This window comes from Zeus faber (genome assembly GCF_960531495.2).
Source record: "Zeus faber genome assembly, chromosome: 6".
Classification (NCBI taxonomy): domain Eukaryota; kingdom Metazoa; phylum Chordata; class Actinopteri; order Zeiformes; family Zeidae; genus Zeus; species Zeus faber.
Window position 1 is genome coordinate 3,636,906 of NC_137201.1, and position 72,089 is coordinate 3,708,994.

Sequence of the window (72,089 nt, forward strand, 5' to 3'; positions counted from 1 at the left end):
GGATTTCCATTATATGGGGCTGATATTGGTGTTTTATTAGATATTGGATATCGGCCGGTCAACGTCATAAACTTCCGATATGAAAAGAGTATGGCTGGCTGGGCGGTATACTGACTTTTTACAGTATCAGAAGAGATCTCTGCTCTGTGGAGCCGCTTTTTGGTCTTTTTCAGGGAAGAAAAATAATGTGAAAAGGACAGTACAGGTACTCCTCACTTAACAATCGTCCTGTTTAATGACTGTTCAGCTCGCTGACCATTCTGTATTGTGTTCTGCGTACAATACCACGGCGTGCGCACTGCGTGCGTGGCGTCTCAGCGTCAAGCATCTCATAGTGCATCCCTGTTCTCAATCTGTCTTGTTCCCGCAGTCTGTCAGTATTCACTACACTAGCATTCCCAATCACCACGCCCCCTTATTGTGAAATAACACGGGTCCTTACTTATCGACCAATTTGCTTAATGACCTGGTCCTAGGAATGGAATTCGGTCGTTAAGTGAGGAATACCTGTAATCTGTTCAGAGACTGATTGGTCTGATTACAGCTGTCATGCACTTTTATTTTGCAAATTCAGTGGTCTTTTCTTTTCATATTCTGCTCATGAAAATGACAAAAAGTTAATTGTTCATATAAAGGCAGTAATGTATCCTGGAATAATTATAACACTTTTTACGATTTATTTTATTTTAATTTTAATTTTTGTTTGGCGGAAATAGTTTTGAATTTCACCATATTGAATCAGCAGCCTCAGTATAACAAGTATTGGTATTGGCCCTTACAAATCCATATCGGTCGAACCCTAACTGTAACAGCCACAATGTTATGCATGCATAACATATGCATGTTATGATTTTAAACGGCTGTTTTGCTCTGGAAGTCAGATGACAGATGATCAGCTGACGACCCAAGATGACTGTGAGATGGTGGTAAGGGTCAGCTTTCTGCACAGTCACATCAATGTGTGCTTCTGGGAGCTGTCATAATAGGGGGAAAAATCGAAAATATGTGATTCGATGTGTGATTCTGGTCGTTATCTTGCAGAACAATGAAGGACTCTCCAATTAGTGGTAACCCTGATGGTATGGCATGCCTCTGAACTATGCTATGATAGCCACGCTGTTTGAGATTGCCGTGGACTATGTAAAGATCACCAACAAAGCAATTCCAGATCATGAAATGCTCTATGCTTGACAGTGGGAACCACATATTCAGAACTCACATGCTCACCCTTTGTGTCTTTCACTCCCAATTATTTCTAATTTTGACTCCGTTCTCCGTAAAACCTACTTCCATTCCTCAAAAGTTTAGTGTCTGTGTTTTCTTTTGGCCCAGACAAATGTCTTCCTCTCATTCCACACTGTGAACAATAGTTCTTTGCAGGGATTCTTCCAGTTAGCTCAGCTTCACACAGTCTCCTCTAAACAGCCGATATCGAAACACCTGTAGTTCCAGTTGATTTTGCATACTTGTGACTAGGGTCAACTTGTTCTGTTCACTCTTCTCACCTTTGGCCTTCCCGACCTTGTTCGGTCTTCATGAATGCTAGTTTCTTCAATGAATGGTCTTGGCCACAGCATTTACAGACACTTGCAAAGTTTGTGTGATTTGACTTGGGGATTGAACTCCATTTCTTAAGGTAACTACAGACTGTAATTACCAGTAAACCATGTTTTACACATTTCAGACTTTAAACTTAGAAGACTTTAACTTTTTACAGACTTTGGGCTTAAGACTCAAATCCGCTTGTTTTGAGTGACCATTTCATTGAAAGATTTTCATTTGTCATAACCTGGCTCCGAGGCCATGACAAATACAAGAATGGGCACAATGGATGACGGTAAATACAATTTTTAATGTATTTAACGTGATAACGTAAACAATTGAACAAATAACTACAAATATGGAGTGTCTTAATCAGTAACATCAGTGATGTAAATGCATTAGTGAACAGTGGGGTGGAAGGTGTTGTAAAGCTGACAGAGGGAAAAGCCTGAAGAAGAGAGAGAGAGAGAGAGGCTAGGAGTTGGCCTTTTATCTGATTGGGAGCACTAATCGCAGATGTTGAATCTGGCTGATTGCCACGCCCACGTTCCTCTTGTTTCCTTTATGGAAACATTGGAAAACAAAGTAACTCCAACCTTCAACCCAACAACTGTCGTTGTCAATATATTCGCTGTGGGGGGCCAAGCAAATCGGGGGCGCCACAATGCGCCTCTCCATGCGCCCCTGTCTCCCTCTCCCTCTGCAATCCTATATGGGATTATTTTGGTTTTAAACCGGATGCAACCGGCAAACCGATGGACGTTATTTGCCGTCTTTCCAAATGTGGCACCGGGTCTCATCGGCTGCATCGCAGAGGTTCGGTTTAAACAATTGCTTAATTAGTCGTTTTTAAAAGGATAGCAAAATAAAAGGATCAAATTGTGTCATTATCCCGGAGAAAAGGTTCCTACAATATCTGAACCGAACCGAAGAAAGAAAGCACGTTTCAGAAAGACCTATCAAATTGTGTCATTATCCCGGAGAAAAGGTTCCTACAATATCTGAACCGAACCGAAGAAAGAAAGCACGTTTCAGAATGACCTGGCAACCGGGTTTACGGTGATTTATTTATTCTTTTTGTGGAAACTCCAGACGGGGAGAAAAGCACCGGGAGGGGTTAAAGTGGCAACGCAGAACACTAGTACCATACCAATCCAATACCAATCTTATTTGCGCACGCTTTGAATTGCGCTTTAGAGGTCATTAAATTAGCAAAACAAAAGGACAAAAATGTCCAAAAAAAATCAGCTTAAGTATATTAACTTTTTGTGCAGCTTTGTGTACAGTTTAAGTTAAATACAAACCTAGTTTCAAGAAGGTGTGCTCAAACTTTTGACTGGTACTGTAGGTCATCATCACTTTACTGTAGCATGGAATTACAGGTTTTCAAGAGTGGGGGGAAGAAAATGATTATTTGAGACTTTGCATCATGATTATTCCATCCAGGAGATTTTACAATGTGGATGTCACATACTGTCTTGTATTTTGGTGTTCCAATCCCACCCAAACCCCACAGAGTGCTTTAAATCAAAGTACGATAATCAATGCTAAGGTAGCTATGTTTACCGTTCAACATGTGTGCTGCCATGCTGCTGTGTCCCCCTGTCTGTTTATCTCTTCAAGCTGGTTGGTCTGTTATTACAAGTATTAGATGGAATCGGGACATGATATCGTTCGATACTTCAAAGTAGAGGAACTCGGAATTGATATTTGGCAGTGAAAAAGCGTTATCTGTGCACCACCTACCAGATCCAATGCAACATGCAATACAAGCTTACCATTGTGTGCCCTATTTATGTATAATTCTGTCTGCCCTTTCTGCCAACATAAAGCCAAATACTAACCCTAACCCTAAATACACACTACATCTTCTGACTCACTCCATAAAAGGGGGAACCTTTTTAGGAGTGAGTGCTCTCTTACACACACACAGTGTGTGTGTGTGTGTGTGTGTGTGTGTGTGTGTGTGTGTGTGTGTGTGTGTGTGTGTGTGTGTGTGTGTGTGTGTGTGTGTGTGTGTGTGTGTGTGTGTGTGTGTGTGTGTGTGTGTGTGTGTGTGTATGTATGTATGTATGTATGTATGTATGTATGTATGTATGTATGTGTGTATATATATATATATATATATGTATATATATATATATATATATATATATATATATATATATAATAAATAAAAACAAGCTAGGCTTACTGACTGTCTAGCAGCCTCTTTGCAAGGCCAGGATCCATTCAACTCTCTCTCTCTCTCTCTCTCACACATACACATACACACACACAGGCTCACCAGCAGAATATAAACTGATTCGCTGAATAGACCCGGGCCCCATGTGAAGATGTAAAGAGGTGCTTGGTTGTGTATGTGTAAGTGAGAAGGTATAAGCTCTTCTTGCAAGTGGAGCCAAGGTTCAATCTCACAGCGCATGGCAAGGTGTTCCCTTCTCATGTCACCGAAAAAATTGACCTTTAAGCTATGAACAAGTAACAAGGTCAGGGGAATCCAACTGGCAAGCCAAGAACATAAAGTGACGCTTTATGCCGATAATCATTTACTCTATTTCTGACCCTATAAGCTTTCGTTCCACATTCACTTACCATTTTTCAAAACTTTGGTAGTATTTCACGTTTATAAATTAAATACACACAAGAGCAAACTACTTTCTATGAACACTAAAGCTCAGGAAATGTCCTTAAAAGCTTTTCAATTCGTGGTAAAGATGGATCACCTATTTCTGCATCAAGATTGCACATTTATTTAAAAAGTTATTTGAGGAAAATTTTACCCCCCTTCTTGAACGCACCAAAGACAGATTTTCAGAAATGGTTATCACTAATTGGATGCATTAATTTCGGAAAAATGAATACTTAAATTCTTATATTTATTTCAATGTATCCCAACGTCTATATCCAAAAAGTTATTTCATACACTGGACAAATATGTTTCTACATTTATTTGGAATAGTAAACTCTCAAGGATTCGTAACGATTTTATACAAAGAACAAAACAATCAGAAGGGCTAGTCTCACCAAATTTCCAGTTCTATTATTGGGCGGCGAATGTATGAAATATGCTTTATTGGCCTAACGCTCCATCTAAGAGACACCAGCATAGCTTTATATTGAATTGTCACCTACACTGATACAACCTCTCTACCGGCTTTCCTTGGCTCAGCTCTTCTATTAGAATTGTATACCTACAAGTGAATCCTTTGGTATATTATTCTCTCACAATCTGGGTAGAGTGTAGGAAAAGGTTTGGATTACATTCAATGTCGAATCAGCAACCAATTTATTCTAATCATACGGTATGCCCACCCCCCCTTTATGATACATTCTGCTTTTAAGGTTTGGCACAGTAATGGTTCCAATAGTTTTAAGGACCTATATATAGATAGATATGATAAGAAAGACAAGATATATGCCTCATTTACTCAACTGACTCAATGTTATTTACAAATTCGAAATTTCATACGTAGCCAATATCCCCAGTTCCCCAATTTACCAGCTGAATCAACTTTAGATCAAATTTTCAACACAAACATGAACAACAGAGGAGTAATCAAAGTGATTTATAATTTAGTATCGACTTTGCATTCTCCCTCTCTTTCCACTAATAGATCCCAGTGGGGAGATCAATTGGCATCTGAAATAACATATCACAATTGGCAGTCATTCTTCCAAGAAATTGTTTTAGTTTGTTTGTTCTAGACATGGGCTCCAAGGTTTTACACGCCTTCATTTATCCAAGGAAAAGTTGGCCGAGATTTATCCAGGGCCAGGTCCCTTATTCAACAGATGTAAGACAGTAACCGGGTCCCTCATTCATACTTTTTGGACTATATGTGATACATTTTTTGAGGTTTTTGGAGTCAAATTGACCCCTTTCCCTTTGATTGCAATTTTTCGGAGTAGTACCAGAGGACACGCTCCTTCCCAAGAAGAATCTTTTATTTGTCACACACGGCGACCAACACACACGCTTCAAATAGTGGCCGGTGAAATGAAAACTCTGCTTTTGATGCAGGAGCAGGCAGCATACAGCAACACGCCCAGGGCCCAATTACAAATGTCCGTAGCTGGTCAGACGACAATATTGTGCATGTTTTTAGTGGGGGGTCCTTACTGATGTTACATGGAGGAAACCCTATGTGAGCATGGGGAAGGCCCCTAATCGGGAGATAACACACCAGAGCACAATGCCAACAGTGCCCCAGGCGAGTGACAAATAATAATAAACCTCTTGAATCGAACCCAGGACCTTCTTACTGTGAGGCAGCAGTGCAACGCATTGTGCCACAGATGCCTTATACTTATGAAGTGCAAGTAAGTCGAAGAACTTATGAGGTTTTTACACATGGAGAAAATAAAGTATACATTGGGTGGCTCTACAGGTAAATTTTTATAAGCCGTGGCAACCTTTTCTGACATATGAAAATGCTAAAATTGTGGGCTCTCCCATAGCTGATTCTTATTCAAACCATATTACAATGTAGATTGGCTGCAGTGACTTTTATATATATGTGTTTTTCTTTGTATGAATGTATATGTATTCGTTAACATTTTGATCTATTTTGCTGTTTCTTTTTGTACCTTTAGAGTGTGTGTGTGTGTGTGTGTGTGTGTGTGTGTGTGTGTGTGTGTGTGTGTGTAGCAGTGTGTGTCATATATATATATATATATATATATATATATATATATATATATATATATATATATATATATATATATATATATATATATATATATATATATATATATATATATATATACACACATTGCTATTATTATTTTATCTATACAGTGTTTTTTCCATTTGTATTTTTTATTATTTCCATTCATCCATTCTAGTTTTGTACAATTTATCGTTCTTTTTTTCTTAGGGGGTATAAAAATGGATTGCATGCATGCAACTTTTGTATTTTTATAAAAAATAATACATTTCTGCTAAAACACTGCATTTTGTTTTTCAAATGTTTAATTTTCAGATTCGAACGTACTTTTTTTTTTTTTTTACAATTCAAACCTGGATATTTGTCACCCAGAATCGAGCGATTGTGGTGCCGCCCCTTGCGGCCGCCTGCGCAAGCACCGCGTGCGCACATTAGAGTATTTTTTGAGCTTATAGAGCTTGTGCGTAATCACCGGGTGTCATGACATTTCATTGCATATATGTACGACGGTATGTGTATGTATGTAACAAATAATCTCTTGAACATGAACTTGAACTTGAACTTGAACTTATGTGATAGATGCTCAATGCCATTACACCTTTCAACATCTGGAAGGACCGATTGTGACATTTGTGGAAATAAAGTAATCGTAATGGTTATTATTTAACCAAAAAGGTCACTACCCAAAGCATTAGTCGTTAACAAAATCTATGTTGTGGTGTGGGGGTGGTGTGATTTAAGCAGCCACACCTGTCTTGAGTCTAGTTAATTGGGCCCGGGATCAGGGGTGACTGCACTTGATACTCATCAGAGTAGTCGATGAGCACACGTTAAATCACCCATCCCCACGCACACATGGCAGGGGAGCATTTGTCTTGACACCATTCCATCTGCTCCTGGGGTATCACATCCTGCCAATGAACCGGTTTGTCCTGAACATCATTGCATGTGTCTTTGTCAGGGAGCCCTGGAAAGCCACTTGGATGGCGTGTGGCAAGGGAACTGCCACACGTGCAGAAAGATTAAATAATACAGCTGAGACCAAATACAGAATGGATAATGTATAATGGTGAATAATTATAATAATAATGAATAATGAATGGTATACACATTTACAGTTAATGTAAATTGAGTTTTATTCAATTAAAAACTTGGGTGTCATACTTTGGTTATGAATGCCACATAATATTTCAATAGCCCCATTCATACATAGTTCCTAGTGAATTACTAGGACAAGCTTTCCGGCACCGCTAGTGATTTTCACTATTCACACATGCAGCTGGATTCCAGGACATTTCCATCTTGCGCCTTTTCACACAAACCATGATAATGCCAGAATAGATGGGGCAAGGGACAGTCCATTCCAGTGTAGATGCGATTGTTTGGACAATCTGTCGGCAAGGATGTACAATCTGAATCTGTTTCATTTTTTTCCTGGCTCACAGAGACCAGCGCTTCGGTTTCCACCTCACCATCTCCCCACACCTCCCACGTAGACGCCGTTCCCTCTCCTGACTGAGCCGTGATAGAGCCCCATCCCCAGATGCAATAACCCTAATCCAATGTTATTAAATCAGTGTGATCATTTTCAATCTGCCCTACATTCTCTGCCTCTGGAGAAGGAACGTTCTCCACCCGTTCTACCTCTCCCTGTCTGCTCGTTCTTCTCCGGCTCCCTGCTCCGGTGCAGCCGGCAGGCAAGCAACGAACAGTACCCTTTACTCTCAAAGATACATCTGCGCAGCCGAGTGCTACGGTTCCAATCGAACTTGCCATTTTTCCGGATGTTTTTTTTTCTCTTCTTGAAAACAAATATTTTTTCAATATTCGTACAAAATAAATATTGGTAAAGACCAACTATTTCTGCTTTGCCTTTGTATTGGGATTTGGCTCCACCCCTACTTTATGTGCTTGTCCAGGAAATTTTACTGCTTCCACTCACAACACAGCCGTATCGATGCTGTCCGGCATTTTCCCGGAAATTACTAGTTCTTGAGGTGGGAAATTGCAGGCACAGATTTCCTAGAATATCGATCCCTGCTCCCATTCACACATGACCCGATGCAGGATTGCAATATTAAACACTGTCTGTTGCGGCACTGCATAAATTATCTTTAAAGGCCAGATGTATGGAGAACAGGGATGACTGGAGACGCCGATGGAAGGCTCGTCTGAGGACGACGTAGAGAGAGAAAGTTGTCATATTGCGAACACATTAACTGACTGCCTGTTCAGTTCTACTGTCACTGGGTGCAGAGGCACCATTGAAAGACAACCGCAGTATGGACTGGATAGTCTTGTTCTCTCCGATCACTTCCCTCCTCCCAAAACCTCTGGTCATAAGTGGAAGTCAAGGTCAGTTGGTCAAACATACAGTGTAGGGCTTCCGGCGCACAGGATGCGTCAAAGAGCTGACTTGTGTAAATATGGTTCACTATTTCATTAAATTCAAAGGCTGCTTCCCATCATTTATGGCTGTTCATAGCACAATAGGCTTGGGCGACTTTCTAACAGCAGTCCGTGGTACAAGACCTCAACTATAATTACTGTTAGTCAATAGTTGATGTACAGCTTGAAGCCCTGTCATGTGTGACATATTTACATGAAATTCAAATCACTCTTTTATCCCTACTAGCAGACCTGTACAAGGACATTAAGAAGGGCAGGTACTCAAAAAAAACAAACAGAAAAGGCACATGTTCGGGACCCCCCAGTTCCGGAATGACCAACATAACTCCTATACAAAAGACAGGGCTCCAGACTAACTTTTCCACTGTTAGCACTGGTACTACCAACTTTCTCAGTTGATCGCAATTTTCTCGTTTTTCTCCCCTCTCAACCAGCCTCCTCTTCCCTCTACCTATTTATTTTTTATTTTTTTAATAATCAATTATAGGCCGCTTCATCTTTAGAACACAGTAACAGCTAAATGGATTGCTTCATACGTTTCATCATCAGTGCCTCTATGTACATACACACGCAATGACGATGAAAGTGCAGACAGGGAGAGTGTGGGTAGGAAGAGACCGACTGAGCCAGTGAAGAGGGAGTACTAATTTCAGCCACAATGGCTAAAGCAGTTGGAGTGTAGGTTTGGGTGATCGTCATATTTTCATATCGTCAAATCGTGGGTACTCAAGATCGCCGATATGCGATATGATCGCCAGAGGGGCGGCGGGAGTAGGAGGGGAGAGTGGATGGATGCTCAGCCCTTATTATTGATTTTGTCCTGTCAACTACCATTCAACATCAGCTCCGAGAGGGCACAGAGGCGGAGAAAGGGGGAGAGGTGTGAGGTGTGATCACTCATTCACAAGGCCTCCACCCAAAGCAGTGGAGCCGCAGAGGGGGGAGGTGACAGGAGCGATGGATCCTGCAGACCAGTGTGGAAATGTGCACACACTCACACGCACAATTTAAGAAGCATCCACAGACTGAGGGAGTCTTGTTGGTGTGGGGCGGGGTGGGGTTAAGAATATTTTTTCTCTGCAAGATAACCATCCAGCATTGGGCCTTGCGGAGGACGAGCATCTTTACTCACACAAACCGCGCTGCAGCGTACCATCTCTGGGACTTCATTAACTTATTAATAACTTTCTTAGTAGTAGTAGTATATTTATTTTTTTATTAAATAATTTAATCTCTCTTTAGCATTTGTTAAATTATTATTGATGTTAGAATTTAATTTGGGCTAAAGATTTTGAGGTATCATCTTGAGTGTGGCTCAGCGTCTCACGGAGCTTGGAAAAACCTTTAAGCTTTCTGCAAGCAATACAGTAAAGTTACGTGAACAAACATTTATAAAAGTGTAGACATTTTATCTTAAATATTTAAACATTTCAACAAACTGCTTTATATGTGACAAATAATCACTTGAACTTGGTGTGACAATTTCACAGCATCATGTTCCATAACGTTCACAACTCATATGGAGTGCAGAGCAAGTTAAGGATTAAAATTCACTTGTCACTCATGCTGATAAAAAATAATGGAGCGGTGTTGGCAGGAGATCAGCATTACAACCTTTAGCTCAAAATAAAGCCTTCCCAAAGTATTTTCAATGACTGGCACTGAAAGGAACTAAGATCTTTTGCTGATTTGTCTAAAAGTGATAATTTCATGTCATTCACACAACTTCAGACTAAATTCAGAATACCATACAGCCATTTTCTTCAGGTGGGGCATTTTGTTAAATTCAACCTTATATTTCCAACAGACCAACCAATGAAAAGGTTAATTGAAAGCGTTCTTAATTTTAATTTTACTGTTGTTAACAACACAAAAATCAAATGTCCCTTTTTTATGGAAAACTATACTCTATACTATACTAACTGTTAATGTCAATACAACTAGGGAGTTATGGGGAACAAATCTTGGAGGTTGACTCTGATGCCAAGGTGTGGTCAGGTGCCTTTTGAATCTACTAAGAAAATATGTACATGTAAGAGAGAGCCAGTACCGAATATTACAGACTGCAGCGCACGCCTCACTTTCTAAAAAAAATAATCCCCAGATCTCTCCCCTCTGTGATAAGTGTGAAGAAGAAGGAGGAACTTACTATCATTGTATATCAATGCCCCTTGATATCCAGGTACTGGAAAAATATTATATAGTACTACATTAAAGGGTAAGAACTTATTTTATAATACTTGGCAACCCTCCCTTGATTATCTTCCTGGTGATTTTTTTAACCTGTGCTGTCAGCGTGCTGTGACTAAAACAGAGTATCTGTATGCATTGCATCTAGGACAGAGTTAGTCTGCAAGTGGAGTTCAAGTTCTCAACCTGCAATGCAACTCTTTATTAATTCTTTAATCAACAAGAACTGCTGCAGTAACTCTTTTCAGGTGGACCAACTGTAGGATGACAACAGCACAGTTTTTTGTTACTCAGAACCACCACCAATCCCCCTCTTTGAAGAACTGTCTTACCATGTTTTGGTCTATAAACAACAAATCACTACTCCAAGAGGTGGAGAACCACCATGGGTGAAACAAACTAACATAGAACCAAACAGCAACATGTACATGGAAAAACATAAACATAAGATGACAACATGTATCGAAAAAACATAGTTAATTAAGTCTTAAGTCTGGAATAGCAATTTGGCACGTGGCTTCTTCCTGTAACAGCTGCTGCAGTAAATGAGGGAGAAAAGGAGAGGCGCTGGGGGTGTGTTCAAATCAGGTACTGTGATGTGTGTGTGTGTGTGTGTGTGTGTGTGTGTGTGTGTGTGTGTGTGTGTGTGTGTGTGTGTGTGTGTGTGTGTGTGTGTGTGTGTGTGTGTGTGTGTGTGTGTGAGATAGAGCGACAGGTTGTGGTGATGGCTGTCTGTGGGATGCAAGATGACAGGTATGTCTTGCACATGCACACCAATGATATGCAGCACTATTAATAAAAGAAAAAAGAAAACAGTCAAGTGTGTGTGTGTGTGTGTGTGTGTGTGTGTGTGTGTGTGTGTGTGTGTGTGTGTGTGTGTGATATCGTAGCATCTCCAAGCAGCCGAAGAAGCTTTCGGTAACATAGATATGCCACAGCTGCAGGAAAGCTCAGAGTACCCATTCCTACAGTCACAGAAAACCCCCAAGCCCCCAGAGAAGACGGAAGCTCACGGAGCAACACCCATACCCGGCCTCGAGGAGCTTAACCCAGTCCCGGAGCAACCCACCCCAATGTGCAGGCACAAGAAGCAGGTGTAGAACCCGGGCTGCGGGCGGTTCTGGCGGGGTGCCGGTCTGGCGGGGTGTCGGTCTATCGGCGCAGGACCTGGCTGACTGGCGCCCGCAGCCCCGAGCCTGTGGGGCCCCTACGCCCCGTGCAAGGGCGAAGCCCACCACAACCGACCAGACACCCTATCCAGCCGCGAGCCCGAGCACCCATCCACGTAGCCGAGTATGCTCATCGCAGGGCACCTGGATGTCAGCCCCCCTTCCCCACAGGAGGCAGAAGGACACGCAAGCCCCACCAGCCAACCCCAGCAGCACGCCGACCTGCCAACCACGGGGCCAAGGCCAGAAGCCGCTACCGGCATCCTGCCAGTGGCAGGCACCCCCCAGGAGCAACGCCCCCCCTCCCCATCCCTGGAGACGGGCCAGCTCAACCCAGAGGCAAGAGTGGGTGCCACCACCCGGCCCCCCTAACACCACTTTGGGGCTTGGGACCCCCCCCCCCCCCCCACGGCCACAGCAGTAAGTGCCACGGACATCCCCACAGCCGCTGGGCACCTACCCAACCGCAGAGCCCCGTTGAGACCCGAGGGACCCCTACATTCCCCAAAACACCACGACACTGCCCAGACTTAGGAAGACTCAATGAATCAATCTTGTTTTTGGATATTGCTAATAGTTTTTCCATTGAGATGTATTCTGTTAATAAATGTAACCATTGGGATTTGGCGATGTTATCTCAGTTTTTCCAATTGAGTAATATTTTCTTGGCAATTTTTAAGCCGATGAAAATGTGTTGGTGGTGTTTGAGTGATTGGTCAACTGAGGAGATGTCACCGAGGAGACATACAGTCAGGGAGACTGGAATGCTGTGACCCAGAAGATTTGATAGCTTCTTGGTGATGTTGGTCCAGAATGTTTGGATAGGTAGGAGAGCCAGATGGCATGAAAGTAGTCATCTCTGGTATTAAGGGACCATTGAGTTTGTTGAATCTCCACCAGGCTGACAGGGTCATTGCGATGAATGGGTTTTTTAAAGAAATTAAGTTTCCTTATTGATTCAGTAAGGAATGGGAGATCAGATAATGATAAATCCTGACATTCTGATCGTTCAATGTTCCGCCATCGATGGCCCAATTGTTGCTCTGGTTGTAACCATTAAATTATAAATTGAAGATGGTTCGCTAAATAATCGTATTTGAAGTTTGGGGCTTCTAGGCCTTTAGTCTTTGTTTTCCTGTAGTGTTGCTAGTTTAATTCTTGGTTTCTTGTATTTCCAATATAATTTATTGATTATTGAGTCTAGCGTATTAAACCAATTTACTGTTGGTTGGACTGGGGTCATTGAAAATATATAGTTTATTTTTGGCAGTATAATTATTTTCACTGCTGCTATCCTACCAATTAGTGAGATGGGTGATCTCCTCATCCGCCTCTGGCAGAAAGGGTGCCCACGCTTTGTTTTCACAAATAAGTCATAGACACTGTTTTCTGTTTTTTTTTCCTTTGACATGCTACCAATGTATACAAAAATGTATTTAATGTCATTCATATCTATGTAAATCCAACACATGTATGTTGACTTATTTATCTATTCTAGTTTTGCAATTTGGCAGTTTCTGTGCTGTCTGGGTCATTGGTTGTGTAAAAATTATATTGAAAAAAAAAAAAAGAAAATTAAGTGGCATGTCCGCTTGCTGAGTCATTAAATGACATGATATAATCACGTCATTTAAAATAACAAAAGTGGTGGCAGCAAAAATGTGTTCTTATCTAGATCATATATGTATATTACTATTTTAGTAGTATTTTTACATATAGCCTAAGGCTATTTTGCATTGGTGAGTTGCAAGGCCTTTACCGTATTTGCGCCGCTGTCTGTTAAGCCCCTTTGACACTTAGTTCATGGTAAAGACTCCAACATTCTAGTGCTAACTTCAGGTGGTGGGCAATAAGCTCTGGTCTTCAGGGCAGTCATTTATTTGTTATTTTATTTTTTATTTTAAGACATGCACTCTTTAGCTTCCAGTCGTCAATAAAATGGACGGTCACACTCAGGTACGGACCAGATGTACAACTGGACCATAAGTCACTTGTCGTTGAAAAAAAATAAATAAAAAAAATAAAAAGTGCAGCAATCCTCTGTTGGCTTTCACTATACATATGGGGAATGGCAGTGTTCAAAAAATATTGGCAACTTGGCAGATCATACCATGCATCTAAAGTGTGCATCAGTGTTGTAAAGGGGACCTATTGTGAAAAATCCACTTTTCAGTACTTGTGCACCTACATTGGGTCTCTGATGGGCCTACTAAGACACAAACTGTGAAATTACTCAGTCAGTTTTTTGTGAGCTGTCTATTTCAGAAAAAGGTGTGGGGAAACAAGCCATTCAGATTTGAAGCTCCTTCCTACATAAGGTGTGGCTTCATTAGAATTAGAACAGCCCTCCATCTGAGTAACTCGGCCCATGGCTGGAGAATAACAAGTGCCACTGGGAACTGCTCTGTTGGCTTACAGACCAGCACAAATCTTTTAAAAGTAAGCTGAGTTTATACCAACTGTCTGTGAAGAAACTGCAGATGATGGAAATGTAAGTATTTAAGAAATGATTCTGCTCTGTTAATTTAAAAAAAAGAATGTATGCGGTAAATAGACTTTAGGCTGCATCATGCGATCCGCTGTGCATCTCTCCAAAACCAATAAAAACTGTGTTTTTATTGTAGATGTGTTTATTTAATTTTTCCCACATTTCCTGAATGATAAAAAAAAAAGCCCTATGCGTTGTCCCACTGTGGTGTCCTGTGCGGTGCAATGCAGCAGTGCCCTTGCCTTATGAAAGTCGGAACAAACTTTTAAATTTGGCGTTATAGATACAATATGAGTGAAGATTCAGCAACTAAATTTGATGGACTGATAAGGTGAAATTAGTGAAAGTTTATGGACTAAATACAGCGGAACCCAGAAGTAAAGCTCAAACCCCATTGGCTCACAGAACTAAGGGCCTCAGGAAGGTGGCGCCACCCCACAGAAACACAGCGTCCTGGAACAGGAGGGTTAGAATGCATAATCTGAGTGGTGTTTTCAGCAAAAAGATTTAAAAAATAGTTTTGGCGACTTCAGAGACCAATATTAAATTGTTTAAAAGAAGCATAATAGGTCCCCTTTAAATCCATGTTGTCCACAGCTTTGAATGGCACCATATTCTTAGCTATATAGAATGTGACTGCCTCAGTCACCTCTTTCCATCGTTTGCTGCTTTCATCGTATTTTTTCGACTGCTCTAATATTTCGGTTAACTGTTAATGTTTCGGGACCTGAGATACAGATGAGTGTGGTTGTACTGACCTGAGTGAAACACTCTCAGCATGTTCTTTCAGATGCTTCCTTTTCAGGTGGTTGAATAGATTTTTCATATTTCCTCCGGAAGTGCCGACCGTTTTCTGACTGCATAGCCTAACGACTGACACACTAGTCCTTTTTTGGAACCAGCTTCTCATCCGCAATGCTGCTAGTTCACATGATATAATTTGGCCAATCAGCACAGCCATCTATTATGGAATCATTCTGTTGCTTTGTGAACGTAATGATCCACAATTAGTACTGGCCATCAAAGTTTTATCAGAAATAATCAGAATCAGAAATACTTTAATAATCCCAGGGGGAAATTACTTAAAGACTTATATTAAGTTTGAAAAAATTTGTAGGAGGACTGAGGACATGAACGGTCACGATTGCTACAATTTGCTTGAAAAGTAGATCGTGGACGTCTTTAAGATCGACGAAAATATAAAACCGTCAGATCGCCCACCCCTACCGTTGGGGTTTGGCTTCCTGCACGAGCCCTGATTTGAGTTCCTGGAGTTCTTGGTTGGATTTTGATCCCCCATCCCTAATAGCAGCATCGGTATTCTGTGGAGCCCCCCCCCAGAACTGCCACCCTCTCCCCAACATCTTGCACCTTTTTCTACAATGTCTCAATGTCTCTTTAGTTTTCTGACCATCTTGTGTCGTCCATCAGCCCTCTCTAGCTGTGTGGGGATGCAGAACACCCCCCATCTCGTGACTGTCAGTGCCTGTGCCTGGGTCAGCAGTCTCTGTCGCCGTAAGTTTTCCCGGAACGACCCAGAATGAAGCCCAACCTCCAACAACACCCTTACCCCCCTCCATCCCAAACCCCAGAGCAAATCTATTCCTGTCTTGAGACGTCAAGGAAGGCGACCCTGCCATCCTCCATACACACACACACACACACACACACACATAGCCATTGTGACTGTCATTTTGACCTTTCCTCTAGAACTCCTGATTCTCCCAACCCCCAATCTCATCCCACCCCACCCCACCCTCCTTTACCCTTCTCACTTCACTCTTTGTTTTTCGACACCCCTGCATGGGTTTGCCTCGAGCTGTCTATTTGAATTGCTTTTGCTTCAGTGCTGAAACAAAAGAGCAGTCCCACTAACGCACACACACACAAACACTTGTGCCTACACCAAAACACAGAGCACATACACGTATGCCTGCTGTTTTAGAGGCAATGATCAGATCAGATCACAGTTGGCAATTTGACCGATACACTTTCTGATTTAAAAAAAAAAGTATAAAAGGTCTTCTCCATGCTTCCAAAAAAATTGTTGCCTTTACGTGAAGGCGCTTTTTCAAGGTTAGATTCATTCTAAATTCTAATTTCTAAATAAATGCAGCCAGTGAAAACAAATAAATGGACAAGTAATTGAATGTCGTCTTGTGTCTTTATATCGACATTTCTTTTAATGTTATTATTATTATTAGTATTGTTATTATTATTATTATTATTGTTATTATTATTATGTTTTAGAGGTAGAATAGAAGGGAAGAGAAGGATTCATTCATTCACTTCCCTTGGATTTCCAAATCATTGAGTCAAAATATGATATTCTGTTTTTGAATTATTTGAGTTCCATTAAACATGTCTAAATTTAAAGAAAGTTTGTGCTGGAGTTTGTAACTGTATAATTTAACAAATTTTCTTTTTCAAAATGTCATAACAAATTCATTGATAATGATCTGGATCGGCCCTGGAAAAAAAAATCCCATTATACTTTAATGTTGTCTTTAAGGCTTTGTTACAGTAAAGTAATGCCATTTTATATCCACATTACTGATAATTGTTTTTTCTTGTGTGTAAATACCATACAAAAGCACCAATAATCAACCCCAAAATATCTTCAAATAATCAATACTGAGGTATTCCTCAAAAAATCTTGCCATGTATATTTGATTTTGGCAGCGCTAGCTTAGTTCCATATTGTCTATCAGAACACTACACACATAAAGGGATACATTTACACTTGAATACGATTTTGTACGTTAGTAAATAAAGCAAGGGCATGTACACCGGTCAGCCACAATATTAATACCACCTGCCGAATACTCTGTAGGTCCCCCTCGTGCCGCAAAAACAGCTCTGACCTGACCTGACCTAAGCAATGTCTAGGTAGGTGGTACATGTCAAAGTAACATCCACATGAATGCCAACACCCAAGGTTTCCCAGCCGAAAATTGCCCAGAGCATCACACTGCCTCTGCCGGCTTGCCTTCCTCCCAGGTAAACGACGCACAGGCATCCACATGATGTAAAAGAAAACCTGATTCATCAGACCAAGCCACCTACTTCCATTGCGCCATGGTCCAGTTCTGACGCTCAAGGGCCCATTGTAGGCGCTTTCAGCAGTGGACTGGGGTCAGCATGGGCACTGATCGGTCTGCGGCTATGCGGCCCCATATTCAGCAAGCTGTGATGCACTTTGTGTTCGGACACTTTTCTGTCATAGCCAGCTTTAAGTTTTTCAGCAGTTTGTGCTACAGTAGCTCTTCTGTGGGATCGGACCAGACGGGCTGGACTTCACTACCCACGCACATTAATGAGCCTTGGGCACCTTGTCGCCGGTTTACCAGTTGTCCTTCCTTGGACCACTTTTTGTAGGGACTAACCACTGCATAACGGGAACACCCCACAAGACCTGCCGTTTTGGAGATGCTCTGACCCAGTCGTCTAGCCATCAGAATTTGGCCCTATTCAAAGTCCCTCAGATCCTTATGCTTGTCCATTTTTCCTGGTTCCAGCACATCAACTTCAAGAACTGACTGTTCACTTGCTGCCTCATATATCCCACCTTTTGACAAGTGCCATTGGGATGAGATGAGAAGTGTTATTCATGTCAGCAGTGGTTTTAATGTTGTGGCTGATCTGTATTTAAATTGATAATTTGAACTGTGTAATTATGTTGGGGGGGGAAACAAATCATGAGTAAATTTATGGCGTGTGCACACCAACTGGTGGATTTTTATATTTTAAATACGATTGTTTTCTTTTTTCTTTTATTAATTGTGCTGCATATCATTGGGGTGCATGTGCAAGACATACCTGTCATCTTGCATCCCACAGACAGCCATCACCACAACCTGCCGCTCTCTATCTCACACACACACACACACACACACACACACACACACACACACACACACACAGCAACCTTACTTTTGGCTCCTGTCATCTTTGCATTGTGATCCATGGCATGCACACACACACAGCCACATTAGTGCCCCCTCCCCTTGCTAAAGTGCCGCCTCTGGTCCCAAAACTGCATGTCAGCAAAGGCAGGCACAAACTCACTCACCCCCATGTACCAATAAACACACACACACACACACACACACACACTCACACTCATAGAAGCAGGCAGACAAACAAAGAACGGCACAGTTGCTGAAATAGCGCTTTCTTTTTTCGTCGTCCCCCCCTCCACGTAATCCCTTTGTAGCCTGGTGTGTCCATGCCCCCATAGCCCCGCAACCAAAAGAAGTCTTCATGCAATCAGTGAACCGTAGGGGAGTGACAATAGTCTGAAATTCAGTGTAGTCTTCTATACATTTGTCCTTCCATCTGTCTGTATGTCTATCTGCCTATCTGTTGGCCGGGCTTGACATCCATTGACTTTTTCTTTTCGGTATTTTTAACGGGTGATGGAACGGGTTTGCAGCATCACCACCATTCCTAGTTTGTTGGATGAGATGGCTTGTATTGTGAAGCTCCACTAAACGCAAAAACACCATTAATGTGTGCTTTGAACAAGTTTTTTTGATGTGGTTTGTTATTTGTAGCTTATTGGGTCTACAGGTATAGACCAGAACATATTATTGCACATAAGAAATGTAACACTAATGGATATTTCAAAGAGAATGAAGACATTCTAAGTAGAAGCCACATAAGCATGTCTTCCTGCAACATTTTGATTGAACCAAAGAACAAATTCAGATAAGTTAGTTGATGGAAACAGGGAATGTAATGCACTGGTAGTAGTGTCAGATAAACCAGGCTAAAATAGGGTGTCCATATGACGTATGCTGATCATTATGTTCTGAGGAGGCCAAATTACATCTAAAATCTATACTGTTTAGCAAAAGTAATCTGTGCTTACAGTGCTTACACTACCAGTGGATTTATCACTGGGAGTATAAAATAATAAAGCAAGCGTTTTCAACTGCCCCTTTTGACCGGTGGAAGGGGACACCCAACATGTGCCGATAGAATTATGGCCTTTTGTATGGACTTTGACTAACTCAGCTGTTGCCGTTTATGACCCAAGGCATCAGCTCCCAAAGTGGTCCTAGAGGTCCTCCAATGAATTGCAGGGGGATGCTGGATTTTATATATTATTATATATTATTCATAAAATATATATATACTCAGCCTAACTAATGATGGTTAGTTTTATTTTTGCCGCCAGGTTTTTAAGTAAGGTGGTACTTTGAATAGTGGAGAATTTGTGTTGTCATCTTGAAATAACAAAAATAAAAGATAAATTCAAGTACAGGTACTCCTCACTTAACGACCTACCTGTTTAACAACTGTTTGGACTTACGATCAGCTCTCCGACCAGTCTGCATTGTGCTCTGTGAACAATACCGCAGCGTATTGTATGCAGCGCGGCGTTTCAGCATCAAGCATCTCATTGCGCATCACCCTTTCTATACTATACTATATACTACTATATACACTATATTATATATACTATATACACTATACTATATATACTATATACATTATATATACTATATACACTGTATGCATCTCATCAGCGTTCTCAGTCTCATTCCCACAGTCGGTCAGTATTCATTACACTAGCGTTTCCAATCTCCAAGACTGAAATTACGCAAAGGGGCCGGGTCCTCGCTGATCGACCGATTCGCTTAACGACCTGGTCGTAGGAACGGAATTCAGTCATTAAGTGAGGAGTACCTGTATTACCTTTCTACTTCCTACTGCTGTGGACACCTACTGAGAGCAGCTTCGCGCTTGCCAAAGCTTTGTCTACAGTAGGCCTGTTTCTTCAACGTCCTGCTGTTAATAATTTATGATCCAGAGAGAAAATGGCATGTCCCAGCATGACTTACTACTCTCCCAGGCAGGGAAAGAGAAACTGATGATTTATTGCCCAATCCTAGTAGGATGGATTGGTAGGGTGGAGCTGTGCATGGAGTCAACCTGCAATGTTGTTTTTTTGTGAACAGACGATCGAAACAGAACAGCAGTGAGAAAGAAGAAAGCCGCAAGAAAGAAAAGAGAAGAAAACGTAAAGTTCAGAGCCGAAAGAAAACCACACAAATCGGGAGACCTCAGAAAGAATCGCGAGGGGCAAAGCCACGGGGCAGAGATAAAAATACGCCGCAGACAGGGAATTGAACAGAGACAATGGAGAAGAGGGAACGGGGGAATGGAGGAGACGGAGAGAGACACGGGGAACAGCGAGATGAAAGAACAGAAATTGGAAGAACAAAGATTACAGAGTAGCGTGTTTGATACGGTTCCTCGGCTTCTTCATCTTTGATCCTTTGTTCCCTTGGGGACAGACTCTGTCTGTGTCTCTCTCTTTCGGTGTCTCGCTCTGTATCTGTCTTTCTGTCTGTTACTCTGTCTCTTTCACTCTGTCTCAGGAGAAACAAGGCTGATTTTCCTTGTAATTGCTTTTGTTGTTTCTGTTCATGGAGCTGTCGTAGGAGTAGGCGGGGTCAGTAGTGAGGGGGCAGGGTTCATTGAAATCAGCAAACATCTAGCGAAAGCTCCCTATAATTACCGACTGTGTATGACATTATAAAAATTTAGACCGTCATCGCCGTCGTAATGCACATATTTGTTGTCTGAATGTATCTTTTGCTTTATTGAAGTATTAAATGGAAAGTATAGTGTTGGTGTATTCTTGACATTTATTAATTTGTCACTGCTTTGTTGTCACCACAGATTTGGTCCCTGCTGCATTAAAACATTTGCAGTAATTGAGCATTATTCCAAAAATATAGTAGTCAGCATTGTTGCACAAAGCTTAGGAAGTGACACGATTTTGTTTGTTTTCTTTTACTCTGTTCTTTGAGGGACAACGAAAACGAAACAACTGCCAAAATAGATTCAATTAGAATTATTTTCCCGTCGATGATATTTGAGAATATTCAGGGTTTTTTTTGTTTTGTTTTGTTTTTCAGGATGTATCATCATATCATATGATATCATCATATGTTTCAGTATGTCTGTGTTATGGTCTGACATTTCAAATATGGAGTTTTTTGAACTGTTCTAATTGTACTTTTCTCGTCAGGAAGTCTTCCAGTGAGACACTTTAGCCCAAGTAAGTATAGGGAGTTGAATTTTTTCAAAGAAATAATTGTATATCTTCACTTACAGCTTTTATATATAGACACCTATTTTATTGGCAATATTGTATATTTTTAGATGTGCAAATTACTAGAGACGCTAACAAATTCAAAACCTAACCTTTTGGGAACACATGAGGTGAATTAGGCAGGTGATGTACAGTATAGGGATGTAACATGCTGTAGAATGTGGGCCTGACAGATGGTGTGTTGGCATCTTGTATGTGTTTTGTTTTTGTCTGTAAGTGCATGTGATGTCATGCTTTGTGGGTATATTGTGATTATTTAAGACATTAATATAATGTACATACCCTCAAGTCTTCTTTCCAATTATAGTAACCTGTTTGGAGTTCATTTGGAAACTACAGGGTATACTTTTAAACCTTTAGTTTTAAATACTTTTCTTTCATTTTCAAACCTATATATTTTTTTTTAAGGTTTCTCAATATAAGATTGAGAAATAAAAATGGAAAGTTGAGCTGATCCAATCACTCAAATTCAATGATTTATTTATTTTTTTAATATGAAATGAAAACATAGCATCCATAACATAATGTCCGAAAAATCATTAGCGTTAAAGCATGTATCTTCTTTTTCCTTTTTCTTTCACCCCGTCACGGCCTGCAGTGGGAGAGATCGTTCCGAGCGATTCGCTGGAAGTGCCGAGCGAGGCAGCCATGTCGGTGAGCGTCCACGAGACCCGCAAGTCGCGCACCAGCACGGGCTCCATGAACATCTCGCTGTTCCACAAGCCGTCGCACCCGGACAGCGTGCTGACGCATCTCAACACGCTGCGCAAGCAGTGCATGTTCACCGACGTCACCCTGTGGGCCGGGGAGCGTTCCTTTCCCTGTCACAGGTGGGGGAGTCGTCTAATGCTTCAGCTCTAGCATTCATATCGACATTTTTTCATATTTAGATGCACCAATGACGACTTGATGGTATGACATGATGAATGGCAATGATAAATGACACAAGCTTGTTAAATGCTGTTCCAAATGTTGTTCAACTTGGCAACACTTCTAGGCATGCAAAGTAGTAGTCGAGAGATTCTTAAGAAACTATATTTGTTTATAAAACTATAAACAAGCTTTTTAAAATGTTGGTTCCCATTATTAATAACTGTTCATAGCACAACCTCTCTAAATGCTCTATTATCGAGAAACCAGTATGCTTCAACTTCTCGCTGTGCTTAAATACAGTCCAATGAGGCAAACGATTAACCCTTCAAAAAAAAAAAATTTAAATCTCCTTTATGAAAACGCAAAACTCATAATATTGTCTTTATGATATACCAGAGGAAGAGTGTGACTTTTCAGGTTTTATTTGTTTCTTGCACTTTAGGTTGCATCTGCTCGAAAGAAATTAGGAACAGAAAGTTACGTTACTTCCGCTACTGGCAACCTACTAAAGAGAATGTTTCACTTTTATTATACTACAGCAATTGAAAAAGGTTGTTTAAAAATAAAATGTGATGTCATTGGTATTACTGGTCAAAAAAACATAAAACTAAATCCAGGAATACAGGAAAAGGAGATTTAACATGTTTTTTTAAGGCTTACACTTTGGCCCAATTGGACTGCATTTAACCACGGTAAGAAGTGCTAACAGAGTGGTAAGTTTCAACAAAGCTGTGTTCCAACTTTTAGAATTTTTTTATAAACGTTTTGGAAATGATAGAAAAAATTATAAATGCCAGGAAAAAAACACATTTCGACAATGTTGGGATTGGTTTGAAAAATAGCGAGCATATCCATTAAAAATAATCTTTGCATAGTTTTACTTTATAATCCTAGGCTACAGCCATTACAATGCCGTACTTTGATTGTTTTGCTTTATAGCAATACCAAATACAGCAACGGTTGGCTCACACAAAGCATGGTGTGATGCCAACTTGAGATTGTAGTAAAGTTTCCTTCCTAGAACCCCCATGGATTGGGTTTTTGGTACGTCTCTCATCAGGGCCGTTCTGGCAGCATGCAGCCGATATTTTGAGGCCATGTTCAGCGGGGGGCTGCGAGAGAGTCTGGACAGTGACGTCAACTTCAGAGACAGCATACACCCCGAGGTAATGCACCACTACAACTGCTTTTGATGTGTTAGAAAGCCCAAGATAAATATGCCCTATTTTGGCTGAGAAGCAAGATAAACAGATGAATCTGAGAGTTTTATTTTAGACTAATCCACTGTTATTGAAAGTCGTTTTGGAGAAAAGTGTCTGCTAAATGACATTATGTAATGCAATGTTTACTGCAACAGTTTTGTAATGAGGTGTGTGTATATGTGTATATATATTTGTGTGTATATGTGGTGTGGTTTGAGCAGCCACACCTGATCTGGATCTAGGTAATTGGGATCAGGGTGGCTGCATTCCTGGTTGGTACTTGGTTGGTCTAAACGAGTAGCAGGTAATACCCCCATCCCCACACACACACTCAGGAGAGGAGCCTGGTGTCATGATACATGCTATCTGCTCCTGGGCTTATTCCAGCTGGCCCTCTCTACAATAAACTGGTGTCGACAACCCCGTCTTCTGTATCTCTCTGCCGGAGGTCGCTGAACACGCCACTTGGATGGCGTGTGGTAGGCAAAACTGCCACACTGGCACCTGAACAGGGACTCTCTGGCACGGGGAAGGACTGTCGACTGTTGTCGCCCTGGGGGAAGGAAGCCGGTCGACTCAGGTGTTCCCGGGGAACCAGGTCCCCTGGAAGGGGACCAGTTAATTTTTTTGACATTCGTTGATTCGATGTATGGGAACCCTGTTTTATTACCCTTTATAACCCTGTCTTTTTATTATTTAAGGTATAGCAACCTTTTTTCAGAGTCTGTTTTAGGCACTTTTCTTTTCATTTTTTTGTTCTCTGCTTGGTGGTGGGGGACTAGGCTTCAGCCAGGTATTCTCCCTGGCCTCAGTTTAGTGTTGGGGCTATGTGGTGTGGGGACGGTGTGGTTTGAGCAGCCCCTCCTGACCTGGATCGGGAGGTAATTAGGATCAGAGTGGCGGCATATACTGTATGTTGCTCATTGGTTGGTCTCAACGAGCAACAGGTTAAACCCCCATCCCCACACACTCAGCATAGGAGCCTGTGTCATTACGCAAGCTATCTGCTCCTGGGCTAATTCCAATTGGCCCACTCTCTACAATAAACTGGTGTTTACAACCCTGTCTTCTGTGTCTCTGTGCCGGAGGTCCCTGAACACGCCACTTGGGTGGTGCATGGTAGGCGAAACTGCCTGCCTGCCTGCCTGTATGTATGTATGTATGTATGTTTGTTTGTTTTTGGGAGCTGTGAACAGACCCTGGAATTGCCCCGGTGTGCCAAACCTTTTCTCAAAGCAAATGTTTATTTTTATTTTTTTTACCATGTGTAAAAAGACAGGAACTGGTTTTATGTAGACAATAAAAGTTTGGACAAAAAAGCTTATATTGCAAGATGAATTTCACGACAATACAGTATAACGCCACTGGGAGACTACAATCTAATGATTGAATTATTGCTTAAACAGCCTTCACCATACATAATTAAAATGTTTTAGCGCTGTGGATCTTTCTTTAGTTTATTTACTTTATTGCACCTCCAGCAATTGCACCATTTTTTTGCGTCGGTGTCAATTCTTAAATCACAAACAACAGTGGTATCAAGAGTGAATTAAAAGGAGCAAAACTTAGTTCTCTTCCATTCTGTATTTTATTTATTGTAGATTTACAACTGTTTTTTTTTTTGTATGAGATATATCGTTTTATATGCACTAAAAAATCCCACAACCCACTCCCATAACTACCAGTTTTGGATGACATGGACCGATTGCCTTTCCTTTTTCTGCCGCACCAGGTGCTGGAGCTTCTCCTGGACTTTGCCTACTCCTCACGGGTCATCATCAACGAGGAGAACGCTGAGTCACTGCTAGAGGCCGGCGACATGCTGCAGTTCCACGACATCCGCGACGCTGCCGCCGAGTTTCTGGAGAAGAACCTCCACTCGTCTAACTGCCTGGGCATGATGCTGCTGTCAGACGCCCACCAGTGCAAGCGGCTGTACGAGTTGTCGTGGCGGATGTGTCTGGTGCACTACGAAACGGTAACTGCTGCATGATTGGCAACAGTTAACATCACCTCACTATCGAATGTGTAAACAAAAGCAGCAAAGGAGGGAAATTTAGACTTCTCACCCATGGTGGCAGACAGCTGTCTAAGTTTTGTATGTACGGTTTTTATGTTTTGGTTTGTTTCCCATCAGTTTCTGTTTCAGCAGTTTGACTTGACTTGATTGGATTTGTATAATATTTTCTGGTGTTGACAATACACAGGCGTACCCAAGCTTAGAAAAATGAGGAAGAAGGAAAATGAATCCACAAGGATGTCAAAACCAATGGATGGAATTGACTGTTTTCGCAAGTCCTTGTTGACTGTTCCAACTCTATAGTAATAAGAGCGATTAGATTGATCTCACTGCTGAGTGTGGCGATTTCTTTATTTTTCCCAGTGCCAGCGAAGATTGTATTAAATATATGGGATCTGTAATATATTACTTTGCAGAGATGACGCTATACAAAGTAGAGTCACCCAAGACTGTGATTTAAAAAAAAAAAAAAAAAAGGCTGGCGTAGGCTACTGTCCAGTTTGAGCCTGTATATGTGTCCAGATTAAAGACATGATGAGAACCTGTTCTGTCGTATTCATTCTAGCAGGTCAATTCAGAAACAAATTAAAAGTGCCATTTGCAGAGACCTAACAGAATGAAGGCCACATGACGAGGCCCACCAACCTTATTATTAAATTGTACTTTTACGGCTATTTTTTAACCAAGGCCTTGTTAAAATATTGGTTCCCATCATTTGTAATTGTTCATAGCACAACATCGCTCAGCTGTTAATGGTTTACAGGATCTCACCATGCTTAAACGCAGTCTAATGGGGCAAATGTCTTAGCCTTAAATAACATAACATCTCCTTTCGTAAAAGGGAAACTCACAATATAGTCATGTTTTAGCATGTTTTTTCGAACACACCTTGAATCACCGTTATATCACATTTGATTCAAAAATACTTTTTGCAATTGCCACAGAACATCCAAAGTGTAACAATTAATACGGTAGGTTGCCAGTAGGAAGCGGAATTGTTTTCTGTTTCAAGTCTCTTACGTTTACGTGGATATAACCAATAGGGCCGATTTGTAGAAGTGCAAAAGAGTCGATACAACCCTGAAAAGCTGATTTAAAATGCATGGTTTGCGGACATTTTTTCTCACTGTCTGACAATATTGTGAGCTTCCAATTTTTTTAAAAGGAGATTTAACCTTGAGAGTGATACATTTCTCAATAATTAAGTGTTAAAAATGGGAACCATTTTAATTAAGGCCTGGATTGAAAAATAAAGACTGCAGTGAATGTTTCAGCAGCCGTATCTATGATGCTCAGTGTGGGGGGGTCTCTACCAACAGGTACAGGTTTCGGGAGGGATGACCTGGGAGGGATGAGTCCTTCTGGCAGTGGGGCGCCAACATGGAGAGAGTTTATGAATAATGATCAACAAAAAGACCCGCTGGCCAAAACAAGAACCTAAAATCTTCCACATTGGGTCATTTGCCTACAATACCTTCTGTTTCACGCATCTTCAAGGAATAATCCAGGACCGGGTTTCTGCTCTGACCAATCAGCGGTAAAGCGCTGGCTTCTTCCCGTTGTGGCTGCGCCTCAGTTTTTTTTTTTTTTTTGTGCTGTGTCCCAACAGATGAGAGACTCGGAGGACTTCTACAGCCTGTCCAAAGACAAACTGCTGGAGCTGATACTCAGCGACGAGCTGGAAATCGAAGATGAGCAGGTGTTTGACTTCTTCCTGCCTTCTGTGTTTGCTCTCCTTTCTTTCCATCATCTTTCCTGGGACATTCCTCCCACCATTCCTCTTTTCTCATCCTTCCTTTTTTCCATCTTTCTTTTCATCTTCTCCTTTCCTACCATCCTGCTGTCGTTCCCCTCCCTTCCTTCCTCCCCTTCTTCATCTTCCTTTCTCCCTCCCTTTCTTTCCTTCCCTCTTTTCCTGTCTTCCTCCCTTTTATTTCCTTTCCTCATTTCATCTCCTTCCTGTCCTCCTCCCTTTCCTCTTCTTTCCTTCCTTCCTACATTCCTTCCTCCCCTTCATTCCTTTCTTTCTTCCTTCCTTCCCCTCTCATAATTTTCTTACTTTTTTCCTCTCATTCCTATTTTCAGCTCCTCCGTTCCATTCCATTCTTCTTTTCATCTCCTTCCTTTCTTCCTCCCATTCCTCTTTTCAGCTCCTCCCTTTCGTTCCATTCCTCTTCTCATCTCCTTCCTCCCCTTTTTTGTCTTCCTCATCTCTTCCTTCCTTCTTTCATCATTCTTTTCATCCTCTTTTTTTCCTACCATCCTGCTGTTGTTCCCCTTCCTTATACCCTTCCTCTTATGTCCTTCCTCCCTTTCTTTCCTTCCCTCTCCTCATCTCCTTCCTTTGGCCTCAATTTATTTTCTTCCTCCCTTTCCTCTTCTCAGCTCCTTTATTTCTTTCCTCTTCTCATCTCCTTCCTTTCTTCCTCCCTTTCTTTCCTCATCTCCTTCCCTTCTTTTGTTCCACTTCCCATGTCCATGTTTTCTCCCTTACTCCCTTCCTTCTTTTCTTCCATTCCTCTCTTTTATTTGTTTATTGTCCTGTCTTTCACCTCTGTACATTGATCAGTCCATCTCATTGTCTTTGAATTAATCAGCTTGGATGATGTTGACGTCATCTTGACAGCACTTGCTAAACAAGCCAAACTATTTTGCTTCTCTAATAAGGTGACTTATAAGCTATCTCTCGTGTGCACCTCATAGAGAGCGGGGATCTTTGCCCCAAGCCAACTGTAAAAGACAATTCAGACGTTTGTCTATTAAGTCATTGATCAAGCTTTCTGAAGATATCTCCCCTCCGCTCACCAGAACAAATAACTTAATCTTAACATTAAAATGTTTCCCTCGCTTCTTTGCGCAGCTTCATGTATTCCTGTTTAACAGAGGGTGGGTTTATAATTCTATTTATTATCATTACAACAGTGTTTTTTTTTTCCCCCTTATTAAACTGAACCACTCCCCCTCTCCCCACAGGTGGTGTTTAACTCTGTCATGCGGTGGGTGCGCTTTGACTTGGAGAGCCGACGGTCCCACTTGCCCGACCTGCTGCGGGGCATCAGGCTGGCGCTGTTGCCCTCCGAATGCCTGCTGGAGGCCGTGGCTTGCGAGGAACGTCATGGCTGACAAGAGGAGCAGGTTGTGTGTGTGTGTGTGTGTGTGTGTGTGTGTGTGTGTGTGTGTGTGTGTGTGTGTGTGTGTGTGTGTGTGTGTGTGTGCGTGCGTGCGTGCGTGCGTGCGTGCGTGCGTGCGTGCGTGCGTGCGTGCGTGCGTGCGTGCGTGCGTGCACAGCCAGGGCTATGTGACTGCAATTAAGTCAAAAGGAAAATATAACAAGATAAGAAAAGTAGTAAGGAAAATGTACTTCATTGGGGATAAAGTGAGCAGGGTGAGTGGAAGTATGATATGCACATAAATGCAAACACAGGTGATCCACGCTGCAATGGTCATTTACTAGTTTGTTACGTAATGGCCTGACGTAAATTATTTGAGGCGACCATGCAAATGAGAGCACGACAGTAGAGTGTCAGCAGGTACCAGCTGCTTTCTCCGTCATTCAAACATACGTTTGAATGACAAGAAACGTTTTATCAAAATGTTAAAACAAGTCTACTATTTAAATGAAACTTAAAAAAAAAAAACCTGATTTAAATGAAATTTTTATTTACTTATTGTAAAAATATAAATATTACTTTTTAGCTAATTCCTTGCAACTCCATTTGCATATCAGGCAATCCCATGTGGGGTCATGACCCCAAGTTTGGGAAACGCTGGTCTAGTGTCTTTAAGTGTGTTTTCAAATGTGCATCCTAGTTAATGCGCCTGACTGGACTCTTACACACGCAGGATACAGTTAAAATTGCTGCGAAAATGTACGCTTCATTTATTGATTTGTATGTGTGGGGATTGTACTCTGACATGTTTGTTTCTGGGTCACTGTAATTGAACAACCTGAGTGTTTCAGGAATTTGTTTTTCATCTACATTCATTCATGTTTCAGTCTCCAAAAAGAAAGTTATTCCCGTGGGGTTCTGATAAATGAGGTTCTAACATACCACAATATCAGCCCTTGAATTCAAAATGAAAGCATAAATCCCAAGATTTCTCTAGATTGAATTCCAATTCAATCCAAGAATTCCTCACATTGTGGGAAATTCTAGATCATACCACCTCATCATTAATAAGTTTATAGAATTGTGCATCACAATATAACAATGTCTCAATTAATTGACTTCCTTTGGCATTAAATGTAACTATTTCTTATAAGTTTGTTCTATTATATTTATTTCATATAGTTTTAAATGTCAATAATACAATCAATTTTATCTGTCTAAATTAATACATTTTGAGAATTTTAATTTCCACTGCTAGCTCGGCATTATATCTTTGCCCAATAACTAAAAAGATGTAACATACGTTACATACGTTATCTATTGAGATGCGATAAGTTATAATGTTTATCGCTCAGCCCTGCTATTAGTTTCATCAAATTAGGCGGAGCACTCTGTGAACTGTGTAAAAGTGGAATATTCCTTTTGTGCATGAATGCTCTAACAGAACCAATCTTGCTAATGATTGGCTGGCCAGGTGTCAGATGACATCATTCAGACAGCAATTGCAGAGTACTGCCAAACGACACTTTGGAACACTTTCTTTTTATTAAAAGCCTAAGCCTGGCTTTGCTAGGGGTATCTCAAAAGCCATTACAGTCATTATTATAATTTAATTTTTTTACACACCTAAAGGCTTTCAAGTTAAACGAGCCAGTGGCTAGATGTGGCAGCTCCTGCATCTGGCCTGCTGACAAACTTGGCTTAGATCATTGGACATTCATTTAATTAAGATTTAGCCAGTCGTGGAAAAGGTTCGTATCAAGTCAAGTTCTTAGCAAAGGATGAATTATAGCATACAGAAAAATGCCACCCTCCTTCAAAAAGTAGTTCTCCAAACTTGGCACCTTGCTCTTACTCTGCAGTATGAAGCTGGACGCACTTGACGTCCTCCTCAACTTGTTGTACAAGTTTAAACTCCTCTTCCTCCCCACCAGTAATCTTTCCCTGCACCGGACATGTTTGTTTTATTGTGCAGCTTAATTTGGTACGTGAGTAAAAAGAATGATGGCTTCTCGCACACCGAACACTAATGTGCCGTCCAAAATCGCATGCTAGTATGTGATTTTTGGACGCAGCATAAGTCTCTTCTCCACTGCCGTTAATTCTCCCTGCCTTTTCTCCCTGCTCCCCCTGTCCAGGTTAATAGTGGAGGAGGCAATGCAGTGCAAGAAGAAGATTCTCCAGAACGACGGGGTGGTGACCAGTCCCTGCGCCAGGCCACGCAAGGCGGGACACACACTGCTCATACTAGGAGGCCAAACCTTCATGTGTGACAAGATATACCAGGTAAAGAAATAAAGGGTCCTAAACGTAGGGTGTTGGCCCATACAGCCTTATACACATTTTCCCCCGAACATTATAGATTAAAGTGGTAATCTGTGACATTATTTTGTTAAGAAGTCCCATATGCGATATTCTTCCAAGTTCTTCTGCGAGACCACACTCTTTAACATTTCTGATCTAGGTGGACCATAAAGCCAAGGAAATCATCCCCAAGGCAGACCTGCCCAGCCCGAGGAAGGAGTTCAGTGCCTGCGCCATTGGCTGCAAGGTCTATGTGACAGGGGGCCGTGGTTCGGAGAATGGGGTGTCCAAAGATGTGTGGATCTACGACACGGTCCACGAGGAGTGGTCCAAGGGGGCACCCATGCTCATAGCCAGGTTTGTGTGTGTGTGTGTGTGTGTGTGTGTGTGTGTGTGCGTGTGTGCGTGCGTGCGTGCGTGCGTGCGTGCGTGCGTGCACAGTTTTTGACAAAAGTTTACATGGATGTCATGGCTTCTTGAGGTCTTGTGTTTCCAATAATTTCTACAACTCTTATTTTTCTGTGATGGAATGATTGGATCACATACTTCTGTCACGGGAAACATTCATGATTTGTGGTTCTCTTGTGAATTTATTATGAGTCTTCTGAAAATGTGACCAAATCTGCTGGGTCAAAAATATACATAGAGCAACTTCAACTGTCAATTTTAATGATGCAGAAAACGTGGCATGGCCTCTTAACTTCAAAATGTCTATCACATTCTTGTGAGTGGTTATGATTGATTACAGCTGGTGACTTCTGAGCCCATTTAAATTGGGTTTGTTTGAAACACTCATTAGACTCAGCCACCAACGCTACAATGGGAAAGTCTAAGGAGCTCATCACAATGGATCAACAGATCTTAAAAAGACGATCATTGACTTTAACAAGTCAGGAAAGTCACTTGGAGCCATTTCAAAGCTGCCACAGGTCCCAAGATCAGCTGTGCTAACAATTGTTTGTAATTATAAAGTGCATGGCATATTGGTGTCCCTGCCACGATCAGGAAGAAAATGCAAGCTATCACCTGCTGCTGAAAGAAAATTGGTCAGGATGGTCAAGAGTAAACCAAGAACCACCAAAAAGAATAATTTTGTGATAAAATTGAAGCTGATAGAACACAGGTGTCAGTGTCCACAGTCAAGCGTGTTTTACATCACCATGCACTGAGAGGCTGCTTTGCAAGAAGGAAGCACTTGCTCCAGAAGCGGCTCGACTGAAGTTTGCTGCTGATCACATGGACAATGAAAATGGCTTCTGGAGGTCTGGATGTTCTGTGGTCAGATGAAACAAAAATTGAGCTATTTGGCCACAATGACCAGAAATATGTTTTGAGGAGACAAGGTGAGGCCTTTAACCCTAAGAACACCATACCCAATGTCAAGCATGGTGGTAGTGGTAGGGCAATGCTCTGGACCTGTTTTGCTGCCAGTGGAACTGGTGCTTTACAGAAAGTAAATGGAATAATGAAGGGGGATTACCTCCAAATTCTTTGGGGAAAACCTAAAATCATCAGCCAGAAGGTTGAGTCTTGGTTGGGTGTTTCAACAAGACAATGACCCCAAACACACATCAAAAATGGTAAAGGAATGGCTAAATCAGGCTAGAATTAGTCAGGCCTTCCCAAAGTCCTGACTTAAATCTCATTGAGACCATGTGGACTGTGCTGAAGAAACAAGTCCATGTCAGAAAAGCAATGAATTTTGTTGAACTGCACCAATTCTGTCAAGAGGAGTGGTCAAAGATTCAACCAGAAGCTTGCCAAAAGCTTGTGAATCGCAACCAAAAGCGCCTAATTGAGGGGAAAATGGCCAATGGACATGTAACCAAATATTAGCATTGGTGTGTGTGTATATTTTTGACCCAGCAGATTAGGGCACATTTTCAGAAGACCCATAATAAATTAATTTAAGTTTAATATTTTTTTGTGACAAAGAAGTACGTGCTCCAATCATTCCTTCACAGAAAATTAAGAGTTGTAGAAATGAGTGGAAACTCAGGACTGCTATGACATACATGACATACATGGCCACAGAGTCCGTGGCCCGGTAAATGCGCCCAACGAGGGGACGCCGACACCAGGAAAATTATCTTTCGTACGTCACATTTCAGTGCAAATGATGTCTCTGTATTTAGCACAGTGTTAACAATATTAGTTATAACATTCTTTCTCAGCCCTGGAACTCAAACCATTTTCTGATGCCCCAGAAATGTATATTCAAATAATTCAATTAATATCGTTAATGTGCAACGTTAAGTCAACTTGAACTGACAACTAATGGTCGATTAGGAAAATCTTTAGTCAGGGGCAGCCCAACTAAAGTATTTTTAGCTGGCACTTTTTAAGAAAGAGCCATACAATGTTTTTGTGTCACACATGTTAATTTGCTGTTCCCGTGCTGGGCGGCTGGGTCTGCCTGTCTCGGCAAGAATGCAAAGATCAGGCACACGCGAGAAGTGAGCAAAATGAAAAGTGAAAGTGAAAGCGCGACCATGCTTGGGAGAAAATGATTGTGTTGCCTTCATGAAAGTGAAGACTAGGGTAAACCCAGATGATGGCGAAACACAAGAGTTGCAGTTTCAAAGTTTGGGACTTCCAGTGTTATCCACCCAACACAGTTGATCTCAGGGATCGCCACTTTAAGCTCTTCAGTGTCTGGTGGATGGATGAAGACTGTACACTGCTAACACAGTTCCCCCTACTCCCCCCCAGGTTTGGCCACGGCTCTGCTGAGTTGGAGAACAGTTTATATGTTGTCGGAGGACACACGGCCATTGCAGGAGTATTTCCCGCATCGCCTTCTGTCTCCTTAAAGCAGGTAGTAAAATAATGAAATTGTATTAATCAGCATTTAGCTGTTGTCAAATTAATATGCGGGTGAGAATGGCTGTCTGAAAACACCTGTGAGTGTCAAAATGTGATTTTAATTATTTTAAAGTAGTGCAAATGCTGCTCCTCTTCCTAATCCAATGACAAAACCATTATATTTGTGATTTACAGTAATTTTGTGGAATTTAGACTTCCACTTCATGCTCGAAACTTAAATTTACTGGAAGCTTCTAGTAGACTAGAATCTATATTCATGTTCAGCAAAAACATCAGCAAGCTCCTACAGTGAATGATTGGTCTCCTATATCAGCATATTTTGCTTCCATTTTTAACAAAATTTACGTTTTAGGAGTCAGTTTTACGTTTTAGGAGTCAGTTAGTCGGTCTATTAGAAAGGAATCTTCTACTTTTTATTTTATTTTCTATTTTTTCCTAGGACATATTGTGTGCTATCACCGGGTGCGTTGCATTACATTTCACTGCATATATGTATGGAAGTATGTATATGTATGTGACAAATAAAAAATATTGAATCTTGAATCTTGCTTTTAAAATGTAACCGCAGGTGGAGCGCTATGATCCTCTCAGCAACAAGTGGACCATGATGGCTCCTTTGAGAGATGGCGTCAGCAATGCAGCCGTGGTCAGCGCCAAACTGAAGCTGTTTGTGTTCGGAGGGACCACGATCCACAGAGACAAGGCTTCAAAGGTAGGAGTGAAAGGGAGTGGCATCCTTTGACCAATCTTCTCCTGTAAACCGCCACTGCAGCGAAGAGGTTCACTTTTTGTCTATCTTACTCGAATTCAAACGATGCAAATCTTCTAAACTCAGCTCTGCTGACAATCCAATTACCTCCTCTTCCCCTTCCAACAAACAATATCCAGGTCCAGTGCTACGATCCGGTGGGAAACCGCTGGAGCATCGCAGCTGAATGCCCCCAGCCATGGCGGTACACAGCAGCCGCCGTGCTGGGGAGCCAGATTTTCATCATGGGCGGCGACACAGAGTTCACAGCAGCCTCGGCCTACCGCTTTGACTGTGATGCCAACCAGTGGACGCGTGTTGGGGACATGACCTCCAAGCGCATGAGCTGCCACGCTGTGGCCTCAGGCAATAAACTGTATGTGGTGGGTGGCTACTTTGGCACGCAGCGCTGTAAGACGCTGGACTGCTACGACCCCACGGCTGACAGCTGGAGCTCCATCACCACCGTGCCTTATTCACTCATCCCGACTGCCTTTGTCAGCACTTGGAAGCACCTGCCCGCCTAACCCCATCCATCCATCCACCCACCCACAGAGGTCGGCTTGGGGAGCTGATTGGTACAGGTAAGGTCCCTCGTCCACTTTATTGACTGATAGTGTGACTTGTTTTATGGGTGGAATTGATTGGCTCATTGATTGGGATTTAAATTGATCAAATACAGGCAATCGGATTCAGGCAACAACAGGAAGATAATTGACTGATTTAATGGGTGAAGGGGTAGATAAGTGACAATTGTCAGATCCTTTGCGGAAGGGATCGTTGGCACGGAATTGTACTAATAATCTACATTGCTCAATTGGATGGGTAGATAGAACATCAGACTTATAACTAGCACACAGTCTATCCAACACAGCCTATTCCTGTAGCTCAATGCCAGAAGTTCCCTGCATGGTCGAAGAGGAGGAGAGAGAAGAGGGGAAAATAGAAGCAAAAAATAAATAGATGCAGGAGTTGAGAGACAGCTGAGGATTGACTTGGATGGTAAAGTGATACATACACACAATGCAATGCTATTAACACAGATTACACACACAGACATCTATCGAACGGGCCACATCGTCTATCGATTATGATCTGCATCAGGGGGCTTTGTTCACGAGTCAGGAGTCCAGTGTGCATTTGTAGTAAAACCAGGAGTCTGAGCACATACAGAAGGATGGAGAGTCAGAGGAAATTATGCAGAGATGAGAGTTGTGAGGCTGAGAGAAGGAAGAAACAAGGACAGGGCGCTAAAAAACCTACATCACTGTATATGTGTATATTAAATTATAATGTTATGTACTACATTATTGAATTCAAGTAGAGCATTACAAGAACCTTTTTATTAAAATTTTGCAGGAATTCAAATAGAAACAAATCTTCTCAGTCCTTCACAATTTGAATACATATTTAGACAAATAAATCGTTATAAAGAAAACATATCCACTTCCACTGCTATATTTTCTTGTCGTCATGACTTCAGCAATGATATTCACTTTTGGTGTCCCAAAATATAGGTCAAGCGTCCGATTTGGTTTGGTCCTGCCTCACTAGTGCTGACTGTCTTCTGTCTGGAGTTTTGTTTGCATGAAAAATGGAAGCGTACACTTGTGTGTTCTTATTGGCCACTTAGTGGTGTCCAAGTTAAGGGCTGCAGGCAGTGAACCTCAAATTCTGTTCTCTACTGGTCCAAATGATATAGCCAAATCCCTATTGTGGCACATACACTACTCACAAAAAGTTAGGGATATTTGGCTTTTGGGTGAAATTTATGAAAAATTTAAAAAGTTCACGCTACAGTGATATATCATGAAAGTAGGGCATTTAAGTAGAAGCATGAATGGTTATATCCTCATCTCAAACAATTGATTGAAACAAAAGCCAACAACAGTGGTGGGTTTACCACAACAAAAAATGTCAATGTCTCAATAACTTGTCATGTGTCCTTGAGCATCAATTACAGCTTGACAACGATGTCTCATGCTGTTCACAAGTCGACTTATTGTCTGCTGAGGCATGGCCCCCCACTCTTCTTGAAGGGTGGCCCTCAGGTCATTGAGGTTCTGTGGTACAGAGTTACGAGCCTCTACATTGCGACTCAGCTGATCCCATAGGTTTTCTATGGGATTCAGGTCTGGAGAAAGTGCAGGCCACTCCATTTGAGGTGCCCCAGTCTCCAGCAGCCGTTCCCTAATGATGCGACCTCCATGAGCTGGAACATTGTCGTCCATGAAGATGAAATGAGGCCTGTGTTGTTCATGCAGGGGCACAATGACTGGATGAATAATGTTATTCAGGTAGTATGGGCTTGTCACTGTACCATTCTCAAAGTGTAGTGCATGCATGCCAGTTCAGACATGGCATGCATGCATATTAGAATATAGGAAGTACATTGGAAGATCATTTTCTTTAGGTGCACTTTAGGTGAACGCCCACGTACAACTTCCTAGTTGGAGTGGCATGAAGTGATCTGTTCTCCAACATTTGGCAGCATAAAGGTTCACCTTTTCTCCAAAGAAAATTATTCTAATTGAATGAAACCAAAAATGCACAGTGTGCAGCCGTACATAACAGGAAAACTTTTTTCTGCCAAGTAGGGTGTATGCAGTGGTTAGTACCTACTAAAAGTGGTCCAAAGAAGCACAACCATTGAACCGGCGACAGGGTTATGGGCGCCCAGGGTCTCATTGATGAAAATGGGGAGTGAAGTCTAGCCCGTCTGGTCTAATCCCACAGAGAGCCAGTGTAGCACAAATTGTTGAAATAGTTAATGCTGGCTATGATAGAAAGGTGTCAGAACACACAGTCCATTGCAGGTTGCTGCATATGGAGCTGTGTAGCCGCTGAGCGGTCAGAGTGCGCATGCTGAGCCCTGGCCACCAGCGAAAGTGCCTACAATGGGCACATGAGTGTCAGAACTACACCATGGAGCAATAGAAGGTGGCCTGGTCTGATGAATCACGTTTTCTTCGACATCACGTAGATGGCTGGGGTAAGGGTCCGGTCGAGCATCTGTGGGATGTGCTGGAAGAACAAACCCGATTCATGGGGGCCCCACCTCGCAAGTTACAGGACTTAAAGTATCTGCTGATAATGTCTTGATGCCAGATACCACAGGACATCTTCAGAGGTCTTGTGGAGTCCATCCCGACAGTCAGACCTGATTTGGTGGCAGGAGGGGGAGCTACACAATATTAGTGGTTATTAGTAGTGGTTTTAATGTTGTGGCTGATTGGTGTAGAACCCGCAGAACCCACTCCCAGCTTGTAGTTTAACTGATTTTAGTAAAACTTTGTCTCTGTGGATTGACAGCTTGTCAACTCTTTTACCCAGGGGATTAGTTTACAAATCAAACGAAGTAGTGAAGTAGTTGGTCAAGCTTGTATTGCCTGAAAAGCCGATCCCAGCATACCTGCAGGCCTATTTCTCCATCCTCCTATCATTTCCTCACCCTAGAGATGCTTTAATACCCATCTCTCCATACACTTCGACCAAACTTCTTTTGTCCCCAATGGACACAATTATTCCCTGACTACCAGGTGTTTAGCCACTATCAGTGTTCTAATTGGGTTCCCCAAGGCCATTTTGCATGCTTTTAAACTGTCTCCTTGGACAATAATTAGGAGCTTAATGCCATTTAAACTGTCATTTAATGGCATCAGGACTCAAAGGAACACACCTTTTAGCAGATTTATGATTAAATCGTCTATCGACTTGTCTAAATCGACTGCATCGACCGCAATTGACATTGGGGTTTTTTGGGGGGGGGTTTAATCTGCCAAAAGAAATCTGAGCATTGCAATGGTGTAAGTGCAGTTTACCGTGCTCTGAAACTGGAGAGGAGAGGGAGAGCGAGGGGGCGGAGGCGGAGGCCCTCCCCGCTCAGAGCTGTCCAATAACCACTGGTGATTGGGCCTCACTTAACCTCTGTCCGGTACGGAGACTTTGAGGGGCAGATGCTCAAAGAAAAAGAAAAGACACATGGACCCCTCGCTCCGGTTCTAGGCATTTTGCCGCTCTGGGAAAACGGAGGAGCACAGCGGAGCCACTGTGCGTACTTTGCAGGTGGGCCGGGTTGCATGAGGAGTTCCTCATGAATATACTGTATCTTGCCCAGACAATCCACTGCCTCGATGCCAATTCACACATTCACACAAAAAAACACGCCTGATAAAAAGGGCACCGTGGGGTCCATGGTGATGGTCCTCAGGCTGCAGGTGCTCCCATGCCTGTATTTTTATTTTAGATCTATTTATTTTTGTTTGTTTCCTGCATGTATACAACGACATTTTTAAACACAACTGAGTTAAGGGACTGTCCTGCGCAGTACTGTTCCAGAAAAACCTGTGGGGACGCTCCCCATCTCCCCGTTGCTTTGGGACTTAATTTAATAAAAACTGGAAACTTTGTGTAAATACTTTACTTGTAAATAATACTTTAAAGAATAATGATACCTTAATAAATCGTAATCGACATAACAAATAAAAACTTCTGGAACAGGGAGACCGCATTTGCTACATTACATTTTATTCTATGTGTGCGCAAACCCCACCAGACGCATGCACGTGCCCCCGATAAAATTGTGTATGGCCGATCACTGCCCCCAAGCAATCCGTGATTGGAATTTTGCACGATCACCCAAGCCTACGAGGGAACTTCAACTGCTTCTGGTTCAACAGGAAAAGTAGATACACAGCAATTAACAACTTTAAAATAGAACCTTCTGAAGACATTTGTCCTACTATAATTAAAGGGAAGTAGATTTCTAATTGAAAATAAACCCAATACAATTCACCTGTAAATGGAAAAACAAAGTTCTTGACCTCTTTTCTGTTGCCCAAATATGATATAAATATTTGCAGTTTATTATCTCATCTTTGTGGGGCTCATCCAAAGCTTAATTTTAAGATGTCTGTTCTTCTTCTACACCTCCCCTCTCATGCTTCCCTCAGACCTCTCCATATCTACCGACAGGTATAGAAGAGCCAGCTGGCACTACCGTATTTTCATATAGTTCTTAAGAGAACACCTCTGGAAGTAGCACCGGTGCTGTGGATAGTGAGTTTCTTACATTGGCAAATGGGAATTGAACTTGCAATATTAACCTAGCTTTTTGGAACAATAATCTCTCTCATATTGCAGACCTCATATCGTGCTATATTTGATCTGCCCGTCGTCATTTATTCAGATTACAAATTTGTGTGTATGATGTAATCTTTATTTCATGATGGCACAAAACAGATGAAAGACGATAAATGATAAAGGATTTATTGCCCAGCCAAAACACACAAGCACCACCCCTCCTCCTGCCTCCTCTAACCCATCCGGTATTCTTCTCCTACCTTTTCTCAGCCTGTAGTGCTTCAAAAATGAATGCAACTCCGGATCCTGAAAGCATCTGGCTATCTCAAGCCCCACCTATACTTTTTCTCATCCCTGCCTCATTCCCCTTTTTTGTGTCATTGTGCCTTTACTTTCCTCATACTCACATTCAGTCTCCTTAAACAGATCTCACCACACAAACTCAGTGTCAGGTGTGTTTTCAGTGCCATCCTCACCAAAGGGTTCGAACAGCAATGTTGAAAATGGCTGGACTCTGCCAAGATTTTGAAATGAGGCTTCAGCTGCTTTCACACATGCACTGCAACCCTGAAATGATCCGGACATTACCCGAGGAGCTGTATGTGTGAACGCAAATGTCCGAAACAGTTGGACCAGACTTTACCCAGCCAGCGCCCTAGTACAAAGTCCGTGTGAACAGAGTAGGTGACTGTCTGGAGCATTCACAGTGAGTGAGTGGGCGTGTTGCGTGTTGATGGCTTCTTTATCATGCCCCAGTTATTTACCTTTGTGCGGATCTTCGCGCATGGAGTGTAGCTGCTTCGTACTCCTTTCCAGTTTCGTTAATATTCCATTCCACTCTTTCGTTTTATATTGCGGATACGTCCAAAAACACGGAGTATTAATGCCAAAAAAGATAAGTCGGTAGCCTCGTCCGCCATCTTGGGTATGCTGTAAAGTCCACAGCGCCCCTCCGGACCTGAATATCCGGACATTGTCCAGAGTTCATGTTTGAAAGCAGCATTAATGAAATTGAAACTCAGACTTTAGGAAGACATTGCCCTCAGCCATCCCTCAAGCAACTGATTGATTCAACGCTTTCATGGTTTTTGTTGGCAAGCAAAATATAATAATGATGATAATGATAGTTCAAACATTAAAACTGTTGTGGATGATTAACTTGAACTTGACACCTTAACAATGGAGAAAACCATGGATTCCAATTATTAACCCCTTTTCTTTGCATTTGCTTGGGGTTTTTTGTTTTGTAAATTGTAGGGCTAAATGGGTCGATTTATCAAAGGTTCTGTTTGTCTTGAAATTCCTGCAATGCCGGGGTTTTTTTTCATTATCAGGTAAACTTACTTTCGTGTGTGTCATTATTTTTCAATGACTTGCACCCAGCCTTTCCACATCCATTTCAGCCTGTCCCTTCAGCTTTCATTAAAAAAAAAAAAAGCTTGGGTTAAAACTAATTTTGACCCCTGGGCATTGGACATATATGTGATTGCCTCAGGTCTGTGGCATGTGAAAAATAGAAAAGGCTATTCGTTAGCCTAGGACCCTGTCGTCACGAGTTGGAATCAATCAAGTTTAAGAGAGATGAGTATGACCCAAGGGGGCTTGGCAGAGCATTGTGGGTTGTTTTATAGCACAGTAAGATTGTATCTGTGGTCGGAGTTTGACTGTTAAATCATTGTACGAGAGAAACACCCAGGGATATGATTGGGGGGCATAATCTTGTAAATGACACCTGGCACACAACCTCTCATTGGCATAAAGGCCTCTTCGGTAGGAGCAAGGGTACTGCTCAGATCACTGTTTTGAAGTACATCTCTATCTTTCTCTTTATTCTGCAGAATAAATATCTTTAATACTCTGTTTGTTCTCATGTAGTGGGCAGATTAACCTCACCGACCATGCAGTGAGAATTCTCCAACACCATCACCCCCTAGCTAACCTCAATGACACCCATTGAGTTTGTTAGCTGGAATGTGAGAGGTTGGGGCTCACCAGCTAAATGAGCAAAATCCTAAGTCACCTCACCAGGATGAACCCCAGCTTCTGTCTACTGCAAGAAACTCACCTCACTGCATCCAAGCACCTCGAACTCAAAGCTAAATGGATTAATCAGATGTTTTCTGCATCATATAACATTTTTTTTTATATACTGTTATTGCAATAAAAGTATCCCATATCATAATAAAACAATATCATACACAGAAGGGCGTGACATAATGATTAATAGAATTTTAGGAAACATCGAAATTAACCGTAGCTATTATTTATGGCCCCAATGAGGACGACCCAAATTTCTTTTACAATATATTTTTTAAAGCTCTTAGAATTCTCTGACTCAATTATTATACTGGGAGGGGACTTCAACAGAGTACTTGATCCAAGTTTAGACCATTCACAAACCAGAGATAATTAAAAATCCTGGCGTCCTTCTGACTATAAAATAGTGATCTTGCTCTTGCTGATTGTTGGTGGTCAAATAATTCACATAATCAAGAATATAGATTCACCACCCCACAAATGCTCTCTAGAATTGACTTTTTTTTGACAAGTAACTCTGTAATGTACAAAATCAATCATCCTGAAAGCCCCGCTATTGTAATCTCTGATCACGGGCTGATTTAGTTTTAACCTCATAAATGAAACCAACCCGAGCCCTCCTAGCAGTTGCCACTTTTGACAGATAAAGAATTTAACCATTTATTTTCCAGAAAATGGACTTTCTTCATTGAACTTATTGACTCTCCAAAAATATCACCATCTTTACTCTGGGAAACAGTAAAGGCAGTTCTGAGAGGTAGTATTATTTCATTCTCCATTCACAAGAAAAAGAAAGGACAAGAATGCCAAAATAAACTAGAACAATGATTAAAAGACTTGCACTCCCAACAAGCCCACCCACCCACCAAGCAAATCCGAAATGAGATCCGCACAATTACATCTCAACTTTATCATCCATCAAAAGACATAATTCCTCATGCAACGAACAAGAGTGAATTACTTTGAATTCAATGACAAATCGGGTACATTTCTTGCCAATCCATTGAAACGCGATAGAGAAAAAAACACTTACATTCCTCATAAACACTACAACAATTACATTACAGCCATCAAAGATCCACAGGGTAGGATAACACACCCCGCAAGACCTCAATAAAATATTCAAGACTTTTGTAATAAGCTATTCAACTCAGATAATGATTCAAATACATCAAACATTAACTCATTCCTCGCCGATATCGACCTCCCTAAATTTTCCACAGAGCAGGCTACCACATAAGATCAACCACTTACTCATGAAGAACTATTTGCCATCATTATTGAACCCCTTGCGGTGGCCATCTGCCAAAACAGTAATATCATTGGCAAACAAACAGGAAACTATGTTTACAAAATCAGTTTGTATGCAGAAGATATTTTGTTGTATTTACGGAACCAAATATCATCCCTACCAGAAGTGTTCAATCTTATATCTAAATTTTCAGCTATCTCAGACTATTCAATAAACTGGACTAAAACTACGATCTTACCACTTAGTGGGGACGACTGGAATGCAGTAATCCAGAAACGTCCCTTAACTATCACAACTCGCAGCATTAGATTCCCTGGTATTGATATCTCCACTAATCTGTCAGATTTGTTTACCCTTAACTTTATTCTTTTGCTCAAATCCATTGAAGAAGACTCGATCACGACACTCGATGGAAAAACCTACCCATCTCACTAATTGGTATGATGGTAGCAGTGAAATTTTATATACTACCAAAAATAAACAGTTTTCAATGACCCCAGTCAAACCAACAGTAAATTGGTTTATTACTCTAGACTTAATAATCAATAAATTATATTGGAAATACAAGAAACAGAGAATTAAACTAGCAACACTACAGAAAAAAACAGACTGTGGAGGCTTATCAGCCCAAAACTTCAGATACTACTATTTAGCGAACCATCTTCAATTTAAAATTAAATGGTTACAACCAGAGCAACAATTGGGCCATGGATGGCGAGACATTCAACAAACCGAAGGTCAAGATTTATCATTATCTGATCTCCCATTCCTTACTGAATCAAACATAATTGCTTTAAAACCCATTCATCTCAACAACACTGTCAGCCTGGTGGAGATTCCTCAAACTCAATGGTCACACTATCTCCAAACAAATTCACTGTCTTCGAAAAGACAAGGAATTTCAAATCGTAAAATTGTAAAAATCAAATCAAACATCCTCCAACCACCTCCGATGAAATCGTACTAATTTAGGTCATTTAAAAAAATCTCTTTTCCAGAATATACAAACTTTTATTAAAAACAGACAACACTATATTTTCCTACCATGGGATGGGAGAGAGACCTTGCTGTTTCCACCGATATCAACCTGTTAAGCTTATTTGCTACAACACCTTTTCTATGACCCGCAATTCCAAAGTGCAACTCGTCCAATCAAAGATTCTGCACAGAGCTTATAGCACCCACTACAAAATGTTCAAAATGCGTTTTGTGGATAAAGACGTTCTCACTGTTCCCTTAATACTAGAGATGACTACTTTTAATGTCATCTGGCTCTGCCCATATATCCAGCCATTCTGGATCAACATCACCTGGAAGCTATCACACCCTCGCCCACACCTTGCAATTTTAACTGCAATTGCTAACAGCACATCTTGAGCACTGGGGTTTTCTGGGGTGGCGGGGTGCTCGTGGGTTGGTGTGGGGGTGTGATTGGTCGGGGGGCGGTCGGGTTGGCCCACTGGCGCCTTGCACCTGGTTGTTTCTGGCATGCTTCGACCTGGCGGGGCTGCGGAGAGCGCACCCGGGTACTTTCCGGAGCCCCTGGGGGCCGCTTTCCGTCATGGGTTGGGGTGCGGGGGGCGGCTATTGGCCTTTGCTCCCACTCCGCGGCTTCTCTGCCGCGGGTGGTGGAGGACCACAGGGACCACTGCAGGACTCAGGGGTGGCTTCAAGGCCTTTTCTGCTGCTTGGAGGCGCTACAATATAATAGCGACCTTGTACTCCAGAACCAATTGAGACTAGTCCCGTACACTCACCGGTGGATGCTGCACACACACGCGTGCACACATACACAGGCAGTCTCAACACAGACACACACACACACAGGCAGTCTCCTCACAGACACACACACACACACACAGCCAGCACCTGCTTTGAACACACCCCAACACCCTCCTGGTTACATCCTTATCCTTTCCTCCCTCATTAACTGCCATAACTATGACAGGAAGAGGCCACGTGCCCAATTGCTGTTTCAGTTTTCCTGGACTTAATGAACTAGTTTTTTTCGATACATGTCTGATGTTTGTTTTTCCATGTACATATTGGTGTTTGGTTCTGTGTTTTCGTTTCACCCGTGGTGATTCTCTCCCTCTTGGAGTAGTGATTAGTTGTTTATAGACTAAAACATGGTTAAATAGTTCTCCAAAGATGGGGATTGGTGGTGGTTCTGTATAACAAAAAACTGTCCCCTTGTCATTCTACATGTCCGCAGGACAGAGTTAATGCAGCAGTTCTTGGTGATTAAGAATTAATAAAGAGTTCCATTGCATGTTGAGAGCTTGAACTCCACTTGCAGACTAACTCTGCCCCAGATGCAATGGCATACAAATACTCTCTGTTCTATGCCCAGCATGGTGACAGCACAGGTTTATAAAAAAAAAAGAAAAGGCTATTCTTATTATATGACATACGTCATATGGCACAATAAAACATCAAAACATGTTTATAAGGGCGTTCTGAACTTTGTATATAATTGAATGCTGAATGTGACAACAAAAGGGGAAGAACTCTCAGAGGAAACATCCTGTTTCCATAAAAGTTATGGTTTTACAAACCATCACAATTTTCTTTCCATACACAAACTTTAAAGGGCATTTTTAACCTAAACCATATTTTCTTCCTCTTGTTTTTTTTACTTGAATATTCTTGGAAGGAATTTCGATTCAGTCTAATCATTTGATAATGAATTCACCTTTACCTCTAAAATACATACCGCAGAATAAATATTTTTTACGACGGAATGATGCTCTTATCTGACCCCTAAGACATGCGATGAGAATTTATAGACTTGGTATTTTGCGACTGCGCCTTTTCATTTATTGAACTTCATTTAACTAACTGAAAGTGACCTTATTCCAGATGCGGCACAGCTCCCTTTACTTTAAAAGGATAATGTTTCATGCGGGATGTCCTTTTGATTGTCCTGTGGCTGGTGGCCAGATAAACAGGAAGTCATTATGCCCCAGACACCCCTGCTTTCCCTGCTTTCCACACTCCCCCTATCACCACAGAGATGTCTAGCCATATGCTCAGCCTGTACCTTGTTAAATTAGCGGTGCTGAACAGATGTGCATGCTTTTCTTTTGAAGTTGGGTCCAATGGGGAGGGCTGGGGGGCTGGAAGAGAGGATTTTGGTGGACACAAAGTCTTTGAGATGGTCTTTTTTCCAGTTTTCAGCAGCTTCTCACAGCCAAGTGTAGTTCATGCTGGCCTTCCAGGTTTTCAAAAAGTTTACTCTGACTCTCAGATAGGTAGTCAAGTATGAGGGTCATGGTGGGTTATGAATAACTAGGTGAGGCACGTTGCAGTCATGACACGTAGTCAGGACATACTGTATACAGTGCTCTGTGGTCTATGATTTAATTGAACAGTGGTTTTACATTCTGAATAAGGTTAGTTTATAATATAATTTTAATAACGTTAAAAAATCTTGCTTCCATAGTTGTTTGTTCTTGTCGATTGTTCCCAGTCTTGTACGAAATGATGTATCGATCTGAATGGCTCCACTTGTTTACATGGTGTAACAGTGTTCTTAGACAGCAGACACCCAGATAATGCTAGCATGTGGATGCACCTCTTCATGTTTGCCTTGTATGGTAGCCCACATCTCCCACAGAGGTTGACAGCTGTGCCCCACTACTCAGAGTAGATGATTAATCTTGTTGGAGAGTGAATTGGAAAAATGGATCAGCATCAGGTGCCTGATTTTTAGACATTGTTACAATTTTCAAAGGACTGGTGAGACCAAAATGTATTTACATGATCTGTGCCCAGCGAGAAGTGGTTACCAAATGTACTGGAAGATGTATGAAGGCAATATTTGTATTTATTTTTACAAAATACAGTCTGGTTTATATTTGTCTCTCTGGCAATCCTTTTCACACTCCAGCTGTCTCGGCCCCATCCCTCAATCTCACCTTGCTATTTGGCACATCCTTATTCATCTGTGTCACTATTCCCTTCACTCTTGATCTCTCTCCACCGCTTCCTCTGCCCTTCCAGTGCTCCTTCTCCTATTGTCTTACACTTTTCTTTTTGCCTTTCAGCTGTAATAAAGTGCTGTGTAGCTGACTACTTACCTAGCTGACCAAGATGACAGTATGTCTAACCAGCTGCTTAGCTGCTAACTCATAGGCTTAAGCCACCAACACAGGTCAAATGTGCTCAACTTGTGGTAAGACATTGGCTTAGCGGTGAACCTCGATATAGGTTTTCCGAATGGTGTTTATTGTATGGCATTTATACTTGTTCAAACTCAAACTCATTTTGTGGTTTGTGGTTGCAAATGTCCTCTAACTGTGAGTCTGACTGGTTGCCAAAGGGCACATTCTGATTGGAAGCACTTCAAAAGATCAGCTACAACTGGTTCAACATTGAAATGTGTGACTTGAGGGCAATTTCAAGTCGTGCACCAGACTTGAGGCTAGCACTGCTGCGGGTTGGGTGTCAGGGTTCCCTACATAGCATATTAATGGCTGTGTATGTGCCTTTACAGGTTTTTATTTTTTTATTTTACAGGAATGACTTCTGGACATCTGGCTATTTAACATGCTCCCTGGAACAGGTCAGCTCCATACTGCATTATAAATTGGGCTTATTAAATTGAGCATTATTTTCTGTTTGTCAGATCTGCGTTTTGTTTTGCTCATCGGGATGTACATTTGTGGCTAGCTACAGTAGCTACCTGACTTGATGTAGGCAGACTATTGTAGAGCACCCCCCCAGATCCTTACATACCATAACCATCTTCAACCAACTACCAAAATTTAAGTATCTATACCTTAATGCCTTAACGTATCTCTGCACCCCCCCCCCCCCCCCCCCCCCACACACACACAGTTCCATTAGCTTACTCCCCAGATAGACTGCTCAGGGCAGCAAGCGCCTATCTGACTACATTTTTATAACTCGTCATAATTTATTCATCATCACAACAGGATGCGACGGCTAGAATTTAGAAGCCATCTAAACAGATTTTGGCAGAGCTATTGTTACTTTGGACAGTTGTGCGGCTTCTCTCAGCAGCAACACGGCACTATGGAGTGCAGTTAGATTATTTGAATTGCTTGCCAAATGGCGTGGCGGTAAGCAGTTCAAAGTGCAGCGTGTTTGGTGGAATCAAGGGCGGAGAGGCAGGAAAAGGCACTTCCAGAACCAAAGAGCGGTTCACTCCCTCTCTCTCTGCGGGATGCCTGCATGCCCTGTGCGCACCCACAGACACACTATCACAGCCTGAATAGAGGAGAGATGGGAGAGATCTTCCCGTGAAATGGGTGTTTACAGTGTACCCTGTAACTAGAAGAGCTATGGTATTTCTTTTTTTTTTTTTCTCTCTTTGCTCTCACATACACATTGCAGTCTGATGTTCTTGAGGCACAATTCTAGCAGTGCGCTGTTGGAGTAACCCAGTTCACAATGTCATGTCTACACACACACACACACACACACACACACACACACACACACACACACACACACACACACACACACACACACACACACACACACACACACACACGGTTACTGAATACCCTGATCCAATGCATTCTCAATAGACAGCCATTGAGTCCTTGTCTGTGCCCTTTGTTATCTCTAGGCAAGCCAGACTGACAACAATGATGGATTCAAACCCATGGTTGAGGTTTGTTTGCTAGAGGGGTAGACAGTGTACACTGCAAAAACTAACACATGCACCAGTCAGAAGCTGTTGCGTGTTGACCACCGCAACTTTTACAGGCCGCTTCTCTGAAAGAAGCAAATCAGGACTTTGCCTTATCTGCAAACTAACTGAAAGTCTGATCTAACGAGGCTACGTACTACGGCTAAGTCTGGTTCAGTCCGTCAATTGTTTTTATCTGACACTGTTTTGTTATGTTATCCTTAGATACAAAAAATAGGCTTAAATTATGCTGCGAAGAACATCATGCAAAGGAACCACTTTAGAGAGACACTTACTTACATACCCACACACACGGCTGCGATTATATTCCTGCTGGTTGCATTGGCTGATTGTTTATTGTCAAAATGTTGGAGTTTCAATGACTTCTTTAGTAGTGCTCTCTGCCCCCCATCTCTTCTCCACTGAGTACAATCTGGCAGCTAGTCTTTGCCAAAAGCAAAGGCCAGCAGCTTGTAAAGTGGCTAATACACCAATTGCACCAAACTTTATCCCATGCTTATCCCATACTAACGGAATTCACTGCCATTCAGCTGTATTTGTGAGCCATTTAGTTTGCCAGCTGTGCACACCACATGCCCAGGGCTGTGTGCTGCTTAGGCTGACTTCTAGCCACTGAGAGCAAGCTTATATTCTGTGCGGTAACATTGTTATCCAAAGCTGATCGTAGCCTGCTAATCCTATGAAATCAGGCAGACCATAGGTTCCCTGACCGCATGTCAGGCAGCATAGTCCCTCAAAACAGTTTTTTCTGTTGCCCCGAGCAAATCACATCTCCAGTCAACCTACCTGTTGGACTGACGGAGAAAATCCTTCGTAGCCATTACAAGAAGAATCATGCCTTGCATCACCCCTAATTGCACATAGCAATGCTTAAGCATAGAATCTCTTGTGTTGACCTTGAATATTGGACACTTGAATGTCAATGCCCAAAGTTCACTTCCTTATCTTCCAATGTATTATGCAACCTCTTTCTTAGGAATAAGGAACCTTGATTTCCATTTGATCGCACCAGAATAAGTACTCATTTACAGATGACATATGTGGCCTCTGTGCCATTTGATAATTTTTTGATTGCAACCTTTATTTATTCCGGGAAATCCCATCCAGAACATGTTCTCTTTTACAGGGGTGCCCTGAACACATTATGTTTGGCATCACTGACTTTGCCATAGATCAGCTCAATGCCTGACAATGTTGTGTTGTTTCTCGCAAGACGCATTGTATCATAGGAGAAGGGGAGTTGACCTCATTTGTAGAGCGCAGAGTCTGTGTGATGATCAAGAATCTGCATGAGAATTAGCTCTGCCAGCTAAGCAAGATGGATATGGACCTGATGGCAGCAGGCTAGCTCAAATATCTGCTGGTTTATTTTGTTTAGTTTTTTTGTGTGCCAACTGTTGTGTGTAGCCAATTACCATATGAAGCCATTATCATTAGAATTCCCAGAGTTAATTCAACCCAAAAACTACTCCGTGTCCCGTGATCTGCAGTCTAATCAATAAGAGTGAGTTAAGTGTACTAAATGGACAGCGCTGCGCTTTCCCTGGCAAGATAAATCCCACTATAATTAAGAGCACCTCCAAATCCAGATATTCTTAATGTTCAGGCACTCTTGAAGATGTGTGAACATGATTCTCTAAAAAAGAAAAATATTTTAAAAAGGCCGGCCTTGCTTTCATCTCCACTGCACCCCCCCCCCCCCCACACACACACAAACACACAGTGCCTTCTCCAATCCCTACTCATACAGCATGCATATTTTCACGGGATCTCCTCCTCAAAGCTGCTTTTGCAGACTGCCGTTGCAATATTCAACACAATCGAGACAATTTCTCAAGGTCCTTAAAGGATTGAGGACTTATGTATGACAGCAGCTTAGTGACACACAGGGTGTAGCGGAGGGAATTAGGCTCGCACTAGGGTGTCACTCTCAAAGTGTGTGTGTGTGTGTGTGTGTGTGTGTGTGTGTGTGTGTGTGTGTGTGTGTGTGTGTGTGTGTGTGTGTGGATTGGGGAGTCAGGGAGGGAAGGGACAGGGAGGGAAGGATATAAGTGAAAATAATCGTGTGTGTCATGAGTCGTGACGGCTTTGCCTTTTTTTCACAAGAGATTTGAGTTTGGAAATGACTTGTAATCAGCAGTGCTTTATGTATTCTGCAGAGGAAGATTAGAATTGTCTCAGTGATCAAAAGATGGGGCTGTTTGCATGCGCTTGCCTTGTTGAATTGTGTGTGTGTGTTTGGGTGACCATGAGGTTTTAACTTTTTTGGGAATTCATCCGTGTGTGTGTTAATGGTAGGGATTAGGAGTCATTGAGCTGGCTATTGCCGAGCGAGCTGTGGAAAAAGCTTGATATCACTGGGAGAGCAACTCGGTTAATCCTGAGCCGAGTTTATAGGGAGTAAAAGACGCTCGGAGAGGAGGGTGCACTAAACCCAGCCACATGCAAAGAAACTCCAGCAACATCCATCCGACATCTGCTCATGAATTCAAAAAATCCCAGGTTAAAGTTTCTTTACATTGGATTATATGCTAAATTTAAAGTGAGGATGTAAGACCAACACACTATGAAAGTTTTTCAATGAAAACACTTGGCGCGCCTTCCTTCTGTAATGAACTGCAAAGAACCTTGGAAGTCAGTCACCCATTCATCTAGATGATTTCTAGTAGACACATCTGATGTTCTACCATACAGTATATGGAATTGATTTTTGGTTCTTTCTAGTCAGCAATATTCTGTCAGAGCATGAAGACTTTGTGGACTCATAGCTTTATGATGCCATTGAAAAGACATGAAACAATACCACTGTATTATAGTGTGCGTACGCTAAAGAGGACGTTGGCTTTGACCACGCTGTTGCCCAGTAACTGCAACACAAACACAACTGGCCTCAATACATCACACCTAGCTGCCAACACATAACCTGTGGATACCCTATGGACAGCCCGCAGGTCTGCACTTACCACAGGATTCTCACAGCTCTCAACCATTGCAAGCAGTGTCCACGGCAGAATTGAATGGCCGCACCTGTACCTTTCATGACTTTTCCTGCAATCACTCACGATTCGACCATTCCTGTCTGGTACACCTTACCTAACTGTGGTTATTTAGTCAAGGTCATGACCAAGCTTACTGCCAAGGAATGTATGTAGTTCAGACAAGCGCAGACTTTGCGGTGCTCTAGATGAATTGGGCCTGTGTAACCGCTCCTCTAAACAATGTTGCCCCGCTGGCTGCTTCTAATAGTCATTTTACCCCCTTGTTTCACCCACTGTACAATTTTGAAAAATGTTAAGAGATGAGCAGGAAGTGCGGGCAAGGAGGGACCTTGACCGCTTGATTCACGTCTGAAAGTAGAACAATTTTATAAAAGGGCAACAGTGAGGCAATGACACGGTTTTGTAAATTGTGATCGTAGTAGGCAGAGTTCCACTAAAATTATCTCATCTATTTCAGCTGTTCTCCTTGCATGCTTTGTGCGAATTTCAACCAGGCGCCTGAGCCACCCTTACTCTTTGTAATGCTGATTTGATCACATCAGGAAATGTTAATGTTAATATTATGACCAAAATTGATTTGTTTCATTAGAGCACAGTCATACACTGATCAGCCACAACATTAAAAACACTAATAACCACTCTATATTGTGTAGCTCCCCCTCATGCCGCCAAAACAGCTCTGATGCATCGAGGCATGGACTCCACGAGACCTCTGAAGGTGTCCTGTGGTATCTGGCACCAAGATACCACAAAGCAGATCCTTTAAGTCCTGTATGTTGCAAAGTGGGGCCCCTATGAATCAGGCTTTTTGTTCCAGTACATCCCACAGATGCTCGATTGGATTGTATACTAACCCCGGCCATCCACATGATGTAGAAGAAAACGTGATTCATCAGACCAGGCCACCTACTTCCATCGCTCCATGGTCCAGTTCTGACTCTCAACCTGCCTGTTGTAGGTGCTTTCGGCAGTGGACTGGGGTCAGCATGGGCACTCTGACCTGTCTGCGGTTACACAGCCCCATTTTCAGCATGCTGCGAAGCACTGTGTGTTCTGACACCTTTCTATCATAGCCAGTTTACCTTTTCAGCAATTTGTGCTACAGTATCTCTTCTGTGGGATCGGACCAGACAGGCTAGACTTGCTCCCCACATGCATTAATGAGCACATGAGCGCCCATGACCCGGTCTCTAGTTCATCAGTTGTCCTTCCTTGGACCACTTTTGTTATTCACTTCACCTGTCATTGGTTTTAATGTTGTGGCTGATCGGTGTTTATTTCACTTTACAGACTAAAAAACATCTTGTGCGCAGTACCATTTTTTTTACTCCATAATTACTCCAGTCAATTGCAGTTTATTAAGTAATTTGATGTTTTAACCCGATGCGCTGCAGCTGCTGAAAGCAGTATAAAATAAGTCAAAACTATTTCGAAATGAGCAGAGATGAGCAGGTAGCGTGACAGGACAAAGCTGAATCAGAGATGGGTTATATTCTCAATCTCAAATAACTATTTCATTTAACTATTTCAAACCTCCCATCTGTCAGTTTGACACAGCATTGAAATGATCAGGATTGCACCCTGCCCTGAAGGCCATCACCAGTCAATTTAAATTCCCTTCCTTCTCAAGTTTCCTCCCAATTCAAAACAGGGGCAGGTTTTTAGTTGAAAGGGACACATAACAAACACCATTGAGTGATTAACAAAGCATATTATCAGCAAAAGTAGGCTGCTAGCTAGCAAAAGTGAATGTGAGCAGCCACTCGAAAGTCTTTAAAGTGGCACGTTTTACTATATAGATGTCTGATGGAGGCATTACGTGGAATCACATAATGTGGTATTGACATGAATTTTGGCAAGCTGCAGGCTCCAATAAGCAGAACAGTCAAAATGAATATGGATTTAGGGATCCTTTACACTGCACAAGTGTAAAGGTTAAAAGTTACTAGTACTTAAATTTGAGTTACTAGTTGCTCTTCCAAGTTACTAGTAACTATTTTTACTTTACTACTTTTACTAGTCAAAATGTATTAGGCACTAGTACTTATTTATTAGATTCGAGTAACTATTCAGATTGTTACTAGTATCCATTTCAATACTAGTCACTATTAATTGAGTACTAGTACTTATTCATTAGTGACTGGGGCCTTATCCCATTTTTATTTTTACTAGTAACATTTTGAATTAAACTATCAACAAGCTGTTTTGTGTAGTATTTTTCATGATCGGTAAAAACGACATTGTTACTGGTAAAGCAAAAAATTTTACTAGTAACAGCAAGAAGAGGCACTAGTCAATAATAAGTACCAGTAACTTTAAACAGTGACTAGTTCATCCTATGGATTAAATGTTAAAACGGCTTGCCATATGCATGTGTTCCTGAGAGAGAATGTATTTTGCTGCCCGGAGGCCAAACCCAAAGGAATGCAACAGCAGGTGTGTGAGCTACTATATCAGTTAGGTGTGTGTGTGTGTGTGTGTGTGTGTGTGTGTGTGTGTGTGTGTGTGTGTGTGTGTGTGTGTGTGTGTGTGTGTGTGTGTGTGTGTGTGTGTGTCGCATTCAGTCATGAACTGGTTTCTCCTTTACAAGAGAGAAAGAGAGAGAGCTTTCCTGTACTTCCTTATTCCACCACCAAGTCTCCTTGTCTTCCTTCCTCTGTCCAGATGACACACCAAGTACCTTCCTAGCTGTTTGCCTCACCACTTCTGCAGTCGTTGCCCAGACATCCGGCAACTCTTCCCCACCACCCAACGCCTGAAACAGGGAGGTTGAAACTGAAGCGTTGGTCTCTGAGAGCCAGGAAAAAAAGGAAACCGGTTCAGATTGTACGTCCGTTGCCTACAGATTCTAGAAGCATCTAACTGGAACGGACTGTCCCTTGCCCCATCTATTCCAGCATTATCATCGCATGTGTGAAAAGGCACAAGACAGAAGTGTTCCGGAATGTAGCTATATGTGTGAATAGTGAAAATCGGTAGCGGTGCCAGAAAGGTTGTCCCAGTAATTTACTGGAAACTATATGTGAAAGGCGATCTAGTCTTTGTGCCTGACCACCTCCCAAAGTGGCCTGAGCAATCCGATCTCCCTGCATCTTGGGTGCGTTCGCGCCTGGATTTAGAACCCGTCCACTTGTGAGCAGACCAACCCAAGACCCATTTTAACTCCGGGTGTGAACAGGGCCTAGGTCGGTGTGACCTATACAGTAAAAAAAAAAAAAATTTTAATCAGTTGTTAACAAACTAATGTTTGACTCTCTTCCCATAGGTAACCCCAACCCAGGACAAAGTGACTCTACCTATCAGAGCCAGCAGACTGCAAAGAGCAAAGTTTTACCTTAACAACCGGATGCCTGGTGTATTTTCTTCCTATTTTTTTCTTTTTGTGCACCATGTGTCCTTTGAAGGCCGTGGCGATAATTCATCGATGTCTTATCATTTGATGGGAAACGTACCCTGACTAGACCATTCCTCATGTGAACCTTTTCTTTTTTTAATATATTGAAGAAATCTGAAATGGCATTTGGAAATCTGCCTGTTACCCCGTGTTGCTTTCTCCACCGATTACTGGTAACATCAGCAAATAATGTACCATTGATTTAATTTTTTTTATTCCCCCATACTGAAAAACTGAAAAAATGCTTCAATGTCTTTTGAATGAATTGGTCTTGAATAAGCAATGACATTTTGTAGGAATGAAATAGGATGTGATTTGGTCTGACTATAACAGCAGAGAACTTGCCGTTCTTCTTCTGACCGTAATTTTTGGCTCATCACCAAGGCAACGCTTATTGAAGCACAGCACTGTGTAAGTCAAAAGTTCAAGAAGGGGTGATTTTATATGAAATGAGGTATTTTACTGTTGGTGGTTTGCTTAAAGGAATGCAGAATTTTGAAATTCTAATCACTTGTTCCATACTCTTAAGTGTTTAAATTTGCCATTTGCTGTTATTTTCAAAAGCTGCACTCCCTTTTAATGTTACCAATCAAAATTGACCAGTATTTCAGAATTTCTCATAAAATCTAAGCCAATAAGGGAATTTAAGGATGCGTTTGCTACTTTTCAACCCAGGCCAAGAAATTCACAATATGATAATGTTCTTGGTGTGTTTTTGAACATGTTTTGAATAGTATGGAGCCCTATTGCATTTGTTAATGAACAACTGACATCAGTGGTCTATGGATGTCATGGATCCGCCGCACTCAGAGAGGAGATTAATAAAATGTGTATTCTGGCCAGTCCCAATATGCCTTTGTTCAACTATGGCCCAGATGTATCCATTATTGTGGAATAATTTAATTAAAAAAACGTTTTTTTTAACATCTCCGCAACGTGTGCACTCGTAGCATTGCAGTCTAGTGATTGGTCAACTACCGGGTCCTCAACAAGGTGGCGGGACATGCAGATGTTACTGATATCAGACCTAATGGGTCTGATATCCACAGACACCCACAGACAGTCTGAATAACATTTGTATTCGGGGCAGCTCCAAAATGGCGTCGTTGAAGTTTCACCCAGATCGGTTCAGTATTGTGGAAGAAGTTTGTGATCAACAATCGCAACCTTACCAAGGTCGCGCCACGCACCACACACCACATGTGCAGGTCGACGTGGAGTACGTAGATCACATGATAGCACTGCAGTCTAGTGACTGCAAGTGCTATACTTTAACTAAAGATATATAAGATATGAACTCTTAACCATATGAAGTTACAAAGTGACAGATATTATTTTATAACTATTAAACTTTATGTTTGAAAAAAATGTAAGTTAAAGTTTTACCAGAAGAGAATTAAATTGAACAAAGGGCGGTGTATTAAACGTCATAAATATGTACACTTTTGAGGACACCTGACGCGCACCGGACTAAGTTCGACAAAATAACCCAATCATTTAACTGTTAGAATTTATTGACATTCCAGAGATATTCATTTAAATAAAGTTCCTGAATTATAATTACTGGTAACCATAAGCAATTACATAATACAAGGCACATGGATTTATTGTGTGTTTTGAAATATTTTCATTCTTTTTGTGTTTTTGGTGTAGCCCACTACACACAATTCATTTCATTATATATCCTCTTCAACTGATGTCAGTTAAACCACTTAGTTTATTTATTTATAGATTTATAAAATACATCAATATTGTGAAGACAGTTTTCTGTTGATTTACAAAGTGCCATAAAATAATTCTGTTCCCCAAAATGGATTCATACTTGTGATAAATAATCGTGCTCACAATAGCGACTAAAATAATCATGATTATCATTTCAGCCATTATCATGCAGCCCTACTTCAGAATGATAACCACTGTCAGTTGTGCTGTCAGTAGGAAACCCACCCACATCCACAAACACCGCCTGATCATTGAATTACACTGTAACCAGGCTAGAACGAATACAATTCTGCTGTCACAAAAGACATCGGAACAGAGAGCCAAACCACACTTATCCGTTTGAACTACCGACTGTCGACTACCCTGGACCCTGCGTATATCTGATAACTAAACAATAAGTAAACTATAGCCTGCAGCTATAGTTTACTTATTGCAATTTCCACAGTATGTCAAAGCATAACGTTGGCTACAGTAGGTTGCCATCATTTTTGAGGGGCTCGAGCAGCACAACATAAAATAAATACTGACTATAGTGTTCCTGATTCCCAAACAGGAAGTTTTTTTTAAGGTTTCAACATTTTCCCCATTGGACTACATTTAAGTACAGTGAGAACCTCCAGCAGAGTGCTAGGTTTCTTAACGATATAGCCTTCCGCAAGGTTAAAAATAATTGGGAATGCCAATGTTTTATTAAGGCCTGGGTTGAAAATTGGCAGACCTCTCCTTTAAAGTAAGCTGGTTCAATTCTGTTTCATTGAAACCGATTTTGTAACCGATTAGATTTTTATTATTCTATTTTTCATCTCGTCAGTGGTCTCTGTCTCAGTGTTTGCAAGCTTTTTTTTCCTCTTTGCAGTCAATTCCGGTCCTGCATTGGAGAAACAAGGTTTCCGCAAAACGTTAAGATTGCCTGTGGGGTGTTTGTACAATAGTTTCCAGAGTTCTAAAACAGCTTGCTTCAACTTCTTTCCTGTTTGATGGACACTCCGCCAAAGGGTTTGCCCGAGTATTGGCATCTATCCGGTATCTCAGTTTGCATCGATTTCATCAAACTCTGGGGAGCTGCATCTTCAAAAACCTTTGGCACACAACTTTCGAAAGAAGCTCCCCGAAAAAAATATTTCCCCTCATTAGTCCACTTGAGCTTTTTATGTGGATTTGAAAAATGAGGAGAGACCAGAGGACTTCTTTTTTTATATATATATAGATATAGATATATATATATATCTATATATATATAGATATATATATCTACTTTGAAAGAACATTTTTGTGGCAGAATGAGAAGGACCTTTTTCAATAGAAGAAATCCAGAGAAGGTTTGTTGGGGGCGGGGGGGTGAAGAACCTTTTTTGAGACGGAGTAAGACTATTGGATGGTTTTACTGATGAAAGAATAAAACGTTGACTCACTTTGACAAAAAAAAACAACATTATTTTAATATGAGGAGGGAAGCGGGAAGGAGTGGTTGGGCAGAACAGGTGATATTTCACTTTGATAGAATATTCATTCATTTCTTTCACAACCATGTAGAGGGTGGAGGTTGATTTTGAATTTGAATCTCAAACATCAACCAAGTGATGAACAAAGTATCTCAAGTTGGGGTTTTTTCTCTAGCTCTTCTTAATCACAGGACAGTCTCAAAGGGCTTCACATTTCACATAGAAATCAATCACATCAACGGGAACCAAAACTATCTGTGAAAAATCTCCATTTTGTTACGCCAATGAATCAAATTTGTAAAATAAAAGTGATGGTCACAAAATATTCAAAATGATTTTCTCAACATAAATTATAGAAGAATATGGCCTAAACTGGCCAAGCAGTTGCACCCAGAAAGCATCCCAACTAATTCTCCCCATCACCAGTTAAAATCCCAATGTGCATTATGTGTTTCCAAAAAATATCCTTTCAGAGTGAAATATTGCTGTAATTTAAAGTATTTTCAACGCTTATCACTCTCCATTGACCTGGGTAAAGTCCCCATGCCATTTGGGGTATTTGAACTGTCAATTCTGCTTTCTAATGCATGCGCCGGGCTTGTATTTATTGTGCTGGACTGAAAAATGTATTTGAACAAACAAAAAATGGTCATATAGACATCAGAATGACCTGTTCAATACTAGAAGCCCTGGGATTTCTTCATTGTCATTCAAATCAAGCATGGCAGATACGGACATTGGCTATCATGACGATCCTCATAACTAAACGTGCCTAGTGCACGGTTATACCTGGCAGCCAGGGCTCCCGCAAAGTGCATGTCCTCGGCCGTCCAAATGCATTCAACTGCTTTGACTTTACCCAGGTCTGCCCGTCCAGTTTTCTTGCTGTGAATTCCCTGTGCCTAATGTTAACACTGTATGGAGTTTGGCTTACAGCTCGCTCTGGTGACTTGTGGAATTAAAGATTCAGCGGAAAAAAAAAAAAAAGTCTTTGATTCTCCTTGAATGTTTTTTTTATTTCTCCCAGAGCTTTGCTGTGTGCTCCTAAAACCATATTTCGAAACTGATCTCCCATTAGGCTGCCTTGATTCAACAATTCCTTGTTGTTTTGGTGTCTGTTTTGACCAGAATGGATGGGCCTTGTTTAAATACTCAGAACGCTCACATACTTACAAACACTTCCTCGAACCTTGCCTTTATTCTTTATGAAAACTCAATTACACAAGTGCTGAATTCTCCTGAATGGAAATGGGGGGGTTGCTGATGTCCTCTCAGGCCTGTACATGAACACTACGGTAAGCAGATAAACTGAGCATTACCAATGTCATTTAACTCTGCAAAAGCAATGGCAGGTTGAACATCAAAACATTTTAGCAAGAAGCCACCTGGATTCTGATGAGTGAGTATAGGTGCGATAAAGGGGAGGAAAAGGGGCTTATTTTAAATCTGTTATCGCACAGGGCCAGCTGATGTCACCGTGAATTCCATCTCGCAAAACTTCCAGCTTACTTTGTCTTGTCTCCTTTGCATGTTGATGTCAGAACGCTTGATGGATTTTCGGTTATAGAAACCAGCCTATTTGTGTTCAAATCACACTTGAAAGGAACTTGACACACGGTGGAACACTGGTGAAGTAACTAAGTCAGTTAAACCGATTTAAAGGGTTCCAATTGTGTCATTGGAAGTGTCCGCGAGGAACCAATGTGTGAAAGAAGGTGAAATCTGTCTAATGGAATCGGATTTTGCGTGAAACAGGTGAGACATTAAGATTGTGGATTGCAACCAATCATCTTTTGAGCCATCAAAGTTCCATAACTCGCATAAACCCGTATGTAGACACCACCGATTGTGATTTAGGGCATTGGGGGGGTATTTTTTTTTATTATAATTACTTTTTTCCTCTTTGAAATAATTAGAATTTAATTTAAGAGAAAGGACTTTTATGGAATACAGCAGTAACATTGAAAAATATCAATATGAATGATATTGAATGAATTGTGGACGATATGGCGATGCAAAAATAACCGATTTATTTTTCACTGATAGTTACATTTCTGACTAACTCTTGTATTCAATTTAAAATTATCTTCAATTATTTAGCGTCATTTGAGTTTGGCGTCTGGGCTTTACTGCTCATCCCTCCTGGCAAGGTGTACGGCAAGCATAGGCATACTTAGTGAGATAGAAATGATAGAGGGATGACCTTGAATCCCCCCATTGGATAGAAGAGTAGAACCCAACAGGCAGATGCAGGGCAGGTGGATGGAGTGCAGCAGTGCAGCAAGCAAGCAGGTGGCAAAGCAGGTAGGGCAAGAGGGATTGGCTGCTTAAAAAGGCCGGCCCATAAGGGCATGGAGGCGTGTGGCGCCATCCAGTTGTCTGACAGAACTAGCTCTGCAAGCGATGCCTCAGTGGAAATTCAACCACTAACAATGGAGAAAGACCTCTAATTTTCCTTTGATTCAATACCAAGTAATGGAAAAGGTCAGTATCCCAATACCAAATATTTGCACAAGCATCTCAACGTTAACTTTGGGCCGCTGGAACGCGGCCGCTTTGCTATTGATTGATGTTTATGAAAAGTCTCTTGATTATTATGAAAAGCTCATAATTTATTATGAAATATGAATTCAATGCAGTAAATGGCTCATTAGATATCTAACGGATTTGGAATGTTGTCATGGCATATTTCTAAATAAAATGGCATGTCAAATTGTTTATTGATTTAATAACTTCACCTGGAGTCGTTTCATTTGGAGTCAATTTTAGTAATCAATTTAATAAAAAATAAAATGTGTATACATACATAAGAATGATTGGTTAAAGAAAACACCAGCTCAAGATATTTTTGGTCTGATGAGAACTTAAGTATCAATACTTGATCTGTCTGACGTGCTACAAAGCAATTTCTATTCATTTAAAGCTAACAACATTACAGCTTATTTTAGTAAGTAAGAGATTTCAGGGTACAAAAGTATTAATCTGACATTGCTGAGATAATAGGAGCCAGCTCTTATAGCGAGAATAAATATGTTAGTGTTTGTTTCAAAATCTATCTTGCTAAAGCCATTCCCTTCCACAAAGTTTTTTCTCTGAGGATGGGATACTGTTCTGAGAAAGAGAGGATTCAAGTTCTTATGACCTACTTAACTTGTCTGTCTCTCAAAGAGTTTCTTTTCATATCGGATTTAACTTGGGAACCCACATTGGTTTAACTGACTTCATGGGTCAGCTTTATGTTTCATTCCTTCAAAAGTGAACTTAACTCAAATTTAGCTCAAGGCCCTCAGTAGCCCTCGTGAGATGAAGAGAAACTATACCATGCCTGAACATGGTATTGGTTTGAATAGGATAATTAGCATCGGGACCACGGTTATTTTTAAAATAACTGACTGGTGAACAATTAGTTCATGGTGAACAAATCATTTAACCAACACGGGAGTCTCTTCGGCAACAGAGCAGATGAGCGAGTGAATCTATCTCACAAACTGAAAATGATTATTGAAGACTCAATAAAAGTCCAAGACAAAAAAATGAAAGACCACGGCGTTTGTCATCAGTTATATTGAATGTGACTGATTTACGCTTTCGCATTCCACCAAAATAAATAGTTTTGACGGAAATGAAACTATTCTTGTGAGAATTACATTCACAACTCAGAGTGGACTCTTCTCACTCTCAATCCACAGAAGTCCTCCCTCGCTGAACCAAATGAACAAAGGGTCCAAAATTTGAACGGTACCTTTTACTGAGTGACTTGTCAAGAACCCAATCTCGAAAAATAATCAAACCTTTCATCGCTCCGAATAGTCCTCACCTTTCCAGTGAAACTTATCCTGCTGGAAGTGGTGAATTACAACAGTTTTATGATTTTGTTCTTGCAACAAGAGCTACATTTCCATTCAATGTTTTAAAGTGAAATTTGGAAAATGTACTAGTTCACTAGTGTGCCACAGCACAGTGGTTGACCAACACTGCACTAAGCTGCCCACTCAAATATATAGGAGTCGTTCCAAACTTTCCATGGTATGAACATTCCCATTCCCATGTCAGAAACCCCTATATTCCTACAAATCTTCCCTTGGAAAATGTCAGTGTCATAAAAATGACAGCTTCTAAATTCAGCTTTTTAAAAGGTAACTGTGGTAGTTCCACCTGCCACACATTACCTGAATGGCTTTTTCAGGGCCCTTCGACACAGAGACACAGGCAACGGTGTTGAAACGTACCAGTTTTATTGGAGAGCCAAGATGAAACAAGCATGGAGCAGATGGAAATACAGTATGTCATGACAAGGGCTCCTTCTGTGTGTGGGGGGATGGGTGATTTAACCTGTGCTCACTGATTGCTCTGATGAGCAACAGGTGACACCTGATCCCGGGTCCAATTAACTAGACCCAATACAGGTGTGGCTGCTTAAATCGCACCACGCACACACCACAGTGAAAAACAGCTGATATCAGTTTCCCCCTGTCTGATGAAAATTGCAACAGAAGTAGGATTAAAATCCTGTTTATCCCAAACTCACTTATTCCAAAATTAACGTTCAAAGTTTATTTTTCCCTCGACACGATTCTTACGAATTTGAGATGGAAGTATTAACGTTTTGATATGTTTCTGACAAATATTCATGCGTTCTTTGTCTATGGATTATACTGTGTGGCAAATTTTGTGACTCAAATTGTGACTTAAATCATAAATGGCACTGTTGCAATACATAAGATTAAATATCTTGTCGTTCCGCTACCTCGTATCATCTCTCACCATCCCGCTCCTCCTCCTCTCTCTTTTCCCCAACCCTCCACTTCTGCCTCCGTTATCCATCCCTCTCCTCTCCTCTCGCTGCTCCTCCTGGCAGCAAGCCCAGGGGACTCCTCGGGGAGTTGAGGCAAAGACAAGTCAAGGGCATATACAGGCTTCTGCTGAAAGACAGTGGGTTGGTCTGTCGGTATGTCAGTCTATACAATGTAGTACAGGCAGTGTTCCCCTATACTTTATGCACCTAGCAGCCGTGTTACGTTGTTGAAATATGACCGCCGCTACTGAAATTTTTATTTTACTTTTTTTTAGGAGAGGAGAGGGAAGGAGAGAAGAAGGCACACAGCAGAGCAGAGAATATCTGCGACTCCCTCTCCCTCTGCAAATTGCCAGGGGGGCAGGGGGACGCACAGGGGAGTGGAGGGTAATGCACAATTTGCACCCCTGTCTCTCTCTGCATTTTCCCAGTGTGTGCTCATTCTGTTCTTAATTTGTTTTAGTTTTTCCTGTTCAAATAAAAAAGAAAAGAACCGATAAGAATACCAATAAAAGTATCGCATTGATAAGCAGTATTGGAAGAGTAGTAGTAGTAGTAGTTGTAGAAGTACCATTAAAACCTTACGATACTTGTCCCTATATACAGTACCTGTGAAATAAACATTTTGAAGAGCCATCTTGATAAGTTTTGTTTCTGTAAAAGTATTCCCAAAGATAGTAGGTATTGCACATGCACTGATTTTTTTATTCCCTGAGGTGGGCCTTACTACGCGCGAGAGCCACCGTGCATAGTCCGCATGCGCATACACACTCAAAATAATTTTTATAACCCCTGCTACATTTCCATTCCATGGGAAAAACTGACAGGTCATATGAGAGATGATGCTAGCAACCCCCCTACTCCCACATCCCACACCTCTCCACCTACCTCTCTCATCCCTCTGTTCCAGCTGTCTCTGGCTGTCCCTGACCACCTGCTGCAGCACCTCACATGCTCATCTGCCACATTCTCTCTCTCTCTCTCTCTCACCCGTATGTCTTCCCCCTTTCTGTGCTCCACTTCTGCATGTACAAGTCAATACCACCTACCTTCAGAAAAGAATGAAATGGAGTAGAGAAAATTTCACAAAACATATGTAAAAAAATATTGTGTCCAAGTCATCTTATAGGATCTCGTGGTAATTTAGGACACTTTAAACTGCGGTACCGATGTCGGCCACATCGACTGTTACATCTCTTATGTTTGAGGGAAACCCATTGAGCTACACTTGGAGTAGGCGCTGGCCGTCCATAGAAAATTTAGTTGATGAGTGTATGAATACGCAACGTCACTTTGTCACAATTTTCTAAACTTATTTTTGCAATTGCCGCAGTACAATCCAAAGTGTAATTCCTGCTACAGTAGATTGCCAGAAGGCAGCGGTACAACATCCTCTTTCCCGTCTCGTCACATTAGTGCAGATGTAGCCAAAAGAGCTGATTTGCGTGAATGAAAGAGTCAATAAAATCCTGTCAAAATGCACGTTTTGTGATGCACATTATTTTTTCAGTATGACTTATAAGGACCATCTGACTATATTGTGAGACTCCCATTTTTGAAAAAGGAGATGTAATGTTTGCCCCAGTGGACTTTATTCAAGCACAGTGAGAAGCTGTAGCAGAGTGGTAAGTTTCCCAGTAGTCAAGTGTTAAACAAGGTTGTGCTGTGAAACATTACAAATTATAACAACCAAAATTTCAATAAAGTCTAGGTTGAAAATGGTGAACTTATCCTTTAATGAGACTTATTGCAGCCCCAACAAAACCCACTCCAACGTAATTTGCCAACTCTATTTCAGGGCCAGTGTAATCCACTGCCACTAGCATTTTATTGTATAGGTTCAGCATCACAGTTGGAACATAGTAATTGTCAGATTTTTAAGTAGGTACTCTGCAAATGTGTCGCATTGTTATAGCTTTATAGTTATAATTATAGAACTTATTATAACATTATAGCGTTCCCTTACATCTCGGTCATAAAGGGTCAGACGGTTTGACTGCTGGCAAGGGGCATTTCATTCCGTCAGCTTCTTTTTAATCACCACATTCCCCTTTGCCATGCTGTGCCATGCTGTGCCCTGCATAGCCCTGGCTATTTTTCAGACACCTTTTGCGATAAAACAAAATCTGCGAGATTCTCCCATTGCTCTTTGTCGAACTCATGCCTGTTTGAAAAGTTGCTCTCCCTCTTTCTCTCATGCTGTCTTATTCATCTTTTTGTCTCTTGTTGTCTTTCAGGTAATCGAGCCGGTGTTAAGATGGTCTCTACTGATGACCAGGATGAGGGGGGTCTACCGACAACCCCTTACCTGGAATACTCTGCTGTATAGTCTGCAAGTATCGTCCACAAAGTGTTAAAACCTCTCTGTCTATATACAATAAACCGCCTATCAGAATGTGTCAGGGGACATCGGAAAGAAAGTCAACATCATTGAACCCGTCAGTGCCATCACATGGCGTGATCAAAACTTAAATTCTGACACGATATATTTTCTATTAGTATTAGTATTAGGCAGTGCTTTTTGTACTGCAGCTTGCCAGGTGTGCCGTGGAAATTGTTCAAATTCCACTTAAAAGAAAGGGTTTAATAATGGACATTAGCCTTTGTATTGCGATATTAAAATGGCATGGATGCACTAATTCATCTAATTCATCTGTTCCAAGCAGAATACCAATTCTGTTCATTAGAAGAAGTTTCACTCTGAAAGTAGTGGCTATTCGTAATGAAGAAAGGTTCGGCTTTTTTTTGTTTTCGGCTTTGCTTTTCTTGATTCTTGACGAGTCACTAAGTAAAATGAGTCCTTCTTTTGACTTACTTTTCAGATGTTCCTTTTCTTACTCATTGTTCATTTAATTTAGTTGGTTTAATACATGGTGAGCGAAGGGGGACTTCCGGTGAATGAAGAACGAGAAATATTAATTTTCAGTTTTTCAATTGCAGTTTCACTTACTTGTCCGCTCTTTTGCGTGGCTTTCTTTCGAGTGCACTCCTGACTCCTGAGTCATTTAAAAGAGTTGTTTGCTCCAGAGTTTACAAGTCTTGGATCACTTACTATACAAGTAGGTCTTAATAATAAGCAGTGACGAATTAAGGTGGTCATAGACTCCTAGGCTGCACTTTGTTGTTAGAAACAGTGGAAAACAATTCAAGTCTATACACAGACTTCCTCCACAGTAAGAAGTCAAAATACTGGTGTCGGCATGAATGCGCACGGCAGCCGGTCCTTCTTGATGTACTACCAGGACAAATCTTCCCCTTCCTTTGGTGAAGATTTGCAAGCCCAGGTGTTGGTCTCCACCACTTACAAACTGTCAATTTTCTTCAAATGTAAAGCCCTGCAAAGTGTTTTAAGATGCAAAATGCTGCCGTCTAGTTAGAGAGCGCTCAAAGTTTTGAAGTTGACAGCATGAAGGCGCTTGCACAATCTACAAAGCACATGCGTAAGAAATGAAACGTACTCTCCAATCGTAATGTATATTGACACGTACATTTATGCCCTTCCACGTAGATGCTGAATGACACGAGTAGGTCACTGTAAGCAGCTGGCAAGCAGAAATTATTTTGTTTAACCAATGGAATCCTGATGGAACTATATTGTTGGCTGAAACAAACTGTGTTATCTGTTGTCTCAAATGATCACTTTTGGATACATTGCCTTCGAATTGTAGTATACTGTTGTGGCAGATTCTGCCTGGCACACGCCATCCGAGTGGCGTTTTCAGTACCCTCGGACACAGACACAGGCGTTGGGGTTGAAAAGTACCACATTTATTGTAGAGAGTGGGCAAGGTGGAACAGGCCCGGAGCAGCTGGAAACATGTCGTGACAACATCTCCTGTGTGTGTGGGGGTGGGGGTTTTATCTGTTGCTCGTTGATTACTCTAATGAGCAACAGGCATACAGCCACCGTGATCCTGGGCCCAATTACATAGACCCAAGACAGGTATGGCTGCTTAAACCACACCACCCGACACGACAACAATATATATGTGATCATCTTGCTTACAGTCAAAATCATAGTCATGCATAACCTTCTTGTGATATTTTAAAGCATTTAAAATATGTTTTAAAATATAATGTTTTTGTTGTCCGTTTCATCTAGTACTTAACTTTTGCACCAAAAGGGTAACTTATTGACCATTAGGGAGCTGAATTTACATAGGTCATTCTGCTGTATGTCTACATCAGCCAGCCCTCTTTTCTTTCATTATTCATCAGTTAGTTATATAGCAGGCAGAGCACCAAGGGACATTACACTATATTCAAACTGACATTATACTTTCATTGCCCTTATCATTATCTGCCTAGTGGGACACAGTGTACCCAAATTAATAGTATTGTGTCAGTCATTGATCTATCTTGAGCCAAAGTAGCCTAGTTGATGCTTAAAGGATAAGATTGCTATTTTTCAACACAGGCCATTAGAATTTCTGTAATAATTTATTAATGTTCAAGCACAACCTCACTGATCGCTTTACTATTGAGAAACTTACCACTCTGCTTCTCACTGTGCTTAAATTCAGACCAATAGGGCAAAAGTTTGAGCCTTAATAAAGCGTAAATTTGCCTTTTCAACAGCGGGAAACTCACATTAGAGTCACATGTGTAATTTTGAACATGTTTTAAATAACAGAAACATCACATGTTATTTAGAACTGCATTCAAAGCCTAACGTTGGCTGAAGTAGGTTGCTAGTAGGAAGCGACACAACTTCCTGTTTCTGGTCTGTTCGTTTGTACCATGGATGCAGTCTAAAGAGCTGCATTGTTGAAGTGCACAACAGTCAATGAAACCTTGAAAAACCTGATCAATGGCACCACACATTTGTGGCGATTTTTTCTTTCTGTATGATATGCAAAGACTGTCTGACTATATTTGCTTCCAAAACGAATTCTGTAAGCAGATGGTGAAATCCTCAACGCAAAAATGAATATGATATTAATATAGGAAATAGCCCTTCCACAGTTGAGACATTACAATCAACCTCCGTATTGTATTTCATTGTTTCGTGAAAGGGAAAAGACATTTTTTACTCGTCTTTTTAAATTTAGTTGAGCAGAATCACAACAGCTCCCATAGGTAGCTGGCTGTGTATCTTTAAATTGGCATGGACTCGACAGGCAACATGATTATCTACAGTTTTTGGCTCAGCAGTTTTTACGCTGCCAGGCGAGATTTATTGTCGCCATGTACCAAGAATCGTCTGCAGACGTCCCAGCGGTTAGCGTCAGCATTGTGTCGGCTGCATAATAGATGAAGGGAGATGGCGGGAAGATGAGTCATCGCCGGCCGTTTATATGTGTCTCTGGAAGAGAGTCAATCATTACCTCACCGACAGGTCGCTGGGCCTCTCTGAGGAATGGAATAAAATGCGAAGACAAAAAAGAACGGCAAAGAGAAAAGTTAAAGCCACTATCGAGTCAAGGCTGCGGCCTAAAGTTTTACCGCTTTTAACGTCACTCCGCCTCACTCTCTCCACTCTGAAATGGCCGTCGAACTTTGTACGAGAGCCAGGCGGAAAGACAGAAAGGAGGAGACATGACCTGTGAGGATTGTACATTAGGGCTTCCACGACGAATGCATGTTCTGACATGTTCCCTCTCTCGCTGAGCTGCCAGATGACATGTAAACGGTTGGAAGTGGATTTCATGTCAGATAGATAGATAGATAGATCCATATCGACAATTTACTGACCACAACTATCTACACTGCTTCATCAAATTAACAATGACTGTCATTTACTTGGCAGTGGACCCTGTCACCAACAATGGAACAGCATACTGTAGATGAGCACATGCAGAACACAAATGTGTCCCACCACAGCAAAAGCCGCCATCTTGCGCATTTCTAAAATCGCCAGGAGCAGCCAAATAAGTTGAAAAAACCTTTCTTGAAGGAAAATGAGATTTCTCCAGATTTGTGTTTCTTTGTGGTTTTTTTTATCTCATCGTATTTTCAAGACCGAGTTTGAATTATAAGTAGTAGAAAAATGTTAAACCATGGAGTTAATTATTCCCATTAGATTACATGGGGAAACAGTTCACTTACCGGGATGCAGAACAGCGCTGAATAACGCTGATCGATCGTTTCCTTTAAAATGAGCCTCCAGGTGAAGATCCTTCATCCATATTCCATGTGATGTGAAGTCACAATGTGAAACTGTTTTGAAAGAATTCAACCTTTAAATCAAAACTCTTACACACACGGAACCACTGATGTGAAACCGCGAGAAGAAAAACCCTCACTTGTCTGAAAACTTTCTTCTCCGTATCGTTATCGAAGCTCTGAATCATATTTCGGATCTTAATCTGACCAGTGCGATAGATCCCAATCAGTGTTAGCAGTGCGTACAGGATTTCATTTTCCGTGATGATAGTCAGTTCTTCCACAGCGACGCGGAGAACGACAGCGATGCTGAATCTGATATTACTCCGGACTTGGAGAACATTTCAAACAGTGGATTTCAAACTTAATGTGACGATGGAATGGAATATTTTCAAGAAACACCGGAGGAGACCAACGATAAGCTCGTTGTTGTTACAACGGAAGAAGTTGATGACGTGATGAAATCCGTTGAGGTTGGTGACAGATTTTCAGATTTCAGATTTTCCGAGACTCATAATTGATAGACTCTACATTTTGTTGTGTTGTCTGTACTTTTAAACTCCAAAATAATTCCACTTTTATAAAACGTGTATGTATTTTCTTACTGTTAAATAAAAGCTTTTTTTTTTTTAAAGCAAAATTTGTTGCGTTGTTGAGCTGTTCGTGATTGGCCCATTCAGCAGTATGTTAAGTAGCCATGAGGCTTTGTTTGTCCGCCAACCCCACTTGCATTCTAGGAGCTGGCTGAATGAACCTGGTGTGGGTAAAACTTTGGAGGTAATTATCTCAGAAACACGGTTTGCCACACCCTTGTCATTAACAAGTCACATGCCGTTTCTCAATACGAAGTATGCAAAGTCCGGACTTGCAGACTTGGTAGTTCAGACTTTGCAAGTTCGACTCGGGAGTACAGACTCCCGGGGATGGGAGGACGCAGGACGGTCATTCTGCAAAATGCATTCTGGGATACTTGGCTGTCCCAAGTCCACACAAGTCACCACCGATGCATCCTCGATAAAATGGGCGGAGCAAGTCCACATCCGGGCATTTGGACCGGACTTCGCTTGATGCAGACTTTGAATTGGAACAGTACTTGGGCTGCGACTGATGACGTTTCACAAGTCCACAAGAACACAAGTACTGACAAGAATGCAGATTGAGAAAGGGCCATAGCTTTAAAAATATTTGCTTGATTTGCACAAGTGACACCTTGTTTGGAAGCTCTGATTCTCCACTTTCAAATGATGCGGGAAAAACAATCTTGAAAACAGCCAAATGACCCTAAAGTATGCGGTGGGTCACAAATACAGTGAACGGCTGTTTTCTTAAAAAAGAACCAGCTAATTAAATTGATCAAATATAGGATTTCTTATAACAAAAGTATATATATTTTCTGTGTACATTATAGTGTACACAGAAAAATATGATGCTGGTTGATTTCTTCACCAGGTTTGAGACAGCTGTTCACTATAAGGACAGCTCCCTTTGAGTGTGTGTGTCTTTCAAAAAGAAAAAAAGTTGTCTTATGTTTCCATAGTCTCAAAGTCATATAGTTATGTAAGTCATGCTCACTGGCCGGTGAACATAACCGTGTGTGTGTGTGTGTGAGAGTTTAAGTGGGGCGGGAGGCAGGTGGATAATTATTCTTGTACTCCTCCTTTTCATGGCATTGGAAGGTGTGTGTGTGTGTGTGTGTGTGTGTGTGCGCACACTTCATTCATTTTTTAAAGGCCAGAGAGAGCTTAAAACCTGTTAGGCATCTCAGGAGAGGAGAAGAGAGAGCAGGAGATAGAGGGGAGAGAAGGAACATTTCGGCTTCACACGAGTAAAACGTTACCTTACTGTTTCTTTTCTCACTTCTATCACTCCATTCCTTCCCTGTGATTGTCGCTGTTTATTTATTATTATTATCACAAATTTTTATTATTGTTAATAATACATATTATTATTATTATTATAATTATTAATAATAATAATAATAATACAGTTATTATAGTTATTACTACTAATAAAGAATAAGTAGTAGTGTAGTTACAACGCAACAACAACTATACTGTAACTATACTAATACAACTGTATTGTAATAGTATTGTAATAACATTTCAATAACTTGACTGTAGATAGTGTCATCACTTTGTAATATCATAATATTTTAGGTCTTTTCATCCGTAGTTGTCCATGCCTATATTATTGTATACACACTGTATTTACATTTACATTTTCATCTGGATAGAAATAGCTCATAATATACTGTATGGCGTTGTTCAAGTTTCATCCAAATCGGCGGTTCAGTATTATGGAAGAAGTTTGTGATCAATTGCAACCTCATCAAGATAGTGCCACGCACAGAGCACATGCGCAAGTTTCACTACACAGATCACTGCAGCAAATATATACGCTTCTGAGGACACCTGACACGTACCAGTGTAAGTGCTACAAAGTAGAAACCAAATAAAATCAGTCAGACTTGATAGACATTCCAGAGATATCAATGTATACAAACTTCCTAAATTATCCTCTTCTTCTTCTTTCGGCTGCTCCCGTTAGGGGTAACCACAGCAGATCATCTGCCTCCAATACCTAATTAAATTATAATTATAATTGCTAACAATAACCATACGCAATAACACAATACTGTCAGGCCCACGGCCTCCCAGCACCACTAGATGCCGCTCTTGCCTCATCTGCAGCTCCCCCTTGAGCCAATTGCACACACCTGGGATCAATTACCTGCATCACTCCCCACAGTATTTAGTCTCCAGCTTCCCAGTCATTCTTTGCCAGACCGTCAACTAGCTTACCTGAGTTGTACAGCTACAGGCTCCATTCCTAGTTCCAAGTTCCTAGCTCCTAGTGCTTGTTTCAAGTCTCTAGTCTATGTCTCTTTGTCTCGTCTTC

General features: G+C 41.4%; 1 protein-coding gene across 1 annotated transcript; it reads left to right on the top strand.

Moving 5' to 3' along the window:
• The first annotated feature begins 15,907 nt into the window (after window positions 1–15,907).
• On the top strand, window positions 15,908–58,031 carry enc2 (ectodermal-neural cortex 2). The gene is given in 14 exon segments (XM_080001688.1): window positions 15,908–15,983; window positions 21,514–21,543; window positions 22,196–22,427; window positions 23,531–23,636; window positions 25,405–25,650; window positions 27,302–27,391; window positions 28,666–28,802; window positions 28,804–28,827; window positions 30,941–31,088; window positions 31,267–31,463; window positions 33,819–33,924; window positions 34,501–34,644; window positions 34,821–35,264; window positions 54,398–58,031. Coding segments are annotated over 13 exon segments (1,911 nt in total). The 5' UTR covers window positions 15,908–15,919; the 3' UTR covers window positions 35,208–35,264; window positions 54,398–58,031.
• The last annotated feature ends 14,058 nt before the right edge of the window (window positions 58,032–72,089 follow it).